The sequence below is a fragment of the Lissotriton vulgaris genome, chromosome 3_1, assembly GCF_964263255.1.
Source record: "Lissotriton vulgaris chromosome 3_1, aLisVul1.2, whole genome shotgun sequence".
NCBI lineage: Eukaryota > Metazoa > Chordata > Amphibia > Caudata > Salamandridae > Lissotriton > Lissotriton vulgaris.
Genome location: NC_141689.1, coordinates 1728987415 through 1729059503, shown reverse-complemented (window position 1 = coordinate 1729059503; position 72089 = coordinate 1728987415).

The window sequence follows — 72089 nt, the reverse complement described above, 5'->3', positions numbered from 1 at the left end:
TAATCATCTTTTTACTCTTTCAGAAACATAAAGCTGGATTACATGAAGAATGGTAGATATTTTATGTGCTGCTTATTTGTTTGCTTTTGCTAAATGTCTTTTATTAGTAGGTTAATTAATAATTAGCAAGGGATTGGGTGGTACAGAAGGGTTTGCTTTACCTGAATTAATCACTCTTTTTGTGTTTGTTTAAATATTAGCTCAAGAGTGGTTTGAGGCCTAGCCTCTGTTTCTGAAGAAAAGTTCGTCGGCCTGAACTGAGAAGAGTTGGAGCCAAGTGAACACGTCTTGGAAATCTTCCATGGAGAGTTTTGTTTTACCTTCTTCTTGAAAAGACTGTGGCTCTGACATTTGAAAAAAAACTGTGGCTCTGACAATGGAGCTTGTTTTCACGGACTGTTCTGGATGTTCTTTTCTCAAGGCCGAGGAAATGACAAGGCTGACTTTTGCCGAGCTTGGGTGGAAGCTAGAGATGTAACTTTTTAAACTGTTTCCAAAGACGCTCGGAAGCTGATGTCACTCTATGTCAATGAACAATGGCATGGTGACGCTCATTCCCTGGACGTGGTAGTTGTGGTGGTCTGACAGCCATCAACCAATCACAGTGCTGAACTTTTAGAAAATATTACATTTAGTTAAATTTGAGAGAAAAAATGATATAAAATTGGCTCTCTTGAAGGGTTTGGGGCTGTCTGTTCCTGAGGGCGAAGTGCTGTCCGATTTCCTTTGGGTTGTAAACATTCAACTGTTTATTATTTGTTTCCCTTTCAGGTCAAAAAGCTAACTTAGAGAATAAGATTTATGTTTTCCTTAATTCATTATTTTGAACAATGTTGAATTGACAGTTAACTTTGTGCCAGTGTTTAATGCATGTAACTGAACTAATAAAACTAAATGTTTGATTTTAATAAAGAGAGTTAATAAAGATTATTCAATTATGAATTTTAAAATAAACTTTTAAAATGACAAGCTGGTCTTGTTTATTTTAGCTAATATTATAACAACATATTTGATCCATTCACCTCATGATTCAGCTGCTCTATTGTTTCTTATGGGCCTGGTATTGATTGGTAAGTGTGATAGTGGATTGTGACATCATTTATAAAGTATTTTAGTTGCAGCGCTGGATCACAGTCATGCAGCCAACACGTGTTTCGTCTGGTCTTTTGAGACCTAAAGACTTCCTCAGGGCTGCAACCCAAACAAAGTATAATAATGCCAATAAATTAATAAATTATGAACTGTAGGATATCAACATTAAAGGCGTATCTAGAGTTTCTAGGGAAACATCCCAAACCTTAAGGGTGCTCAATAGTAGAAATGAATAAAGTCAATAAAGGCTTGTCACCAAGTAGAAGCTAGAGGCACCATAATATAGTGTAATCAGAGTAAGTTCTGAGTTTTAACCTACATCATGTTAGATAGGTTTGAAAGTACATAATGACAGTGGGTTAATAGTAATAAAGGCGAACATGCTGTGGGGTTTCATACCTATATTTCTCCACGTGATTAAGTATTGAAATTCCGGTCCTATTACTGTCAGGTTAGATTCTGTACAAAATAATAGAGCTATTATTGTAGACTGGATCACTGTATATTATATATAGGCCGTCTTATTGTAATCTACGTTATTATTTTAACACACATCAGCTTAAAATGATCTTATCCTAAAATTAGGAAGAAACCATCAAGTACATTTGTTAAGATTTAGAATATTATTATACTTAGACAAATCGCCCTAAGACCACTCTAAGATGGCGTAGAAAATCTAGAAACGTTCTGATAGAGGTCTACGATAAAATATATGAAATTCGACAGTTAGATAATTCTCTTAATTATCGTCTAATGTAATCAACAATGACTATTAATTATTTATAATAGACAGTGCAAATTTAGCAATAGTTTACGGATTTATTTTCCATTACATAAATTACTCTTGATATTTACGAAGTCAACTGTACACACGCAAGCAGATTATACCTAGAGACGCGACTCTCTAAATAAACATAGAAATAGTGATTTCAATATGATACCACCGCAATACTAAGAATGAGCTTTACTCTAATGGCGGCCGCTACTCTCATAGAGTACGAATGAGAATAGCAAGATGGCGCCATACTAGGACGCCAGAACAGAGAAATGAGCTCCAATGTACACAACGCTGTACGAGAGGTGTGATTGCTCTGAAGTATTACAGGATCAAGCGCAACCCGTGTTAGTGGTAACATAATACTTATAACTCAGGAAATACCCTAATTCGTATTTTCACATTGCAGGTGACGAACACGGACACCTGAAATTTTGAGCTGGGTAGACTTTAGAGATATGCAAACTCGTAGAATAATATTTAAGAGCATTTGAAACTAATATTAATAATACTAAGCTTATAACACTGCAAACAATATACAGTAACCCGGTCTACAATAATAGCTCTATTATTTTGTACAGAATCTAACCTGACAGTAATAGGACCAGAATTTCAATACTTAATCACGTGGAGAAATATAGGTATGAAACCCCACAGCATGTTCGCCTTTATTACTATTAACCCACTATCATTATGTACTTTCAAACCTATCTAATATGATGTAGGTTAAAACTCAGAACTTACTCTGATTACACTATATTATGGTGCCTCTAGCTTCTACTTGGTGACAAGCCTTTATTGACTTTATTCATTTCTACTATTGAGCACCCTTAAGGTTTGGGATGTTTCCCTAGAAACTCTAGATATGCCTTTAATGTTGATATCCTACGGTTCATAATTTATTAATTTATTGGCATTATTATACTTTGTTTGGGTTGCAGCCCTGAGGAAGTCTTTAGGTCTCCAAAGACCAGACGAAACACGTGTTGGCTGCATGACTGCGTAGCTACATGTAGAATGAAGAATGTTCAATACTGAAGGATGTATCCAATGAAGATGATAATTGGAAAGATTCAAGATTAAAATCGTTGAAAGATTCAAGATTAAAATTGTTGCAAGATAACAGACTACTGATTACTTGTTTGGACTTTTGGGTGCTCGATAAAATAATTTAGTTTTGTTTGAGCTACTGTTAGCTCATTTTCAGGTCATAGTAACCGACCAACTTTTGTCTGGAGCACCAAACTTACTGTGTACATTGTATATCCCTTTACCCGCAGTGCGCTCTTGCCTTAACAGTTACCAAATTGCTTGCATTGTATTGTGTTAGAAAGAGCAGCCGCAAAGGAAACATGAATAGAGACATGGAGGCAGAAGAACTCTTTAGCAGCTTAATGGCAGGTGGATCTATAGGAGCAGCAGTTAGACCACCTGGAAGTTCTAAGAAAGAAGGTTTAAGTGCCAAGTTTAGAAAACTAGAGTCACTGAAACAACAGGAGTTAAATAAATGGTGGGATGCTGCCACACTGAAACAGTACATCACAATGAACAGAATACCAAGAGGTTTACGTTCTCAGATAATACCAGCATACGAAGATCTTGAACCTGACTTATATAAGATCTGGGAGAAAGAACTAAGTGATAGTTCACATAATCTTATGAAAATACTGATAGACAATGCAGACAGGAAAATGGCTAAACTCTTGATTGAAATTCAGAAAATCGAGGATGAGATTAAACTTATGAACCTCCCTGAAGCCACGATAAAAAACTATACGATAATGGATGAGATCTTAACTGAAGTTCAGCTTGACATTAAAAGAAGGAAGGCTCGTAAAATCAAACAAGATGAAAATGATTATCGGGCAGGGAGAGTATATACCTATGCCAAACGATTTGATTACTTGATGACCAAAACTACTAATGTGAGACAAACAGGCAGTACCACACCATTAAGTGAGACAGAAGCATCCTCTAGCAATGTATCTAGTGACGAAAATGAGGATACACCAGCTACAACAACCTCAACATCAGAAACAAATTTTTTAGAAGAGGTTCAACGGTTACGAAGGGGAAACCGAGATACAGAAAGGAACCGAACAAAAACAGCAAGAGGACCAGGAGAGGTAGGAGAGGAAATGGGAGATCCAGGGTCAAGAATAAAGAGGAGTCTAAGATCCTGGAAACAACAGAACTAGGAGACAATGTAGAAGTAAGTGATATTGAGGTTATTAACTTATCGGATATTCAACTTTCGAATGATATGATCTGCATTCTTAAAAAAGGTCTGGGTTTCTGTCCAGCTAGGAGGCAAGACTGGGTGATGACTAAAATTGACCTTTTTAAATTTACTAGGAGACTGAAAATAAAAAAATTCTTCTCTAATATTCCTGAGAAACAAGTAACATCCACAAGAAAAGGGCTAAGTAATCTTACTATACAAGAACTGAAGGATACACAACTTCTATTATCCTCAACAGAAAGTGAAGATGACCCTGTGACAATATCTAAATTAATGGAAGACCTAGAAGTTGAGCAGTATATGACAGAGGGTAGCGGTCTTAAGTTACGTTCTAAATGGACCTCTAGACTAGCACATGATAACACAATAGATGTATTCTTTAAGGCAGTGAATACTGACATCGACAAAGAATTAGATCGTCAGCAACCTAGATTCCTTAACCCAAAAGAAGATAACCTATCACCTGGAGAAAGAAAAGCTCTGAAAGAACTAATGAATAATAAGGACATTACAATACAAAGAGCAGATAAAGGTGGGAACCTTGTAATACAAAACACCATAGACTATAAAAATGATGTCCTTACTCAGCTCAATGATACATGTTACTATACTAAACTTGAGACAAACCCCATGAAGAATCTTACTGAGACTATCAATGTTCAGGTTAAGGAATGGTACGACCTATCCTTAATAGACCGTGACGAATACCTATACCTTCAAATAATCCACCTGAGATCACCATGTCTTTACACACTACCTAAAGTCCACAAATGCCGAGACAGACCGCCAGGTAGGCCGATTGTCTCTGGCATTTGTGGACCTATAGAACATCTCTCAGAATATATAGATATATTTTTGAGAGAATTTGTATACAACTTGCCCTCTTTTGTTGAAGACACCAAGTTTGTGTTGAATCTACTTAATGATATGCTATGAGAAGAAGGGATGCTACTAGTTACATTAGATGTGGTATCCCTTTACTCTAACATAGATCATGACCAGGGAATAAAAGCACTTGAGTTCTTTTTAAGCAGGAGACCAGCAGAACTGTATTACCACTCGCAGATGCTACTCAAAATGACAGAGTTGGTACTGAAAAATAACGTCTTTCTTTTTGATGGTGCATGGTACCGTCAACGACTCGGTACAGCGATGGGAGCCAGATTTGCTCTGTCTTTTGCTAATCTCTTCATGGGATGGTACAAGGCGGAGCGAATCTGGGGCCCCAGTAACGGTGAACGGATCCAGTATATACATTACTGGGGCAGATTCATCGATGACTGCCTCCTAATATGGACAGGATCAGTTGAGCAACTCAAAGGTTTTTTTGATTATTTAAATGATAATCCCTACAATTTGCGATTTACAACTCTATATGATTATAATAAGATCACATTTCTAGACATTGAGCTATTTGTAGAGGAAGGTCGTCTTAAGAGTAGAATGTACAGAAAACTGACCAGCTGTAATGCAATACTTCACGCCAAGAGCTGTCACCCAAAAAGTCAACTGAATAGTATTCCATATGGGGAAATGATAAGCGCTAGACGGAACTGTTCCCAAGACAGGGACTTTCACAGGAACCTGAAGGATATGACAGTACGGTTTGAGAGAAGAGGTTACGAAACACAAACTATTAATACAGCAGTATCAAGAGTCAAGAAACTAAAACGAGCAGACCTGTTAAAGGTAAATCTGACCAAATAACCTCTGATACTGAGGCCAAAGTGCGATTAATCACACACTACAGTACTGAAAGTACTAAATTGTACACAATTCTAAAGAAACATTGGCCCTTATTGATGCTAGATCAAGATATCACACCATATATTACCCGTAATCCTTCTATAACATATAAGAAAGGATTGACACTTGCCAATATACTTAGCCCTAGCTATCCCAAGAAATTTGTCAATAAAGAATGGTTATCAAAATTCAAAGGGTTCTATAAGTGTGGTAAATGCCCTCCATGCAGATGGGCAAAGAAAAAACTAGTAAGTTTCAATTATAATGACACGGGTGAGACTAATATTGAACAATTCATTAACTGTGACACAACCTTTGTTGTGTATGTTATTGCATGCAGTTGTGGAAAGATATATGTTGGGAGCACCAAAAGAAGGCTTAGAGATAGGATGTCAGAACACTTTAGAGCCATTAAACAAGGGGATACCCGGTACCCAACTTTGGCTCATCTATTCAGAAACCATTCAGATAGTGTGAAACATAATTTCACCTATCATGGAATAGACCATATAGAATCTGATCCTAGAGGAGGAAACAGAATACTAGCACTGAGGAGGAAGGAAGTAACCTGGCTGGTAAAACTGAAAGCTGTAGAGATGGGTTTAAATGTTGACCATGAATATAAATTCTTCTTTGGAAATGAATAATATGTTCCTGTAACATAACACCTTTAATGTATTCTGGAATGTCAAGAAATGTAACAATGTATTTTATATATTAGATTGTACATTTTGACTAATGAGATGACCTAACCTGCTATAGCCTGTGGGCTAATGAAACTGTAATTGATTATTTTTAGAAAATGTAATGTGACTTTTGGCGACTTCAACTTGATATATGATACCAGCTGTTACTGAGAATGAGAATATAATGTAGTCCACATGTTTTACTTTACATGTAGATATAAATTCTGAAACGTACTCATAACCTCTCCAATTCGCCTATATTCTTGCTTTGTATTCGGCCACTAAAACCTCTGGTGGGATGCTGGTGGGGCTAAATTCCAATATTCCTTCACATTTAATATTCGAGAATATAGGTCGTCTTATTGTAAACTACGTTATTATTTTAACACACATCAGCTTAATACGATCTTATCCTAATATTAGGAAGAAACCATTGAGTACATTTGTTAAGATTTAGAATATTATTATACTTAGACAAATCGCCCTAAGACCACTCTAAGATGGCGTAGAAAATCTAGAAACGTTCTGATAGAGGTCTACGATAAAATATATGAAATTCGACAGTTAGATAATTCTCTTAATTATCATCTAATGTAATCAACAATGACTATTAATTATTTATAATAGACAGTGCAAATTTAGCAATAGTTTACGGATTTATTTTCCATTACATAAATTACTCTTGATATTTACGAAGTCAACTGTACACACGCAAGCAGCTTATACCTAGAGACGCAACTCTCTAAATAAACATAGAAATAGTGATGTCAATATGATACCACCGCAACACTAAGAATGAGCTTTACTGTAATGGCGGCCGCTACTCTCATAGAGTACAAATGAGAATAGCAAGATGGCGCCATACTAGGACGCCAGAACAGAGAAACGCGCTCCGATGTACACAACGCTGTACGAGAGGTGAGATTGCTCTGAAGTATTACAGGATCAAGCGCAACCCGTGTTAGTGTTAACATAATACTTATAACTCAGGAAATACGCTAATTTGTATTTTCACATTGCAGGTGACGAACACGGACACCTGACATTTTGAGCTGGGTAGACTTTAGAGATATGCGAACTCGTAGAAGTAATAGGTAAGAGCATTTGAAACTAATATTAATAATACTAAGCTTATAACACTGCAAACAATATACAGTGATCCAGTCTACAATAATAGCTCTATTATTTTGTACAGAATCTAACCTGACAGTAATAGGACCGGAATTTCAATACTTAATCACGTGGAGAAATATAGGTATGAAACCCCACAGCATGTTCGCCTTTATTACTATTAACCCACTATCATTATGTACTTTCAAACCTATCTAATATGATGTAGGTTAAAACTCAGAACTTACTCTGATTACACTATATTATGGTGCCTCTAGCTTCTACTTGGTGACAAGCCTTTATTGACTTTATTCATTTCTACTATTGAGCACCCTTAAGGTTTTGGATGTTTCCCTAGAAACTCTAGATATGCCTTTAATGTTGATATCCTATGGTTCATAATTTATTAATTTATTGGCATTATTATACTTTGTTTGGGTTGCAGCCCTGAGGAAGTCTTTAGGTCTCAAAAGACCAGACGAAACACGTGTTGGCTGCATGACTGCGTGGCTACATGTAGAATGAAGAATGTTCAATACTGAAGGATGTATCCAATGAAGATGATAATTGGAAAGATTCAAGATTAAAATCGTTGAAAGATTCAAGATTAAAATCATTGCAAATAACAGACTACTGATTATTTGTTTGGACTTTTGAGTGCTCGATAAAATAATTTGGTTTTGTTTGAGCTACTGTTAGCTCATTTACAGGTCGTGGTAACCGACCAACTTTTGTCTGGAGCACCAAACTTACTGTGTACATTGTATATCCCTTTACCCGCAGTGCGCTCTTGCCTTAACAGTTACCAAATTGCTTGCATTCTAAAGTACAAGCTCCCATAGTTGTGTGACAACAGTTTCTACTCTACTACAGGTCGTTCCACTCATAACTAGAGAGATTCATGAGTCAAATTTGAAAATGGTTATGTTATGTACTGGAGTGTATTAGCAGTGTATCAATATGCTGCGGAGCTTAACAGCCAATCCAGCCTAAAGACTATTACAAATACATCTTTTACATAATAGGTATAAACATAGTGTATCAGACATCGATTAGCTGTTTCAGTGCAGGATGCATATAGTCATGTAGACATTTGACATATAATTGTAGTAAATATTATCATTATGAAAGGCCCACGCAAACCAAAAGACTTTCAGTGCATACCTTTTTGCTTACAACATTGCAGTATTTGTTGACACACATTGATACATGTATGCCCTTTTTGTGAATGCAAAAGATGCTGAATTTTGGGCTTGTTCATACACAGTTCAAATGTATTTTAGGTTGGTATCCTACTGCTGACCTAAGGACCTGATTTAGATATTGGTGGGCAGTGTATTCGGTCATAACGGTGACGGATATCCTGTCCGTCGAAAGATAAATCCTGCACGTTATAATGGGATTTATATTTCGGGGGATGGGATATCCGTCACCATTATGATGGAGTAACCCGTCCGCCAAAATCTAAATCAGGACCTAGGTGTTTTATTCTATGCAGCAAAGGCAAAACATTCAGAGGTATTAGACGGTTCCTGTGGAAAAGTAATGGATAGGTGAAGAGACAAAATCATCCATGATATGGGAGCTATCATGTGTAATGACCAACCTGTGACCAAACAGTTTCAAAAAATGTTGCTTGCATGTATTCCATTATGATAATATCTAAACAATGTTGGAGAGCTTGAAGCAAGTCTAATGTGACATCCAATTAAATGTATTGTGATTTATGTTCATGACGTGTAATATTTACACATATGCAATGATCTATTGTATATGTCTTCACAGCATCTTTGGCAGAAGGTGAAGAAAAGCGTGGCACATAAGGTGGGGAATCAGCTATGTACTACAGTTCTGGTGCTGTCAACACCAGTGACACTGAGGAACTCAGTCTCATGGAGGTGAGAGGAGTGATGTAGAGATCTTCAGCTATAGTACATCTTCTTCAGAGGCCTCTACCAGTGAGCATTCCCTAGTGGTGGTGGAATATCCAGGAAAGGGTTAAACATGCATCCTTTCCACCACCCCTAGTCCCATCTACACCCTCCATGCTGCTCCTCTAATCTGGTCACCCCCACACTCCTAAAAAAATATGTTGTCTTCTTTGACCCAGGCAACTCAGTGTCTGAGTTCAGTGCGGAGGCTGTTGGGCCTCTATGCACAATCACTGTAGAACAGTCTGTCCTGCTGAATGCCATCCAGGGGCTTAGCTCCCAGATGCAGCACATGTCAGCTTTCCTGTAATACATTCACAGTGGAATGTCTGCCCTACAGTGGTTGTTTCAGGCTCAGGCCTCATCCTGATCACAGTCTTGCAACCTGCCAAACCCCACCTCTCAAATCAAAAAAGAATTCCTCCCCCTCCCAGGATTACCACCAAAAAACTGAAACCCTCCCTTCAGAAGTCAAACTCATCCATTTCCTTTCGAAAATCAAACATTCATTTTTAAAAAAAGACAAAAAGTTCCCCTGCCAAAATCCAACTCCCCTCCCCTCAAACCCAAAGGTTTGGATCTAAAAGAGGCAAAACTCTCCCCTGCTAAACCTCAACTCCATTCCCTCCTAAGCCCCAACAGCCCCACCTACCCCACACAACCCCCTCCCATGTAAGATCTAGATGTGCCTGCTATGCCACATAGATGCCCAACCTGAGGAGGTTCCCATGGCATTCCCTTATGAGGAGAGCTATTGTGCCAGTACACAGAAGTGCAAGAGGCACTTATTGTTCACTTTGGAGTGGATGTTTACTGATTATTCTTTGAGAAAATTGTCTCCATTGTGCTAATAAGTATATTGTTTCAATTTCACTGGGTTTGTCATGTCAATAATGTTAATTCATAATTGTTTGATTCCAAGTATTGTTTTTAAATAAAATGTAAAGTACTTTTTATTAACCATGTTATCATGTACTCTTGTTAGAGTAGTTTTTTTTTTCTAAATGTGTTACTGTAGATGAGTTTGCTTGAATTTGATTTCTGCTCAGTCTTAGCCCATATGCATTACACCTTGTCAAGTATTGTGAATACTGAATTTGGATATGGTACAGGACTTGCAGTAGACAAAGGGTAAAGCTCCATTGATGTATATTCCATATTTATAAATAATCCATATATGTGTATATGTATATGTTGGATACTTCCAAATTGAAATTGACATTGATTTTAATGCTAATAAATAAGGTAAAGTTTCCAACTTGTGTAGTGCATTTTGTACGTCATGTTACATTGCAGTGCGTGTTGCATTAGTTTTTGATGGTACAGTTTTCTTACTAGTTTTAAAACACACCTGTTCATATTTTTTAAATATTTTGGTTTGTTATCCTTTTTTGTTGAAGTGTAAATTTTTTTGAATGAAGCTTGCATCATTTATTCATATTTCATGGGCCAGATTCACAAAGGTAAAATTAGATCAAAAGTCTAACGTAGACCAAAAGTCTCACTTATATTTGTGAATACCAAAAAGAAGTACAATCACACATTTGGACTGAGTTAGATTTTTGGTCTAACTGTAGCTTTGTGAATGCAGCCTTTAGTTAAGTACAAAAGTGTAATTTAGACAAAAAGCCTAAGCTGATGCATTTCCAGATCTACAAGATCTTGTAAACATGGGAATGCATCAAAAAGATGCACTTCCCAAGGAGAGGAATACCAAGAAGAAATATCTTTATTTTTTCCCATTTCTTTCCTCTTTCTATGTGTGCTGCATTTTTCAGCACACATATAAAGTGGAAAACTCCTCTCAGAATTGTTTTTGTGCATGAAGGATGCCCCTTGTTGCACAAAAACAATCCTGCCTCCAACAATGGCACCCTTATACCATGGTGACCCAGGCTGCCAAAACAGCACCAGTGTAAGAAAAATGACACCTTTCACCGCTACAAACGTTGTGCTGGACTTTGCTGCTGCAGGGGGATACCTGAGCTTTTTCATCCAAGACCTCGCGGAACCCGCTTCGCGGGTCCCGCAGCGCTAATTGGATCCACTGGGAGTGAGGGGCTGAGAGAGGATCATCACCAGCAGGCAAGGCTGCGAGCGTAAGGGGCCGGACTTCGTGTCCCAGAAGTCCCGGCTACCCTCGCCTCCCGCCATCGGGCCGCTCTCCTTGCTTGCCACGCCCCCCTCACATTTAAAAAAGGTCGCTGTACCTGGAAGCAGCGGGACACCTTTTCACCGCTACAAACGTTGTGCTGGACTTTGCTGCTGCAGAGGGATACCTGAGCTTTTTCATCCAAGACCTCGCGGAACCCGCTTCGCGGGTCCCGCAGCGCTAATTGGATCCACTGGGAGTGAGGGGCTGAGAGAGGATCATCACCAGCAGGCAAGGGTGCGAGCGTAAGGGGCCGGACTTCGTGTCCCAGAAGTCCTGGCTACCCTCGCCTCCCGCCATCGGGCCGCTCTCCTTGCTTGCCACGCCCCCCTCACATTTAAAAAAGGTCGCTGTACCTGGAAGCAGCGGGACACCTTTTCACCGCTACAAACGTTGTGCTGGACTTTGCTGCTGCAGAGGGATACCTGAGCTTTTTCATCCAAGACCTCGCGGAACCCGCTTCGCGGGTCCCGCAGCGCTAATTGGATCCACTGGGAGTGAGGGGCTGAGAGAGGATCATCACCAGCAGGCAAGGCTGCGAGCGTAAGGGGCCGGACTTCGTGTCCCAGAAGTCCCGGCTACCCTCGCCTCCCGCCATCGGGCCGCTCTCCTTGCTTGCCACGCCGCCCTCACATTTAAAAAAGGTCGCTGTACCTGGAAGCAGCGGGACACCTTTTCACCGCTACAAACGTTGTGCTGGACTTTGCTGCTGCAGAGGAATACCTGAGCTTTTTCATCCAAGACCTCGGGGAACCCGCTTCGCGGGTCCCGCAGCGCTAATTGGATCCACTGGGAGTGAGGGGCTGAGAGAGGATCATCACCAGCAGGCAAGGCTGCGAGCGTAAGGGGCCGGACTTCGTGTCCCAGAAGTCCCGGCTACCCTCGCCTCCCGCCATCGGGCCGCTCTCCTTGCTTGCCACGCCCCTTTCTCTCCTCATTTGCCCACATATTTAAGGGTGGTCTCAGCCCCGCGGCGCGGGAGCGCGCGGGAGAAGCCCGGGAGAAGCCCGGGACAAGGGCGGGACCGTCTGTGGCCGTCCGGGGCCGAAGGAGGCCGGGCAGGGCCAGGTTACTGTCATTTGTATTTATTCATTGTCCATTGTTCTACAGTTTGATAGTAGTGTACTAAGAGTGTCATCTGGGCCAGCTAGTATACTTAGCTCAGTTTAGTTATGAGCCATTCCGCCCCCCAAGGCGTGGGTGTTTCTGTACTCGGCCCACTTGATACATTTTTCAGGAAAACTACCAAGGAAGTAGATATGGATCTTCTCCTTGCCGAGAGAAGAGCTGAGCGCCGACGCTCAATTGAGCATCTAAAGAAAATTCCGCTGCCTACGCTATCAGACCCAAACTTCACCCAAGAAACGGCTGCCCAAGGGTTGAGCTCCATTGAAGATGATGTAACTGACATTGATCAAATCCCCAGTATATTTAGGTTCCCTATCATTTCCCCACCGTGTGCTAGTGTTACCATCGGAGGCCATTTAGATTGTCCCCCTATTGATCACTCTAGCCTCATTGATTTAAACAACCCTGTTAGCCAGATTATGGAATCCGAATCTCGTCCAACGTCGACCAATTAGTCTGCGTAGAGCCTGGCGAGAATCTGTTACCAACCAGTGTTTGTGACGCTGGAATCAAGCTTGCTAAGGCCAAGAGGGTTGTGCGTTCCCCACCTAGGTAAAAAGGAGAAAGGGAGGGGTAAAAAGGAAAGGCCTAAGTCGACAATAACCTCCCCCGTCTCTTCTTAAACCAAACACTGAGCTACCGGTCCCACCCAATGCTGAGATACCGTTGGTTGACCTACACGATTTGGTTACCCCTGAGACTGTTATTGAAGGGTTTAATGAGGTGTCTTATGCCATCCTAGAGAAGCTTATTAAATCATATATGTTACCATTGCTGGAGCGTGTTAGGATAATGGGCGACAAAATGGATCGCCTACTGGCGTCTGTTGAGCTAACACATCCCCCTAGCTCTGATAAGGACTCGGGACCATCCATTATATCACATGGTACAACCCATGTTGCTGGCAATACTAATACCATCTCTAGCCAACAACCTAAAAGTACAACTAATGTAGGCACTACTTCAATTAAAACATCGGCTTTGGCTGTTAAACCTCCCTGAGCAGCTAGCTCTGCCAAAGCGAATTCCGGGGTGGTCGCAAATAAACCACCTAGCAAGGGAGTAATGCCTCAGGTAAAGAATGGGGTGGGCAAATCCGCAAACACTAACAATAAAAACTACAAATCCCTACCACGGAGGAACAATGTAGATTTGCCTCCGGATTCTATGAACTATGTTATTGTAATGACGGGTGTGCCACCAGTTTCGGAGAGGGATCGGGAAAATAATGAAAGCTTAAAAAATAAAGTCATTTTCTGGCTGAAAACAAATAGACCCCTTCCTGTTCATCTTAATGGGGATATTGTTACGGTCAGAAGATGTAAGTGGGTGGGGGTACGCCCCAAGGATATAGAGGGGGATATAGTGATCATCAACTTTAGGGACCACAGAGTAGTATCCCATCTCACAGATTGGTATGTGGAAAGTAATGAGGGAGGGATCTCCACGAGGAACCTCAGTTACTTTTATCCTGAGACCCTGATTAATCCATCTGATCAACCTCCTGTCAAAAATACTAAAAGTTCCCTCAAATGGTCCAACTTTACATCTAGTTTCCATGGACCACAATTCAACCCAGAGGCACGGTACCGCTCCTACACACAATCTAGCTATAATAGTTACCTACGAACACCGGGTTGGGCCAAGGTTAAGCCTCAACCTTTTGGTCCCTCAGCCTTATCGGATTTCCCACTCCATAATAAGACTCTGTACCCTCTGGTTCCCCCACCCCTGTTTTTCCACAGTTTCAACAGCCCCCAAGTTTCTACCCAGCATGTAAATATCCAAATAGGTTCACTCAGCCCAACGAGTATTGAAACATCCCGCTGAGGAACCTCTATGACCCACTATCAGGGCTGGCGTCTAATGACTGACCAGCTTTTCCAACAAGGGACGATGAATGTAACTCTGATTGTATGGGTGTTGGAGCTGTCCGGGGTAATCCACTATGTACTGTCAAAGGTTTTGAAGATCAGCTTCATTATTGTGTGAAAGGGTGTATGGTCTATTCAAGGGAGCCTGATTTATTGGCTATGGTACCCACCTCAATGTCTTCCAAGGACGTCATCACTGAGAGTGTTAATTCTGAGCCAATCACCCAGGTTGGGTCAATGTGTATGCCAATGGAAGGTACGAATAAAGTTGCCCCTGAGCTTGAAGAACCCCTTCCCCAGTCCTACGAATCCCACCCTCTAGACTTAACTAAATTATGTGACCGAGTATGTACAAAGGGCACTACTTTGGGATGTTGGAATATAGCGGGAATTGAATCTCGCATTTGCATTCCTGACTGGATTGATTTTATCCGTCGAGGCGATGTTTGGTCTTTTCAAGAGACCTGGGCAACCTCACCAGTGTTTCTTTCAGGTTTCTTGAACTTTACCAAACCAGCCATCAGAAGTCATAGAGGTCGTGCTATGGGCGGCCTAACAATCTGGTTTCGCCAATTTGAAGGTGTGTCTGTTAAGGAAGTTTATATTGACTGTCCAGATATATTGATAGTTAGTATCAAAACAAAAAGTGGGATGGATATACTGCTGATCAATGTATATGCTAGAGGTAACCTGGGTGGCAGAGTTTCAACCACCCTTCTCTGTTTGGATGATTTCGTAAGTACCACCTCTGAAGCTGGTCAAGTGGTTGTTATGGGTGACCTAAACACTTGTTTTGAACCTCTAAGTAAAGACGATGGTTTATTAACCGAAGCAGAGGATCTGGTTTGGGGAGTTCCTCAGCTTGATATACCCCCGATAAATAAGTGGTCCCAAGCAGCTACATTTATTAAAGGTCTCTGTTTGAACTGGGGGTTAAGTGCCCTTAACGGACGAGTAAGCTCAGACAGGATGGGTAAACACACATTCTCCAATGGTAGACATAGCAGTCATATTGACTACATCCTAGTAGATATTAAACTGTGGCCTGTGGTATCGGACATGGTAGTCAAGCCACGTCCAGAAAGTGACCACGAACCTCTGGTAGCGGAACTGAAGGATTTCAGTTTTGCAGGGCCGGTTGAATGACAGCTAAACCCCGTACAGGAGGCTGTCGTACTTACAAATGACTTGAGGAGGGTTCGCTGGCCAAAGATTCTGTGGATGTGGAAGCACGTAAAAAGATCAGAGCCCTGGTTTCCAACTCACTGGTAGAAATTGATAAGTGTGAAAACCAGGACATGATCAACACAAACATTACAGGCATCCACGCTAGCTTGTTTTTGTCTCTTAAGTCACTGTTTATTAAGTATGTTGCAAACAAGGGTAGAAGGAAGGTTAGGAAACCCGCTAATTGGTTCAACGACGTTTGCCGACAGACCCATGCCGATCTGTTTAAAGTTTTAAAATTAAAGAACCCAGCCCTAATTAAAGCAAGTAGGAAGGCTTTCAACCATGCTAAACGCTCCGCCAAAGCCGCTTGGGATGACAAGCGTTGGACATCACTAGCTGAGGCCTGTGGCTCAAGGAACCTACAGCAGTTTTGGCACCTTCTCAGATGGGGTTTGTCACAGGATGATCGCCCAAGCTCCGCATCCGTTGAACAACAGAAATGGGTGTCCCATTTTGAGGAACAATTTAGATGCCGCAGCATTACGCAAGATTCCATTAGTTGGCCACTATCGTTAGATTCACTTGTGTTCTCGGCCAGAGAAGTCGAAATAGTCCTGAAAGCTATCCCTAGGGGAAAAGAGCCTGGTCCTGACTGCATACCAGCGGACATATTCCAACAGGACCTTGATCTATGGGTACCATACTTAGTGCGGTTGGTAAATGCACTGGCCATGGGTGCTAGGGTACCTGACTCCTGGGCAGGCGCAGAAATATTGCCTATTTTTAAGAAGGGTGATCGGTCGGTTCCATCCAACTACAGGCCGATCAGTCTTATTGACGCGGTACAGAAGATCATAACCTGTCTCGTTCTTACCAGGATTCAGGCATGGATAGAGGAGTATGATATCCTTACTCCTCTTCAAGCTGGGTTTAGACCTCACGTGAGCACCCTGGATCAGGCATTCCGTTTCATGCTTTTGCATTGGAAGACGGTCACCTTGGGCAAAGGCAACCTATACGCGGCCTTCGTGGACTTAAGGTCAGCATTTGACCTTGTCCCGAGGGCCGGGTTGTGGAAATGCCTATTAGATATCGGCATGCCCCCCACCTTAGTACGACTTATAGTGAACCTAACTGCACATACCTTTGCCTTTGTGCGCTGGGGTAAACCGGGTGAGGTGACGGAGAACTTTCCAGTGGCCAAAGGTGTCAGGCAAGGTTGCGTGCTGGCACCCACCCTGTTTTCTCTATATATAAGTAGAGTTACCAAGTTTTATGATAATTTTTCCACGGATGCCCCAAGTCTGGCTGGAATGAAAATCCCCCTGCTCATGTTCGCTGACGATACACTTTTGATCTCTCGAACCAGACAGGGTTTGCAGAAAGCCCTGTCGAGGTTCGAGAGCTTCTGCAGCGAACATGAGCTAGAGGTGAACGTGTCCAAAACTAAATTTATGGTTCTAAGAGGGCATAAACAAATTAATGCCAGGGTTTCCATGGGGGAAACCCCCCTGGAGCAGACAAAGCATTTCACCTACTTGGGAGTTAACTTTAGTGAGACTTTGAGCTGGTCCCATCAGGTTGAGCTCATGACCTTAAAGCATCAGCAGCTGGGTGGGGCACTGATTAAAGAACATAAAGGTTCCTTTACCAGGCCAATGTCCCCCCTTATTAAGATATATGGCGGTAAGGTTTTACCAGCAGTCCTATATGGGGCAGAACTATGGGGTGGTAGCAATTTGGACCCATTAAGACATGCCCAAAATAAATTTTTAAGAATGGCAACAGGTCTGCCTCAGTCATCACCACTAATTCCCCTTTTCTATGATTTAGGGTGCCAACCGGTGGAGGACCAAGCAAGACTTCGCCCTCTAACATTCTGGCGTCGTCTATGGACAACGCCGGAAATTCACCACTATGCAAAAGCCTGTTTGGAGGTTAGAAACAGCTTTGGTGCCACAAACATAGGCTGGTTTAGAGACCTTAAGGCTACCCTAATAGGTCTGGGGTATGGAGACAAGTGGTCCTCCCCCGAGACAGCCAATTTCCCATCTAAAAAGGATTTCAAACGGTGTTATTGGGAATGGGTGACACACAACAGGCATTCGAAAATGTGCTTGAGTAGCCTTACTGGTCTGTTTATTGTTTACAAGGATACGCCCAAGTTGGAAAGGTATTGGGATATTATAACAAAGCCCATGGACCGCAAATTATTCCATCAATTCAGATGTAGTTCACTTCCTCTTGGGGATTTTACTAAAAAGTGGGGAGCTGATAGTGTAAAAGGGTTCAAAGACAACCAGTGACCAAAGACCCTTTAGTGTTGCCCGGCGATGTCGCCTCAATGACCCACCAATATTAATCAATGAAGAAGCAGGCGCTGGAGACTGAAAGGCAGGAAACGAGGGTTTAATCTCTCCGGAGGAGAACACATCAATTCGGACAGCAAGTATCGTCACGAGGTGCTCTAACCACATCTCTGAGGCCTGGCCTCTTATACACAGGTTTATGATCTTTATTGCACGTAACACATTCTTGCAACACTTTGATATGTGAAAGAACATCCTCGGAATCTCCCCTTCAGGCCCGTTCCCACATACATTTACAGTTGAATTCCCCACCCCGGTCACAACAGGTGATGATTATCGCGCAGCTGGACATTCCGCCGATTCACGGAATGCGTGGAGTTTGATCGGATCTCAGAGGGGGGGGGGCTTTTGATCGGCTCGAGGGTCCTTTGATGGGGAGGGGAGGTTTCCTACTGTACGGGGTAATAAACAGTATCCGCAGGGCCAGGTGGTGGCTTGGGAACAAGGAAGACAGACGGGCACACAGGAAAGAGGGGGTTTGCATCAAAGGGCCTGAGACTATGAAAGGAATGAAGGGAGGTGTTGCGCTGGGAACAGGATGGGATTCTGAGGCAGATCTGCGCTGAACAGGGGTTTATGACCCAAGGCATGTGAGAGCGAGGGGGTTGTCAGCGTGCGGGGGATGCCTGTGAGGTTAAGAGAGAGTGAGACGCGCTGGCTATCAGCGAGGGACAGGGAGGCCATGGTGCTTAAAATGGCTGCCGCTTATGCGCAAGGTATGTGAGAGCGGGGGTGACTAGTACATGGGGGCGCAGGCGAGGGTGAAGAACCGGGTTGGGGGTCAGGGACGTGCAGAGAGCAATTCTGATCAAAAACAGCTAAAAATGGTGGGAACGTATGACAAAAAGTGGGGCATCGGGAAAAAAGGCAAGATGGCGCAGACAATGTTCACCAAATCGTAACGATTTTCCACAGTCCTCCCTTTAACATTTCCAAGACATCTTGCTGGCCTATTTCCTATCTATCTCTACTGCGGTGGTCATAAGTAAGGGGATGGAGACCTAGGCAAAGGAACTGTACATAAATATCACATTATAAACATCACATTTGAAAATCTTGTCATCTAGTAGGCGGGTTCATCGTTAAGTTTGTTGCAGAAAAAGTCATAGTAATGCAATGTCAGACTAGAATTATGTAGCGAGGGCGTTGGGTACAGATCATAGATGCTTATAATCATCCGGAATAGGAACTGGTAAGTTATCATATAAGTAAGCCCTTTTTGTACTCGGTGGGAGCATAGTCAATTCAAGGGTGGTTGGGAGAGAAATGAGACATAGTAAAAACAATAATCAGGGTTCCCAGTGTCTTATGGTCGTGGACCATTATTAGTGAGCTCTCAGCATTCTTTGTCGTCTTCTGGTGGCACTGCTGAGCACCTGTATTACAATTCATTCTGTCAACAGGAATGTTCATGTGGATTGAATCGTTGGAGGTCTGCGGGCCGGAGTACATTTTTGTTCCGCCAGACCTCATGGGAGAAATGCGTTATGGTTTCGGAGCACGTACATTTTCTTCCATAACTCAGAGCATAGTTATTAGGAGGCAAAAAAGGATTGCGATGGAAAGTGCAATTGTCTTTGAGTTGTGGAGTCTGTTTGTTTATTGGGTCTCTGTGGTGGGTATTTCCTGTTGCTTCCATCATTGTCGAGGCGCTCAGCAGCGGGTAGAACCACATACTTCGTTCATCTTCTCTTCAGAGCGACCCTTGGTGGAGTTTAGGTCATCGTTCTGAGATTAACATAGTTCGTGGTCTACTTAGTCGGAGCTCCCTCCCTTTAGTCGCAGGAAGTACCCTTCTCTGGATGGTTCAGTGGGATTTTAGAGGATTTTGAAAGTTCAGGTGGAAGGGGTGTGTGTGTGAGTAGTCCTTATGGTAGGTCGGAGGAGGCGGGGATGGAGCAGGGCCAAGTCGGGAGCAGATCAGGGGGACGGAAAATTTTGACAGGCGGGTCCATAACCATGTTCAGAGAGCGGGGACTTTTCGGCACACGTCGATCATAGAGCAGGGGCCTCAGGTCAGCCCTTTCCTTTAGTTTTGTCGGAGACAGTGCCTCGTCCTGCGACTCCTTACTGTTGTGGTCTCGCCTTGGCCTCCGTCGCTGAGGTTCCACGATCTGCAGTCAGGCCGCGTGCTCCCACATCCGGTCTCTTTCTCCTCCGACAGTGGTACCCTTAAATGAGTTTGAAAAGACAGTCTTTAGAGATTTTGCAGAGGAAGGTAATTACGTAATACTATTTCTCTCCCAACACCAAGCAACTGGGGTAAACATCCGCTACATTGAGGTTTGCAGCCAACGCATAAACAATTGATGATGGGTTTGCTGGATTCCCAACAACTTCCCTTTGTGGCTATTTCTTTGGCGTTTTGCTGGTTATTACATTCATTTGTCGTGGTACGAGGTCTGATACCCATTCATTGCATTCGTTTATTACAGTCATGTCAGTTCTCTTGGTAGAGACCCATTTCCCTAGTACGAGTCTTGCAAGGCTAGACCGGTTTTCAGGGCTTTGTATTTTTACGGAAAAGTGCAACGTGTTATTCACCATAGTCTAATAGGCATCCTCCTGAGGAATGAACATTAGGCTAAATGATTCTCCATTACATCAATGCGTCCTATCCTCTAGCTAAACATCTTATTTTTCAACAAGGTTTACTGCAACAAGTTCTTTCATTTTTCGATCTAATTTTTAACTTTGTAAACATCATTCTAAATTCTACATAGTTTCTTACAACCTGGCTACTTTATTAAAAACTCGGACTTGTGTTGACTGTTCAACCCATCCTTGAGGTGAGCGAGGTCTAATGGAAAACAACTAGGAATATGACGAACTGAGGCAAGGGACATTTTTCAAACTTTCGGCCAGGGCAGCTGATACAAAACTGGGGGCATTCTGGGAAAACGGGGATGTCTCGATCACTTTTTTCTGTTTGGGTATTGAGATAATTTCGGGACAGGGAAGGTCGCGTTTACCAGAGATATTTTATCATGGATGCCACTGACAAGTAGTTCCCTCAAAATGGGTCAGATTAGAGAACCTTAGTCGTCTTACCTGTCCCTTTCTCTTCGGTCAATCTAGGTTTCATCAATATTTAGCAGAAAAGGAGAGGTAGTAACGTGGTATCGATGCAATTTTATTTAAGACAAATTTGTGCAAATACTTGTGGTATTTGGAGCCAATCAGGTGGTGCACCAGGGGTAGTGGTTCGCCAATTAGGTGCCAGTCGCTAGGAAGAGTGAAAGAGTGGAGGAGAGAGAGAGAGAGAGATAGAGAGAGACAGATAGAGAGAGAAAGAGAGAGAGACAGATAGAGAGGGGGAGAGAGAGGTCAACAATAGGCTAAATAGTACACGTGTGACATGGAGAGTGGCCATGTACTATTTAGGCTATTCAGTGCATTACCCAACATGAGACATTTTGGGTTTGTGTTAGAATGTAGAAAGCATGCAGTTTGGGACGGAAGAGCATTAGGCCGGGTGCATAAGGACATGCATTGAGTCGGGTGTCTTTAGGTGCCATCTTGCAGCGTAGGTCCGCTTCATGTATCGGACATGGCGTGGCTCCAGATCTATACTATACCCTAGTCGTGATTCCAATGTAACCTGTAGAGGGAGAAAAAGGAAGAAAGGGAGGGGGAACAACATTCAAGCATATCAAAGGTATGGGCACGAAAGTTCTTTACTTACCACATACTCGTCTTATCTCCTCGGGATAGAATCCCTAGGGTCTTAGTTTCCGAAGTCAAAAGGGGGGGGGGGTCCGAGTGTGGCGTTATAGATTGTGTGTAGGGAAACGCTAAAAAGAAATCAGAGGCGCCTAGCGCGAGGTATCTGGTTTGTGGATGTATCCAGCTATCGGGATCCTGAAATCATTGCCAAATCTGTGATGTTCTAAGGCATATCAGTCCTTCGGCCAACCCAGTCCCTTAGTACCTTCGAGCATCATACCTTTATAACATTCTAACATTCATACCGCTTCGCTTTTACCCATTCTCAGAAGTTGAGGTCCTTCTTTATGCGTTAGTTCCTGAGCTTAGTTGCATATTTGGAGGCAGCGTATCATACCTTAGATTCGATCATCAATCCGGGGCCGAACAGCCAATTTTCTAATAACCTTAAAAAGAGAGCAAAACGGTTGCGCACAAAATAGCCCTCCCGCCGATTCCCACATTTACAAAAGTATGCGATACCTGTTCATAGTTTGGAAAACCTTTATTTGCATAATCGTTCAGTAAGTAAATATGTGAATGCAATCGTATTTGGTCGGACACGGTAATGGCTGAAGCACATACAATAGGGGGGCTATTTTGCAGTATTTAAAAACATTGAAAATCGTCTACTTAGTTATTTGCAAGGAACTAAAAACGTCTTTTAATAATTGAGGGATCAGAGGGTATTTATTTCATAATTTGAAACACAGTCAGACTAATTGCAATCACATTTCCTAGATGTATACCATGGGCGTGCGTCGCAAGCTACGTTATGTATCGGTTACAATAAATATCATAATAAATCGTACATTGAAATCAACATTTTAACGGGATCCTTTCAAATGTTCGCCAAGTGAACCCTCCTCCCTTTTTCGTCAAGTGTACAAAGGTTCACATACATAACTCAGAACATCAAGTCTTGTTAGTCAAAGAACACCACGAGGTGTCCGTAAGTTCCTATTGATACCGGCGCCATTTTGTGCGATGCCGGGTTGGTTGCACCAGAATCCCTTTCGGCAGTTCGAAAACCTGTGCTAACAGAGGGGCTGGTAATGTGAACCGTCAATCAAAAGGGGAGGGAGGTAGAATCTTCCCTACCAGGTCACGTTGAGGTTCAGCCGGAACTTACTCGAATTTGTTAGCCCACAATGTTCCCGGATGGTTCAGACTGAAGCTGGTGCAGACACGAGAGCACCACCATCTTGTGGCTATGTCGTGGTCGTTTTATTTGTGATCAAGGCAGTTGTTCCCTACCGGAAGCCTGTAGGGGCCGAGGGCTTCTGGGACTCTGGTAGAATCTTCAAAGCTGTGGGGATGTTGTCGGAGGTGGGGGCTCGTGCCCAGGCGGGCAAGCGCCCGAGTTGCAATACCGGACAAAGTTACTCCAGCGGCCTAGACCCGCCTTCCAGAGGGCCCAGACGCCATTTTGAGACCCTGCAGCCGCTGCCCTTCGTCGTGTCTTTCAGGAGTGGAAGAAACTTCTCGTGGCGACAAAGACAGAACACCAGGCTGTTGGAGCAGGACATTTGGTTCGGGGCGCCAGGGTGCAGCTGTGGAGCCTCCACCTGGGGAGGTGAGGGAGGCTCGTTCGCGCCGCCTCCCTCTCCCAGCGCATCCCACGCCGTCCCTTCGAATCAGGGGTGCACATGATGACCACCCTACACCCCTGACTCCGACTCTTGGGGGACCATTGCATGTCCGGTGCTGCACAAGTATGCCCGTCGGACATTGTATGTTCTGTGCTGCGAAAATAGATCCGACGGACATTGTACGTTCTGTGCTACGCAAATAGATCCGTGACCCGGCTGGAGGATTTCGGCGCCGGGCCGGGGCTGGGAAACCTCCTACCTGTGGAGGTGGGAGAGGCTCGTCCGTGTCGCCTCTCCCTCCCAGTCCCCCTGCACCAGTTCGATGGAGGAATTCGTGATGGCCGGACCAGGAGATACGAGGGAGGGGGTCATCTGCATCCGCCCCCTGCCTACTCGTGGCCCAGGGGACGTCACCCCAGGAAGGAGAGTATGGGAAGACCCTTTCATGTCGGCCCATGGAACCTCCTGTACCTTCTCGTCAGCGATTCCTTTTGGTCTATGGCTGATGGCTGGCCCCGCCCCACATGTGCTGTGTGTTTCACCTTCCGGATGGGCGGGACCGTTGACTTGTTACATTTTGAGAACTTCCGGAGTGAGCGTAATATGTTTTGTATTGTTCCTATTAGTACAGTTTACTTTAAAGAATGTTTTACTAGTTTTTCTATTTATCGTTGGTTGTGTGTTATCTTTATCGTAATTAAATCCTAAATTATATAACAGATGCTTGGCTTCCTTGAGTCCTTTTTCTAACGGGGGATTGTCTACGCAGGCCTGTAATTGCTTTTGTTTTTCAGGGTGGGGGGGCAACAGGGAGCAATCAGTCCCAGAACTCAGACATGTCGTTGAAATTGGTCTGACGAAATCTGTGCCATCGAGCATAATCAAACGTGGTGGTTCTATCCGTCCTGTCCGTGTTAGTCTGATTTGTTTTTATCTCGCGCCTTTTCCCTTTCTGCCGGCCTGTTATTTCTGTCGACCCTCCGCTCTTACCTACGTTCTGTAGAGACGGGCATTGGGCTTTCCAGTGCCCGAGACATTTACAAAAAGCACATTGGTTTTGCCTTAAATCTGTTCGTCCTGTGCATAGTGTCGGGGGATTACTTTTGGGTCGTTGTGTCTCGGGGTTGTCCTGTCGGCACTTCCCTTTACACCGTTCTCTTTTTGTGCCCAAACCTCGGAACTGTGTCGTTGCTGGCCCTTCCTTTTGCCTACCAGACGTTTGGAGGGTTGTCTGCCGCGTTTCTTTACCTACTCTGACTTCGTCTCTTTCCTTTCGTTGCGTAGCTTCTTTGCGCCACATACCGAGACTATCGAGCATAATAGGCGTTGTCTTATTATCACGAAGGGCTATTTCTACTGTTTCTATTTTGTCTAAATCGAAGGATCCTATCAGTGGCCACTGTTTCTCTTGGTTTGCTTTGGTATACTTGTGCCATAGCTTACTATAGGCTATGGTAATTAATCCATACTTTGTGAACATGTCTTTATTAGGGGTGCCTTCCAGCGGGGCTAGATGGTCCACCTCTAATAAACAGTCCGGGCTGAACCAGCTATCCATCAGTGGGGAGAAGACAGGCATGACGGATCACAATGGGGATAATAGTCAGCACTACCTATCTTATCACTGCGTGTAAAGACTAGACAGAATATTTCTATTCTACGTTGTTTGCAGGCAGTGAATACCTCAAGAACCAATATCGGGCAATCAGTGTTTGGTCAATAAATAAAAAATAAAAAAATGGTCAATGGGGAGAATAAGTAGGCCCGCAAAGGTCTGCGTCACCTACCCTTTCACTATCTGCAAAGAGGGGGACCTATTCTTTCCTGTTTGCAGACAGAGAATCTCCAGAAAACGATCCGTAACAGTTAATCAATGGGGAGGGGCAATTGATCAGTGGGGGAGAAAGATAGGCACGACGGGTGCGTTACCTATCCTTCACTGCTTGCAAAGAGAGAGCCGGTTGTTTCTCCGTTTGCCGACAGCGAAACTCCAAATAAATTAACAAAAAGTAATACTAGTATTTTTCATCAATTATCAATCATTTCGCAATTTGTCGTGTTTACACGACCTTACCCGGACCGCATGGACAGTTTCTTGTCTTCCGAATCCAGCGCCCGATCGTCCTCTTCTCTTCGTACTCCTCGTGGCACTCCTGATGGTTCCCAGTCAGGACCGTAGATCACTCGAGAGAGGTCCGTTCGGAACCAGTGAAGTTTGGATGATCGGCTGTCAGACGAGGGTCTATCGGACAGGGTACCTTCCGATCGTTGCAGTCGTTCACTCTGTCGTCAGGACCTCTCCCACTGGATCCACGAGTCGCTGATGGGCCCCACGCTTGGGACGCCAATTGTAAAAGGGTTCAAAGACAACCAGTGACCAAAGACCCTTTAGTGTTGCCCGGCGATGTCGCCTCAATGACCCACCAATATTAATCAATGAAGAAGCAGGCGCTGGAGACTGAAAGGCAGGAAACAAGGGTTTAATCTCTCCGGAGGAGAACACATCAATTCGGACAGCAAGTATCGTCACGAGGTGCTCTAACCACATCTCTGAGGCCTGGCCTCTTATACACAGGTTTATGATCTTTATTGCACGTAACACATTCTTGCAGCACTTTGATATGTGAAAGAACATCCTCGGAATCTCCCCTTCAGGCCCGTTCCCACATACATTTACAGTTGAATTCCCCACCCCGGTCACAACAGGTGATGATTATCGCGCAGCTGGACATTCCGCCGATTCACGGAATGCGTGGAGTTTGATCGGATCTCAGAGGGGGGGGGGGGCTTTTGATCGGCTCGAGGGTCCTTTGATGGGGAGGGGAGGTTTCCTACTGTACGGGGTAATAAACAGTATCCGCAGGGCCAGGTGGTGGCTTGGGAACAAGGAAGACAGACGGGCACACAGGAAAGAGGGGGTTTGCATCAAAGGGCCTGAGACTATGAAAGGAATGAAGGGAGGTGTTGCGCTGGGAACAGGATGGGATTCTGAGGCAGATCTGCGCTGAAGAGGGGTTTATGACCCAAGGCATGTGAGAGCGAGGGGGTTGTCAGCGTGCGGGGGATGCCTGTGAGGTTAAGAGAGAGTGAGACGCGCTGGCTATCAGCGAGGGACAGGGAGGCCATGGTGCTTAAAATGGCTGCCGCTTATGCGCAAGGTATGTGAGAGCAGGGGTGACTAGTACATGGGGGCGCAGGCGAGGGTGAAGAACCGGGTTGGGGGTCAGGGACGTGCAGAGAGCAATTCTGATCAAAAACAGCTAAAAATGGTGGGAACGTATGACAAAAAGTGGGGCATCGGGAAAAAAGGCAAGATGGCGCAGACAATGTTCACCAAATCGTAACGATTTTCCACAATAGGACGGGGCACTGTCCCAAGTGCCAAGGGGTTGGGGAAAGCTTGAATCACTTTTTGTATGTGTGTCCATTATACTCTGCCCCCAGAGCCAAATGGCTTAGGCCGGTATGTAGAAACCTAGGCACTAGTTCGGCTGGTGAAGCAAGTAGAATTTTTAAAACCAATCTGGCCTCTCTAATTGTTGTGGGGGTTGCTAAATTTTTGGGGTGGGCCTGGCTGCTTAGAATTAGGTTCATTAAAAGCAATCAAACGGGGACCTAAAAGATGTGATTGTTTAACAACTAGGCCCAGTGTTCTGCTGAATATGTATGTATCTGAGCGTTATTTTAAATTTTGTAAATATGCAACAAGAAGCTGATTAGCCTGTCAATGATTTATTACTTGTTTTAAATGCTTTTATATGTATAAATTGTATTTTATGTCTTTTATGATGAACAAATCGAATAAAGACTTCTTGAACTGAACTGAATAGGATTGCATTGTGTAGATAAATACGGCACATTCCTGCCCTTTTCCTGAGATGCAAGGTAGAGCAGCAAGGTGACTTGCTGTGCTGTCCTTCACCACAAAACTCATAAATATGCCCCTTGAACATTAGGTCTAAACTTAGACTTCAGGTCTAAAGTTAGACTTTTGGTCTAACTTTACCTCTGTGACTCAGGCCCCTGGAATCTTAACGTAGACTTCAGGTTTAAACTTAGACTTCAGGTCTAAACACAGGGCTCGATTCACAAAGGTAAACTCAGGCCTAAAGTCTAACTTTACACCTAAAGTCCATGTGTATTCTTGAAGTCAAACTTCAAACCTGAAGTCTACCTTTAGACCTGAAGTCTAACTTTAGACCTGAATTCTAACTTTTAATCTTTTTTAGGCTAAGTTTAGACCTGAAGTCTAAGTTTAGACTTCAGGTCAGTTAGACTTCAGATTGAAAGTTAGACTTCAGATTGAAAGTTAGACTTTAGGTCTAAAGATAGGCTTTAGGTCTAAACTCAGGGCCCAATTCACAAAGGTAAAGTTAGACCAAAGGTTTAACTATGGTACGTTTTGGTATTCACAAAGGTAAGTTACGAGTAATATCTTTACGACAGCAGAGTTTCCACACTTGGGGTGGAATCTCTACACTCTGGATGGATTCCACACAGAGGGGCCGATTATGATGGCGGACGGACCTGAGTCCGTCTGCCACCATAGAGAAGGAGGGACCGTCCGCAGGGGCAGCGACGGTCCCTCCATGCAGATTAGGATGTGACCGCCAGGGTGGCGGTCACATCCTCTATTTTTAACATTGCGGCGGGTGCAGCTTCAAGCTGCACCCGCCGCAATGTTAAAAATGCATGTATTACATTTACATGTACAAAGAAGCAGGCACCGCTTTGTGCCTGCCGCTTTGTGCCTGTAAATGTTGGGGGGTACCATAGGTACCCCCCATGTGCACCCCCCACACCCGACAACCTGGGGGCCTGCAACGGGCCCCCAAAAGCCAAAGTCCACATGCTTTTCCACGGTGGAAAAGCATGTCTCCGTGCAAATCCTAATTTGGCTGACGGTGTCTTGCAGACACCGTCACCAAATAGCCCTCCCCTCCCCGCGGATCAGTGGCGGACGGACCTGCAGTCCGCCGCTGGTCCATCCGCAATCCCACCGCCATCCTAATGTGGCGGTGGGATTTACTCCACTACTTTATATTCTTACTATTTTCTCCCACTGGAAAAAACTGACTTTGTTCACCTTGCATGCATTAAAATACATTTTTACACATTTTGAATTTAAACTGAGTAGCAAGATTGTGAAAAATGTGTTTTAGCAAGTTATGGGTATAATAGATAATTTTTTAGGTGAAATGCATATCTTGTGCTAGGTAAATGCCCATTTCCTTAAAAGACCCAGCTAGCATAGTAACTGGCGTGTCTTAGCCAGCATCATGCTTTAAATGTCACCTAAAAAGGCACCCAGTGGCAGATTTCATGCAGCACAGGAAGCTGCCTTGTTGCGCTTTGCTAACATATTTAATATTATACAGCACATTCCTGCCCTTTCCTTGTGCTGGCACACTCTATGCTGCCTAGCACCAATGTAGGCAACCGGTGCCATGGTGCAAGAGTGACTACGTTGCAGACAGAATTGTTTTTGTACAGGAAGGGTCACCTTCTTGCACAAAAACAATCCTCGGAGGCATTTTCCTCTTTGTATGTGTGCTGCTGAAGTCTATATTTAGACCTAAAGTCCAACTTTAGACTTGAGTTATAAGTTTAGACATGAAGTCTAACTTTAGACTTGAAGTCTGAATGTAGACCGGAAGTCTAAGTTTAGGCCTGACGTTTAAGTTTATACCAGGAGTCTAAGTTTAGAATTCAGTTCTAAATGTCGACTCCAAGTTTAAAGTTAGACTTCGCGTCTAAACATAGACATCATGTCTAAGTTTACCTTTGTGAATCGAGCCCTAATTCATTCCATTAGCCATGTCTAAGACTATTTGAACCTTTATTTATAAAATATATCATAAATAATACTGAAAGCCAATGCCCAACTTCTCAAGGGGGCACAAAGCAGACATGGAGTAATGGGCCCCAACAGTCATGGTTGAGGTCATTTGCAACTGGTGCATTGGACTCTGTAAACCTAGCTGAGTCCAAACCTTTTCACACTTCACTCTCAGGGTAGTGAAGGTAAACAATCATAGGCTTTTCAGGTGGTAGTGTGGAGAGCAAGAACTGAAAAATCAATATCCAACCAACTGATACAATAATGTAGTGTCCAGCCCAGTTCTTATGGTAAAAGATAGAAAAGCCTAATACTACACATGATGAGAGCATTATACATGGTCATAATCTCTGCATGTGCAATAGCTAACAGCAGTCTAACTCATTAACCGCATCGCTGCAGCGGCTTTTCCCGCTGTGTGCTGCTTTTTTCAAATTACCGCGTTACATGACGAGCTCAGCTCGTCATCATTTACGAGCGCCGTAGCTGATGACGAGCTGAGCACGTCATCAGCATCGAAGGGGTTAAAGAGAAACATGGTTTGAAGTCTTTTTCAACCTCTGGTTAAAATGTCTTAAGTGAGGCAGCGATCCAACCCATACATGCCAATCTCTGTTCTTGTATGCAGGTTAAGCTTGATGTTTACCTGGTCTTGAACTAATATCAGCTCAGACTTTGTGGTGTGCATGGGTAGTACTCCCACACTTCAGCACTGATCTTTTCTTTGTGTGGGAAGCAGCATTGTTTGGGTCAAGATTCATGGAGTGGACTTGTTCGACATGTCTACATGGTCACACAAATCTGCAGCAATAGTGGCCTTCGTGGCTGCATGCACACAGGTGATTGAATGTAGCAGTTACAAGCTACGGGCTGAGTTTATTCACAAAGATATCTCTGTGACAGTTGCTGTCTCACAGCCAATCCTGGCTTCCCACTTTGAAAGCAGTGCAACTTTCCTTTCTAAGCTGGCAGTATCAATATCAGTTACCAGCGGTGAGACCGAACTGTTCCCAACAATGTAAGGGACATTGGTGCATTTGTGATTCAGTTCACCCTTTTGCAGCACAATTGAATTCTGGCTCACTCTCTTTGTTCCTCAGATTCCTCTGTGGGCCATATACAAGGAACACACAGCATCTCCCCCAAACAGCCTCTTTTCCTGAAGATTCAGTTACACTAATTCCCACTTCAGCAGGCAGATGGACGTATAGGCTCTTTGGGAATACCTCAACTCTTCCACCAGAAAATGAAGACTTCAGATTATGTCATCTTTCAGGTTGGCTTTCAAGCAGACACCAGCCCTGCTTGTTTGTGTTATTGTAAAGTGCAAGACATCTAAAGATCATGGGGGATTGATGAGAAGCTTTTCTTTCAACTGGCACAACCTCTGTTTGTTAGAAACCTCCATGATAATACAAAGGGGAAGAACCTCAGTCAGCACAGAGACAGTGAAATTAACTTGCCTTTCTTAGGTGAATACATGCATGCCTTACACAGTACAAAATAGCTTTCTGAAGTTAGAATTTAGAGAGTCTAACCCTTTTCTGTTTTTATTACAGGTCTCCTTCCCCATGTTTCCCTTCCCAACACACTGTCCCCTAATTAACTGCTGTAAACTTCTGTGAATTCACAGCAAGTGGAATTGGATCCATCGAGAAGTGGACCATTTGAGCATCACGCCGATCCTGAGGAGCATCACTCTTGAATTTCTCTCCTCCCAGTCACTGTGAATGCAATATAGCAATTTTAGATGATGTTTTTCTTGCTCTAGTGTTCGTATAGGAAAAGGTGGCTATGTTTCATGCATAGACGGCAGCCTTAAGAGAAAGAGTAGAAGGCAGCAACCAAGCCATGTGATGTCCCGCAAGGGAAGTTTGCAGCAGGAGTTTCAACCTGAGCTTTGGATGCTGCAAATGCTACCATTCCAGTGCCTCATACTTTGCAACTGTTCTACCTCCCATTCCACTAGAGAATAACCAGGGGATCCTAACAAGGTCCATGTGCTATTAATGCAGATTCTTTTGCACTTTTCTTTGCTGTCCTACTGCCTTCCAAAATAACCACGTTCGAGTGGTCGTTCCCATTTCCTACCTAGTGGGAGATGCTGCCTCCGGTACGAACTAGCGATCCTATTCTTTCTGACTAGGATGAGTTTTAAAAGGAATTTGAAAACTTATTTGATAAAAGATCCATGCCACTGCTCCATCAATACTCATGCCACCTGCCAGATTTTGAATTTTTTGTAGTCTGCCAGTCAGGCATAGTAGCAGTCCCACGGTGGTGCCTTTTTTAAAGGCAGCAGTGTCATTAAAAAGGCAACTCATAAGGACAGCAATACAAGGTTTCTGCATGGCATAGATTCGAAAGTCCATGCTGTGTAAGAACCTATACACAAGCGCACAGCAGGGCATATGTTAAGCCCTCCTGTAGGGGAGGAAACTCGTAATATGCTTGGTGGGACAGTGACAGTCCCGCCAAGTATCTTGCTTTTTTTGACTGCCACTCCTACGCCAGGTAACGGAAGTTCCCAGGTAGAGCCGGCAGTCTCAGTGCAGTCTGGCTGCCTGAGTCCTAACCATGCAGTCAGGCTGCCGGTGCAAGAGTGCCTCGATCTGCCAAGCCCCCACCACCATGAGTCTGGCGGTACTCGGACCGCCAGACTCGTAAATGAAATAATCCATATTTGTAAAGAGTGAACATATCAAACCTTAAGGTTTCAAGGGACTGGAAACTGTTGGGTAGATTGAGTGAGCTACTGGCCAGAGTCACATGGTGCTGAGCTGAAATGCCTCCAGCTCCGGGGATTGAACCGTGATCCCCGGAGCTGAAAATCAGCCACTCTTGCCGCTGCACCACACCTCGTAATAGGGCCCTTAGTGCTGACAAGGAGTTATTAGTACTGCGTCAAGGGAAGAAAGATTTCATGGCTTATGTAACCACATTCAGCAGGTTAGTAGCAGAAACCTCAAGGCCTCCTTTCTGACAAGGGCAGAAAAATGAATTAAAGGATGTCTTTGCCCAAATAAAACTGCAACAAAAAAGCTGCACTGATTTGATAAATCTTACTCTATGCCTAAATCATAGGCTTTTCGATAGATCAATAGACAAAAAAGAGGAGAAAAAGTTCTCCCCCAGTTTGACATACACAGAACTTCCACTTCTAGAAGTGAGCATGGAACCGACCACGGGAAATAGGGGTAGTTATGTCATCTCTTTCAAAGGAGCAAAAAAATGCTTCAAGGCAGAACAGTCGGTATTTATATTGTAGGAAAAAGGGACATTTTGTAAAAGAGTGTCCCACAAAACCCAACGGGAAACACTTTTTAGATTCTAGAAAAAGGGTTGCAAACTCATCAATCCTCCCGGTGGAAAACGAACAAGCTCAGTTCTAAGGGAAGGGATGGGCTTTATCTATCACTGCATACCATCCTTAATAGTTGGCCTCAAGGGGTACATTTTCTCTCATGTAAATATCCAGCAAACTGTAAGGGTTAATAAAATAGAACGTTACACGGTGGCCTCAGGGGCCAATGAACATTTTGCGGATCATGGAATAGTGACAATGTTGGGAATACCATGACTCACAAAAATAACCCCTGCAGTGGTTCGTGCTGTAGATGGCAAATCATTGACTTCTGGGCCAATCTAGGAACACACTAGCCTAGTGACACTAGAATATACATCGTATCAAGCGAGTCATGAAGAGGAACTTCACTTTAACAAAGCCGATGCCCCACAATATTGTTTCATTCTAGGCATGTTGTGGCTGGTGAAGTACAATGCCTCAATTGATAGAAAGGGAAAGGTTCTTCAATTCCAATCAGCTGAGTGCCTTGAACTTTGTTTTAGATACCCATTACACCCATCACTGGCTCTTTCTGCCACGTTGTGCATTGCTACTGCAGCAGAGAAAGAGACTGAGCTCCCAGACATATATCAACATCTGGAAGATATATTTAGTGAAGAATAGGCTGAGACACTTCCCCCACATAAGCTGTATTTATCCCCCAGGGCCTCTTTTTGTAGCGTTAGGATATATGAATTATCTGAACAAGAAACTAGACATCTTTGTGCTTCTCTTGACAAATACCTAGCTAATAGGTTCATAAGGGCTTTCTGAGCTCCATCTGCTTTGCCTCTGTTTTTCATTCCAAAAGCTATTGGGGATCTCTGCGCTTGTATCCATCATGGAGTGCTGAATACGAACACTGTAAAACAGATTTCCATTGCCTCTCATTCCAGTATTACTTGACCAAGTTAAAAAGGCCCAGGTCTATACCAAACTGAATCTAAGGGGAGCTTACCACTTGGTTAGAATGCAGGAGGGAGAAGAATGGAAAAAAACATTTAACCCCTTCGAAGCTAATGACGAGCTGGGCTCGTCATGGCGCTTACCTGCCGTGCGCGGATGACAAGGCCAGCTCGTCATGATTTATGGGATTTTTGTTTTTTTAGCGCAGGACGGGAAAACGCCTAGCAGCCATGTGGTTAAGCCCCCTTTCAGCTGTTTCAATACACAGTCATGTTGTTTTGGCTTTGTAACACCCCTGCAGCCTTTCTGTTATTCCTAAAGTATATCTTGAAAGAATTCTTGAATCATTCTATCATTGCGCATATTGATGACATTTTGATTTACTCTGATGAAGAAGCCTCTCTCATGGAACATGAAACTTCTGTATTGTTGTTCCTGAGGAAGACATAACCTATTCTGTAAGGTAAGCAAGTGTGAGTTTTATGTTCTTGAGGTGGAATTTCTTGGGGTAAGGTTAATAACTTCTGGTATGAGAACATCAAAATTTAAAATTAGAACTGTTCAGGATGGTTTGCTCCAAAAAGTGTTTGAGATGTGTAATGCATGTTATGGTTTGCAAACTACTATTGCTGGTTTATTGAGCAGTTTTCACATATTGAGGCTTCCATTAACCATTTGCTTAGAATTCTGTTTTCCATTTGACTGGACTCAAAATGCTGAAGGAGTATTGAATTTTCTAAAAAGGGTTATCAATTCTGCCCCTGTTCTGGTTATTCCTAATCCTGACAAGCCTTTAATTGTAGAGGCGGATGTCTCAAGTGTTTAAATTGGGGCAGTTTTGTCTCAACAAGATTTGAAAAACGGTCAACTTCACCCACTAGCCTTTTTATCCAGGAAGTTAACCACAGCGGAACTCACCTGTACTGTTGCAGAAAAAGAGCTATTGGCCATAAGAGGGGCTTTCCAAGAATGGAAACTCTATCTATGAGGGGAGGACTAAACAAAACGTGACAGTGTATTCATATCATAGGAACCTTCAGTTCACGAAGTCTGCTCATCAACTCTCCCCTCAACTGCTCTGATGGATGCAATTCTTTGCAGATTTTGACTTTATAGTGACCTTTCACCCCGGATGCATAAAAAACGGCAGAAGTGCTATCACATCATAATTCAGGCAGCACCACCCCCAGCGAGACCTTGAAAACATATTAGTGTTGATTTTGTTACTGGAACTCTGTAAGATCATGGACAATCAGCAATTTTAGTAGTAATCAACAGTTAAACCAAGCTAGGGACTTTTGTTCCTTGTTAACATCTACTGACCACTAGCCAACTAGCCCATATTTTGCTAGCCAGTGTGGTACGATTATGTGGGTTGCTTGAAGTCCTCCTATGGTTAAGGGGCATCAGTTCACTGCCCGATTCAGGCAGACCTGGGGCAAGGTCCTGCATAGCTCATCTGACTTATCCACAAGTTTCCACCCAAGTACGGATGCTCAAGTGAAGTGTTTATATCAGACCCTGCTTAAAATATTATGTACGTAATTATGTTACAGAGGTCACTGATTTGTGGGTTGAGTTATTATGGTTAGCGGAATTAGCATGTAATATTGCTTCTCACAGATCCAGAGAAACATCTCCCTTCTATGCAACAAATGGCTTTCATTCTCACACACTTACTATTTCAATATAATTTGATTATACCCAATTTTCTGAATGGTACTAAACATATTAAAACAATCTGAGAAAGATCCATACTCATCTTGAAATGGCTAAAAAAAATCCAGAAGAAATGGGAAGATCGTCTCCAATGAGTGGGTCCCAACTATTGAGTAGGGGATAATTCCTAGCTATCCACAAACAACATGCATTTCAAATTCAATAGCATGTTTTACCTGAAGTTTGTTGGTCCATTTGTAATCCTGAATACAGAAATGTTTAAATTAAAACTGCCACCTTCACTTCAGATTCAGCCAATGTTCCATAACAGTCTATTGAAACCAGCTGCAGCAAGGAGGTATCATGCTCCACCACTGCTCCTTGAAGACAGTAGTCTGAAGTACAACATCTATTGAACTCTAAGTGATGAGGCTGCCACCTCTGTTGTCTTTCATCTTGGAAAGGCGCTCAGTGGACAGGGACTCCTGGCAGCGAGCACCAACATTCATGCCCCATCAGTGTTTTGATAATTTCACAGACATTTCCCTCATAAACCAGGACATCAGATGCACTTGGGAGGGGGAAATAGTGTCAGGGCCAGGGTCCCTGTGACAGCCATTGCCTACGTGTCTGCAGTTCCCAAATATCCTGGAGTCTTCGGGTCCCTAATCATGCCCCATTAGTTTAGGAAGTTGTCGTTGCAATGCTCAAAATGGCTAGGCAGCACTAAATGGAAGGCACAAAGCCCAAAGCATAGAGGGTTGACATTTTTGGTGATTAAATTGATTTAAAGCACTAGACTTTTATATAATATCTCTCCTTTTCTTCATGAGGGTATATGGTACCACCAATTTCTAGGAACTACTTGTCCCAAACTCTTGTACGGCCATCTTGGGTGGGGCACACGTATAAACGAGGGCCTCATCATATAGAAGGCAAGCGTTATTCTGTATCTTTGCATGAAGAGGGATCTTTGTTGGTCTTTCTGCTTTTCTCCATTGCCACAGGGAAAAACATGGATGTACAGAGGACTACGCCTGAGTCCAAGGTAATGAGTGCTTAGTGCACCATTTTTATTGTGTAAATAGAACTGTATTATGAGCCTTTTGCATAAATGATTTGCCTTAGAGAAGTATGAGGAAATGATTTGCCCACATTTTTCCTTGAGATTTTGAGGAGGGGCACTCCGATTTCTGTTCCTTAAGACTTTTTGTGTGAAAGAGTCCTCTTTTTTGGCTAAAGAAAACATTGAGACAGGGATCTCTACACTAAAGATAATGGCGCAGTATAACTAACCTCTATGCTTGAGACAACTTGGTATTTTATTCTTCAATTAAGAGGGTCTGAAAAGCTTTCACTGAATAAGGCAAAAGCTTGAAAGAGAATAAAAGGACTATGAGAAAACAGATTAGATGACTCCCTTATACGTTGCCCTAACAACTTTTTGTTGTGGTATGTATTACACTGTTAGTGAAATCAAGTAGTTTGTGTTATTGAAAAAGGGCAAGAAATCTAAATATCATAGGGTATTCATGAGAAACTTTTCTTTCAGTTGGAACGACCTCTGATTGTCAGAAATCTCTGTGATAATACAGAGAGGAAGAACCTAAGGGGCATATGCACAAGAACGTGCAGTAACTATCGCCATAGTAATTTATCAGCAGAAAAGTTAGCACGCCTAACCCCAATTATTATCGCCGTGATAGCGGGGCATTCACAAGCCTGCGCTACATGGTGATAATTACAATGAACAGCAGAGAAAGCAGGCAACAACAACATCGCAATGGCAATAGTTATTCCTGTGTTAGAAGGCTAGAGCTGTGGATCGGCACATCAGCTCCAGGAAACTTACCTTTCTCAACCCAGGAGATATTGCATTGCGAACATTGCCCTACAAATATTAGGATGTGAGGGTTGGGATATGTGAGGGTTGGGATATGTGAGTGTTGTAACCGGAGGTCTCTGGTTGGCACAGGTATGCACTTGTGACAAGCAAGGACCCTCAGCTCCACGTCAGGGCAAGAGAACTACTCCTTTGAATAACCCCTGCTCACCCTATAGGTAGTGTGGCACGAGCAGACAAGGCTAATCATCAGGGCGATAGTAAGTTAAGCATTCATGATCACACACAGTAAACCCACTGACCCACCACAAAGGGACACCAGTTGTATGGTTGTATCAAAAATACGTATACTTTATATAAAAGATAGATTCAAGCAGGATTATCACAAGACCAGAATAACGTTTAGTAACTTGAGGTCACCAGATTACAATAGGCAAACTTAGTGTTTCAGTGTACATTGTTTAGCAAGGTACGATGACAGAGAAATAAGGATGTTGTGGACCCTGGATCCGATATGAACTCGAGACGGAGTTCACGTGTACCTTGCTGGTGGAAGTCCGAGGCGTTTCTGGCGCGGATACTTGTGAGGGCGGACCCCGAACGAGGCCGACGGTTCTCCAGAGGTTCTGACGTAAATAATTAATTTACTCTCTTAATTTCTATGCAGGTAAGTACTTAATCAATAATAACTCAATCAGAATGAAGGAAAACAGAGTCCGTGGTGTAAGAGTTTCTAAGGGTTTTATTCCTCATAAAAGGAATCAGGATATCATGTTCTGACCACCACACAGGGTGTCAGAAGGGATAGATGAGCGCGCTCTCGTTTATTGACAATACATAGCTTATATACTTGATTTACATCATAATGTTCAATGTAAGAGGCGTAACAGCTGAGAGAAGACAAGATAACAGTATACACGTGGTATTAGTACATCATCAAGAGGCGTAAACTAGGCGTAAACTAGAGGTGTGTGCTAGAAACGTCACTGATAGGTGACGCAAGTGGGTGGCACCAAGGGGTGGTGCTAACAGAATGTTGCAATGTCAGCAGAAATCGGAAGCTTGGATGCGCGCGCAGCTGCATGACGTGTAATTGGAGGGGTGCAGGGGACTTGACATTTACACTGACGGAAAGAGACAGAAGTCTGGCATGTCAGATCAACTTGTACTTTTATCGTATCTGATATCTGATGTTTAGGACTATACTATCTGGGCGGAAAGGTCTCTAGGGTAGAAGCTGTTCTATGCTAACTGTGGATGCGTGTATGAGCGCCTAAGTGTCTACATGTGAAGCGAGGGGGCACGGGGCCTTCCATGGAAGCATGGCAACGGAGGCTATGAATTACTTGCATTAAGACAAGTCGGCCCTTTAGCCCTGTAGCTGAGGAAGGATGTTTACTGAAGCTAGCAGGCTGGAATGTATTCTCGGGGGGCGGAACAGATAACTCGAAGGTTATAGTCAGTCTTGGCAGAAAGCAGGCTTGAGCTGAGCGCGAGGGGCCGCGCTGAATGTAGGACAGAGTTCACGAGTACAGAGGTAGCCTGGGCAGAGCCAGGAGCCACAAAAGAGGTTCAGATGGCAGGAATTCAGGGCCTACTCTGGCTAGAGCAGGAAAAAGTAAAAAGTGTATTACAAAAAGACGGTGGCATAGCATATTTAGGAACAGGCTATATAATCCATTCATGGTGCATCTGAAAGAGGACAAGTTAACGGTGGACGCAAATGTATTTGCGTCTTCATAGCTGGTACAGGAGGGAAGTTACATGCACTTTAACTCGTACATGGAGTCGGTGGGGTACGCGCTAGGGAACATAACTTGACCATAAAATTTATATTACCTCATTCCCTCCTTGTTCCCTACGGACCCTTCATGATATATCGATCCTCATAAATCGATCGGTTTGTTCTTGTAACATTATATGTTCATCTTTCTTTCTTTGACTGTTTGAGAGACAACTGGAATGCTCAATGCAGGATGTGGCACACAGTCCACATATCGCTGGCCCACACTGTAGGCACAGGCAGCAACTGAATACTATAACAAGGCCAATGCCTAGGAATGATAAGATCTTCCATCCCCAAGCGGATAACGTTGTCCAGAACCAACCGGACCAAGTCCAGGTGCCTGGATTCTGATGTATCTGATTTGCAATTTTATGCAAACGGGTAATAGCTTGATAGACAGATGGTGCGTTTTGTGGAATGAAAACACAGCAACTTGACCCGATGACCTTACAGGCTCCACCTCTATCTGCCAAGATGACGTCAATCACAAGACGATTTTGAAGGACAACAACCCGCATAGCAGATTGCTCCTCAGTTAAGTTACCTAAGGCGGAGGCAGTTTCATGTACTACTGCTTCAAGTGTTCTGGTTAATCTGCGTATCAATTTACTGTTTTGGACAGGTCCTAAAAAGAAAAAGAATCCTTTATTGAAATCAGTGTACTGTTCCCATGCCGTTTCTGTGTAGTCGACAAGTGGAATATCTCTTTTGGGTCTATTCTGTACTAGATTCGTATTTCTATGATAATCAGGGGGAGCTAGAAAAACAGGTGGCAGAAGGAATGCAATGTAACAGGTACCATCCCAATCTGGAGGCAAACGTATGTATGCGGTATGACCACAAACAAAGTAGGAATGACTGGTAGCTTTAAAGGACGATTTACCATGGTCACTGAACTCGACCACAGTAGTGCATTTACTATGACCTACGTGTACTGAACCTTTCTTGCTAACACATAATTCACCTGTAACTGGTAATACTAACATATGGGGCAGAACTGGAGCAGTCTCGGATTCAACAGTAAGGATCATAAGGCTAATTGTGTAATTACCTAATCCATATACTTCATTTTCTAGATCAGTTCCTATTCGAGTGGGAAGTCCCTCTTTATCAGGGTAACAGACGTTGAGCAGGACTAAGTTCAAGTTTCCCCAAACCCAGCCCCCATCGAAAACAGCAATATCGGGATCTAAGGAATTAATTATTTTGAACCATGCTCCACAGGAGCCATTGTGAGTGAACGGGTACGGAAAGAGGGGCAGAGCTCCCTTGTAATTCTGGTAGGGAGGGAGTCGGCCACATATCCAACAGTCTGTAGCATTATTTGTCTGATGGGAGTGGTGTAACATACTAATGAATGTATTGTTGCGCAGCGCAAGTCTGTAAGAGAGTTCATGTGCAGGAAGTTCACTAAAAGTGTGTTCAGCAGAGACATTGTAAGCAGATTGTTCACGCCTGAAAATAGGCCAATATATAGGTAGCAGAATGCTGGCAATAATAATTAAAATACTTAGAAAAAACATTATTAACAACGTCACTATACAGTGACTGCGCAGTGATTTGCAGTAAGTACGTTTTTTTGCTTCTCTCTCTCTCTCTCTATCTCGATCTAGGGGATACATGTCAGAAACTATTTAACCGATTCACCTAGGGGAGGACTTAAACAATTAAACTGTCTGACTTGCTAGATCGGAGCTTCATACGGTAAAGTTCTTGGGAAGTCTTTTCTCGTTTAGAGACGGTAACGTCTTGTGCTTCAACACAGTCTTTGGTGGGGGTGGACGAGTCAGAGTCCTGTTTCAGTCCGTTTTTTAGTTCATTGCAAAGTTTGATGTGACTCGTGTGGACCCACCCCTTTCTCCCCTCGATCTTCACGGCGGTCCTGGTGGTAAGGAGGACGGTCTTCGGAGACTTCCAGCGGGGCTCCAGCGGACTTTTCTGGTCGAAATTCCGGACGAGAACCAGGTCCCCAGGACGGACCTCATGCGCCTTCACATCGGTGTTGTCAGGGAAGGCTGCGGCAACCTGTGAACGACATGATTGGAGTGCAGACATCAAGGAGGCAAGGTAATCTGTCAACATATTACAATCAACATCAGTGATCTTTTTCGGAATGGGCGTCCCCCACATATTCGGTGGTCTGCCAAAGACCACTTCGTATGGAGATAGCCCTGATCTTGAGTGGGCGACCATTCTCATATAGAATAGTGCCACGGGCAGGGCCACTATCCAGTCGACCCCTTTTTCCTGACAGATCTTGGCAAGGCGGATTTTTAGTGTCTGATTATGCCTTTCTACAAGGCCAGCTGCTTCGGGATGTCGGACACAGTGGAACCTCCACTGATATCCTAGCAAAAGGGAAACTTGTCTCATCAACTCGGACGAGAACGGTTGTCCGTTATCTGAATACACGACACGGGGCAAACCGTACCGTGGGAAGAATTCACGAACCAACTGTCTGGCAGTGGTCGGAGCAGTGTAGTCTGGGACTGGGTATGCTTCGGTCCAGCGGGACAGAGCACAAACAATTACAAGGACATACTTAAATCCTCGGCAGCTATTCATCTGGATATAATCCATCTGGAGGACTTCAAAAGGGTGATCGGGAGGATGAAATCCTCCTTGCTCTACAGGGACGCTTTTACCTGGATTGAACTGACAACAGATCATGCAAGTACGCACTTTCTGTTTTGCTGCTGCTCGTAAGTGTTTGTTGTACCAGAGATTCTGTAAACTGTCTAACATCGCCTTCTCTCCTAGATGTGCCGGGCTATGTGCTGTATTTATCATGACTTGAACCATTGAGTCGGGGAGAAACCATATAGATTTTTCCTTCGTCACCCAGCCTTGATCTGTCTGAATCCCTCCTAGTTCAGTCCATTTCTTTATCTCGTCTGAAGTAGCATGTGTTTGGATATCAATTACGTCTAGGGTGGGATCTCTAACTGCCATACACTGTGTCGGTACTATTGTCTTTGTCACATCAGTAGTCTGGGTGTGAGTCAGTGCTGTATGTTTTGCTGTCTGGTCTGCCAGGTCATTACCCTGGGAAACGGAATCTGTAACTTTAGTATGTGCCTTACATTTCATGACTGATATGCCCGAGGGCAAATGTATTGCTTCTAACAGTGCTTGAATGAGGGGACCATGCTGTATCTTGGCCCCATGAGAAGTCAGAAAACCTCGTTCTTGCCAGAGGACTCCGAAGTCGTGTACAACTCCGAAGGCATAACGGGAATCAGTATATATGTTAACATTTCTGTTCTTGGCAAGAATACAAGCTTGGGTCAGAGCGATGAGCTCGGCTGCTTGAGCAGACAGTGTATCAATACGATGTGTTTCTTTAACTTCAGTTTCAGTGGTCACGGCATACGCGGCCACTAATTCTCCTGTACTTGTCCTCATACATGAACCGTCCACATAAAGTGTCAGGTCTGGATTTGTCAATGGAACATCTGTTAAGTCTCGTCTGGGTTTTGTTACTGCATTAATAATTTCTATACAATCATGTGAGACTGGATCTGTCACACTTGTGGGTAACAGTGTTGCTGGATTCAGGATGCTGCAACGTCTGATTTCTATGTGTGGCTGGAATAGTGTTAATTCATAACCTGTCAGTCGTGCTATAGTCAAGTGTTGAGTCTGGGTTCTGTTTAACAAAACCTCTACAGAATGTGGAACTTGTACTGTTAACTGATGACCTAAAACAATTGAATCACTCTGTCTGATTGCTAACGCTGTTGCTGCTACTGACTTTAAGCACGCAGGGAGTGCTTGAGCTACTGAATCCAATGTACTAGAAAAATAAGCACAAGGCTTATGTGAACCTGCTTGATCTTGAGTGAGGACAGACAACGCTGTACCATCACGTTCTGTAACAAAAAGTGTAAACGGTTTGTTGTAACATGGTGTCGCTAAAACTGGTGCTTGACATAATGCTTTCTTTAAGTCTTCAAAAGCTTGTGTATGTTCCTGAGTCCAAGGGAGGACAGTCGAAGTCGCTGCCTCCTGTGTCGTTAACTGTATGAGTGGCTTGGCTAGAAATGCATACTGGGGAATCCATTGTCTGCAGTACGAGGTGAGGCCTATGAAGGCCCGCACTTCCTTTTGTGTCTTGGGTTGCGGCATGTTCACAATTAACTGAATGCGATCGGGAGTGAGCTGTCTCCCCACTTTGGACAGCAAGTGACCCAAGTACACAACTTGCTGAACACAGAATTGTAGCTTCGAAGGAGACACCTTGTGTCCCTTGTCGGCCAGAAAATGTAAAACTGTCAATGATGCTTTTTCACATTCGTGTTCACTTCGTGCGGTGATCAGCAGATCATCGACGTATTGCAGTAAAGCGGTGTTAACTGGCATTTGAATACAATCTAGTTGTCTTTTCAGTGCTTGACTATAGATGCTGGGGCTTTCTGTGAATCCTTGAGGTGCGCGCGAAAATTTGAAACTGCGTCCATTTAAACTGAATCCGAAGAGATATTGGCTCTCTGGATCAATAGGCACGCTGAAGAAGGCGTTCTTGAGATCAATTACAGTAAAGAACGTTGCTTCTGAATCAATAGCAGTCAATAAGGATGAGATATCGGGGACCACAGGATACTGTGGGATAATGCATTTATTTAATTCTCGAAGATCAATCACCAGCCGATATACTGGCGGTGCATTGGGATCTGTACGTTTAAGAATCGGAATGATGGGTGAATTACAGATATTGGAGTCGGTCTCGACGACCACTCCTTGGGCAATGAGCTCTTCAATGATTTTCAGTAAAGCCACTACAGCATCGGGTGGTAACTTGTATTGTCTGATTCTGGGTAATACAACACCTGCCTTGAGTGTAACGCGGTATGGTGTAATGTGCATACATCCTACATCTGTTGGGCCTTTTGCCCACAAGTAATCAGGTACATTTTTTAATCTGACGTCAAACTCACGCAAAACGTAATGGCCCTTGAAATCCCGCAGAAAGAGTCTAACTCCCTCCGGGGAACAGCAGATTATAGCTCCTAGAGCCTTCAATGTTTTAATTCCTAACAGATTTTCTGGACATGATTTCGTGAGTAACAGGTCTGTAACGCGTGATAATGGACCCACAGCCAGGGGAACTGGTTCTGATACTTCATTTACAATAGGCTGTCCTGAAAAACCAAGGGAAACATTTTGTGAGCCTGAGAGGGGTGCCCCTGGAACTTCGTCATGACTTATTGTGGTGCGACTTGCCCCTGTGTCAATTAAAAACTTTCTGTCTTTTCCTAATACTTGACTATGTACATAAGGACCTTCTTGATCCACGGGAATCTCAATAAGAGGCAAGCCACCTTCCCTCTCTAGGCTGTTTCATGTATATCGGGAATATTCGGGGTAAGCAGACTGAGCATACTGGTACATCTGTTGTGAAACTTGTTGAGTTGCAGCAATGGGCTGTGGCTGTGGTACTGCTACGGTCTGTGCTGTCTGTGCGGATGCATGCAGAGGCTGTGTATTCTGTGTAGACTGGTGCTGGTTATGGTCTTGTCTAGGCGGATGCGGTCTTTCTTTAGTTTTACCTGTCGCTATGTTATGTTTCAGAACTGGGCATTCGTGTACGTAGTGACCTGGCTGCTTGCAATAATTGCATGTCCCTTTAACAGGAGCTGCAGTGTGACTTGTCTGGGTCGTACCTTTTCTGTGACTGTCGGATGGAACCGTTTGAGCTACTAACATTTTCATTTTCGTGTCTTTCATACGTTTTTGTTCCTGATCTTGTTCTTCTCTAATTCTGTTCTGGTGATATTGTAACATTTGTAACATCTGTGATGGCGTGTTTGCTTGCCATGTACTCTCGACTTTATATACTCTATTTTTAACTAACGGTAGGGAATTCTCGACTAACTTCGATACAAAAAGATGTGGGTACGACTCGCTACTTGGCTGGAGGCCACTATTGATAATAAAACATTTCTCGAATCTTGAATAGAAGTCACTAGTATCTTCATCATGTTTCTGTTTACAGGACGAGATTGCATCCCAATCCTCCTTTCTAGTTGTCAATAATCTGGGCAGGACCTGTACTATCAAACCTGGTAATGCTTTAGTTTTGTCCCCAAGGCCTAACCCTGGGACCCGTTTCTTTTCCTCTTCCTCTATTTCTGCCCAGGCAATCTTTGTGTCTCCCACCTCCCATTCCTTTTCCTTTAATTTCTCGAATATACCCGTGGGCAATAACACTTTCAACATTTTCATGATATCATCATACGTGTAATCTCCCATCAGTAACATGTCTTTAAGCTCTCTATGGAAACCTGCAGGGTCTTTATCATGGCATGGTACTAGTTTCTTCATTTCTAACAGTTCTAATTTAGTCAGAGGCGTGTGTACATACACGCGTTTCAAAACCTTATCCTCACCCATTACAGGGTGTACTTCTCGTAAGGGGTTCTGACTTTCAATACCACCCCCGCATTGCATGTGGTACATTTTCCTTTCTGGAGGTGGGGCGGGAACATATTCAGAGCTTACAAAGGTATCATATCTGTGTCGCTGTTCTAGAATTATTTGAATTAATTTAGTGCTTGGACCTCTCCATCTATCCATCAGTAGTGCTTCTAGTGTTTCGTGTAAGGGACCTGGATCGGAATAATGTTTTCTGTATTTGATAAGAAGGTGCTGAATCATGTATACACCTGCTAATTTCTGTTCGTCGGGGGAGAGGTTCAGAAATGTCTGTGCTACGGTATCATCATTATATATGTCTGCATTCTCGGCCCATGATACAGCTGATCGGGCGAGTTCTTGTTCATCCATAGAATTGAGTACGTGGTACCCAACTCGATCTCGAAGCCTTTTATCAGTTTCCTGGAACTGATGCTCAGCGGAGTTCGGATTTGTTAAGGCAGAGAAGAAAACTCTCTTGCTCTCTGGACGGATACCCTTCCTAAGGTAAGTTCCCTTACCTACATATGCTATTGTTCCTACATTTCTTTCGTGTTCTTCAGATTCTTCTTCCTCCTCCTCGGAAGCCTTTTCTTTCTCTTTCTGGTGTACTGCTATCACTGCTTTCCTAATTTTCTTGTACATAGAGTCTATGCAATTTTGTCTGTCATGTTTTCCATCAGCTATATTTTGACCCCACTTGTTCAATGCGTCTAACTCACTCTGATCTGTTCCGGGCCTGTCTCGTTCTCTTATTAGACAATTTATGAAAAATCGTAGTATCAGTGCTTGTATGGCAACTTTCTGTTTCTCCATGGCATCCTTAATACTGTCAGGGTCTTTCCCTGTCTGAACAAACTCATATATTCTATCTAGACGATCCTTCATTCCTGCATAACATAACAAGCTATCCGTAGCAGATCTTAGCCGTAATGATGCTAATATCATTAAATCGTCCCTTCCGGGCACTGGATCATATCTACAGACTGACATGTTTTCTTTTAATGCGTCTAGGCGGGATGAATTAGAGGAGTGGGGAGACCTGTACGTGAAAGGACTCTGCATATCTCTGAGATTGAATCTGTGAGTTGGTGGCGGGGTCTGAGGACCCGCGGTCGCACCTCCTGAAGCGGAAACTTGTGCATTACCTCCCTGCGGAGTCTGTATCTGGACTGGAATTTGTCGTTTAGGTGGATCGGGTAAACGTGGTTTCGGCAGGTCCGTTTTGAGTACGGGAAGTGGCGGGGCTGGCGGAACAGGAGAAGTCTGTTGTGGTACCGGCGGAACATGACCTGGGGGTGGAGTGCCACCCCCGTCCCTGTCTGTAGGCAGGGCACGAACAGGCAGATTGGTGTAAGCTGGTGCTACATCTTCTAGGTAGGAATTTAGGAATATGTCTTTAGTAGTTTTGTGCATTACTTTAGTTGGAACTAATGGTGACGGCAGGTTTTTCGGTATTTCTGAAATGGCGTCAGGTGTACCCTCGGCCAAAAGATACATGTTGTTCACTTGACTATTTCGGATGCGATCTATTTGTTCTGATTTTACTCGAATTCCTTCAGTAACTAATTCGTTTTCTTGAGCCTTTTCTGATTCTTTAAGTCTGTCTTCTCTACGGAGTGCTCTTTCAGCACGTTTATGTGATTCCTTACGCCAAAATTCTATGGCGTCTTTCTGAGATTGTCTGGCTTTCTTTTTCCGTAATACCTCTTCTACCTTTATGATGCACTCGGCATCCCATGTTCCGTTAACTGGCCATCGGTATCTTTCCTCTAGGTGCTTGGTATAATCGGTCCATAACTCTAGATACAGGATGGCGTCTATGCCATGCTTATTATACATAAAATTACCTGGAGTGTCCCTAGGGGGGATTGGAATTTCTTCCTCTAATATCCCTTTCCTAGTTCCTATCTGCTTTAACTTGTTGAAAAACGGCATTGTGCCTACTTGATACTGAAATGCTTGATCCTTGATACTTAATTTCGACTGTAACTATTTATACAAGAAAACACAATAATGCACAAAAACAATCACATTCATACCACGACATTAATTACAAAAACATTTAAAACATAGATGACTACCCCTCTATACTAGGTGTACTGCTCAACAGTACAGATACACTGTGGTAACAGTGCAAAAATGCAGAAATTCGGAATACTAGATATACTGCTAAACAGTACAGATACACTGCCTAAAAACAGTGCAGACCGGACTTGCGTACCCAAACCCGTCTAGATACGACCCAGCAATGGTACTCACCGGGAAGCACGGAAAACAGAAGGCCTCGGAAAACTCGACTGGACTCGACTCGGAACTTCGGAAAACTTCGGAATGACTTCGGAAAACTTCGGAAAACTTCGGAAAACTGGTGGGCCTCTTCACACCTCGGACCTTGCTTCTTTCGGCTGGGCTCTGGTCGGGATCCTCCGCACTCCTCACCGCCTCGTCTGGGCACTGATTGCAGTCTTCGTCACCTCCGTGGGTCAGAGGGAGATGCAGGAAATCCTGCCAGTACACGTGTGTTCCATCTAACTGATGGCAGGGGACACAGTATGCAACGCGCCAACCGGCGCGTGAGGTGGGGGAGGGGTCCCTATTCGGGCGCCAAAATGACGTAAATAATTAATTTACTCTCTTAATTTCTATGCAGGTAAGTACTTAATCAATAATAACTCAATCAGAATGAAGGAAAACAGAGTCCGTGGTGTAAGAGTTTCTAAGGGTTTTATTCCTCATAAAAGGAATCAGGATATCATGTTCTGACCACCACACAGGGTGTCAGAAGGGATAGATGAGCGCGCTCTCGTTTATTGACAATACATAGCTTATATACTTGATTTACATCATAATGTTCAATGTAAGAGGCGTAACAGCTGAGAGAAGACAAGATAACAGTATACACGTGGTATTAGTACATCATCAAGAGGCGTAAACTAGGCGTAAACTAGAGGTGTGTGCTAGAAACGTCACTGATAGGTGACGCAAGTGGGTGGCACCAAGGGGTGGTGCTAACAGAATGTTGCAATGTCAGCAGAAATCGGAAGCTTGGATGCGCGCGCAGCTGCATGACGTGTAATTGGAGGGGTGCAGGGGACTTGACATTTACACTGACGGAAAGAGACAGAAGTCTGGCATGTCAGATCAACTTGTACTTTTATCGTATCTGATATCTGATGTTTAGGACTATACTATCTGGGCGGAAAGGTCTCTAGGGTAGAAGCTGTTCTATGCTAACTGTGGATGCGTGTATGAGCGCCTAAGTGTCTACATGTGAAGCGAGGGGGCACGGGGCCTTCCATGGAAGCATGGCAACGGAGGCTATGAATTACTTGCATTAAGACAAGTCGGCCCTTTAGCCCTGTAGCTGAGGAAGGATGTTTACTGAAGCTAGCAGGCTGGAATGTATTCTCGGGGGGCGGAACAGATAACTCGAAGGTTATAGTCAGTCTTGGCAGAAAGCAGGCTTGAGCTGAGCGCGAGGGGCCGCGCTGAATGTAGGACAGAGTTCACGAGTACAGAGGTAGCCTGGGCAGAGCCAGGAGCCACAAAAGAGGTTCAGATGGCAGGAATTCAGGGCCTACTCTGGCTAGAGCAGGAAAAAGTAAAAAGTGTATTACAAAAAGACGGTGGCATAGCATATTTAGGAACAGGCTATATAATCCATTCATGGTGCATCTGAAAGAGGACAAGTTAACGGTGGACGCAAATGTATTTGCGTCTTCATAGCTGGTACAGGAGGGAAGTTACATGCACTTTAACTCGTACATGGAGTCGGTGGGGTACGCGCTAGGGAACATAACTTGACCATAAAATTTATATTACCTCAGTTCTCTCCGGCTCAATTCCCCTCGAGGAGCTAGGTGAAGGAGCCAGACTGTGGAGGGTTGCGGCGGGATCGGTGCAGCTCACGGGGCGAGGCGCCGTTCAGGCCTGCGGGGCGTACTACTTCTTAGCACGCCGGGTCTGACTCGTGGATCTGTGAGAGGCGTCGAGTTCTCGGGCAGACGGGTGCAGCACCAGGCTTCCGGTACCACGGTACAGGGAGGCCTTTCTTGAGGTGCAGCACGAGCCTTGGTATGCAGGAGCGCAAAGCGAGAAAGTTGGGTACGTTACGACTTACGGACCGTCTGAGGCTATGAGATACTCTCCGAGCAGATTCCGGCTGGAGAAGATGAGAGGTGCGAAGCCGCTCCGTATGCGGCGAGGTGACAGGAGAGCAGGAGGCCCGGCACTGAAGCGGAGAGCGACTCAGGGATGAGCGGGGCTCTCTACGGCGGGGCGACAAAGCTCCGAGCTGTCACGACCTGGGAGGGGGCGAAGGCACCCGAGTCACAACTCTGGCGAGGGAATAAGAACTGAGGCCCAACAGCAAACGGGCACAAGCAGATAGAACCCAATAGTCCTGGGGTTCCGTTCAGGGGGCAAGCTCTCGATCAAGCCCTTGGAGATCGTTTCAGGCACAAGTCTACAAAGTTCTCTCTGGTCCTTTCCTCTCCGTTCTCAGCAAGGCACCCCTGCAGGCCAGTCTTACAGGATACAGACTGGTTTCCGTCCTTCAGCTTCTCTTGGTCCTTCTAGTCAGGCAGAGGTTTGTCGTGGTCAAAACTGGATCTGATTTGTAAGGAGCGGAGCTCCTATATTTATACTGCATTTCTTTTGTCTTTGCAGGCCAGGGGGCCTGAGCCTGGTTCAATCCGGTTCTGAAGTACTTTGTTGACAGGACGCTGCCGTCTTCTTTCAGGGTGCAGGGCAGAGACATCAGACGCTCCCGCAGGAGGTGGAGCCAGCATTTTGGTGGTGGAGCACAACCCTATTCAGAGTCAAGGACTACTCCGCCCACCGATCCTGGTGCAAGCATCTCATTCACCCCCCTGAGCACCCGACTATCCCCCGGGAATCTCCCAGCCCTGTCACTCACACCAACCCAGACAGCAGATACACATCCTGGCAGAGGCGGGCTGACAGTTAGGCGAGCAAAGGCTAACTTTCTAAAAGTAGCATTTGCAAACACAGGATATTAAAATAAACCTTACTAAAGGAAGTATTTTATTATTCTGAGTTCAGGCATCCTAAACTCGACCTGCTACCATGTTCCCTGAGCCTGCCGGGACTATAGTGTGTAATAGCTCCGACAGCTCATCTGCCCTAAGAGAACAGGTAGCCCTTCAATAGTGAAGAACGAGAAAGGGCGGCAATTCACTACTAGGACATGCCACGCTCCAGGCTTGTCCTACCTTACGCATACAATGCAACCTGCCCGTAGGTTTACCATAGGGTTGACTGATATGAAGGTGAGGGAAGGTTCTGGGGCATTTGTATCTACAAGCCCCGGCACACCTCGTGCACTCTACTGGGGACTGACAGTAAACCAAATAATCTAATCGTGGAAATCAATTACACATACACTTTACATTGGGAGCACTTGCACTCCGGCACGGATCGGCCGTGGCGCAGTACCCTGAGCATCGAACACCAGCAAAACATCTGGGACACATCAGCAAAAAGTGGAAGGGAGACTCACGCCAAGGTGCCAGGTCTAACATCAAGTGAATAACAAATGCAGGAGACATTGTCTGGTTCATTTACCATTTGGCATGCAGCCTGAAAGACTGTTGTGTCAACAGAGGTCCTTTCCCTGACCTCGGTACCCCCGCTCTATTGAAAGACCCTGCCAGCCAGCACCTACAAGTGATAGTTGGAAATGCATTCATGAGTGAATGTTGAGGGGTTGGCAGTTCATTAAAAAAATGGCTGGGGTTGGGGGTGGTGGCGGTGGGTGTTGTGATCCTTATGGGTATCGGAGCTACATGATCATTGCCTCCGTGGTATCTGTGGGTCTTCAGGTGTGGCTCTTGGCTGGGCTCCCATTCATGCTGTGGGTAGTCATCATGCTTAGCACCAGCAAAAGGCATGTGTAAAATCCCTGGTGCTACCGCGGGTTATCCCCTGTTTTTGCTTGGCTTTGCAGATCTGGCAGTTTGTTGTAAATTTGGTGTTCTGGTTTTCTCGTGTGTTTTTGCACGGGAATACCTACTCTACATCTCATTAGTGTTAGATGGTGGTGTTCACAGTTGAAATACATTTGAGAGCAGTTATCATGAGAATACTAGTGTTGTCTGCAGTTTGCACCATCTTGTGAATAGGGTGTTAAATCTATCTTCACGTTTGCTGCGTTAAGGTGGAGATAAATCGGAGTTAACTCCTTGTGAATATGCCCCCAAGTCAGCAGAATGAGAGTGAAGAAGGGAAATTCCGTTAACTTTCTTAAGTGAATAAATAAATTCCTTTCACTGTGTAAAATAGCTTTGTGAGAGTACAATTTAGAGAGTCCAATCCTCTCTTGTTTTTCATTACAAGTTTCCTTCCTCGCTTATCCCTCCCCAACACCCTTTCCCTCACCCAACCACTCTAAATTTCTGTGCTTTCAAGGCAAGCAAGATTGGAGCTGTCGAAAGCATCACACAGATGCCGAGAAGCATCATCACTGACAGATACACCTAGGACATTGAGCGTAGTCCAGTGCCTTCTATCAGTTACTGCTTGATGTGCCTCACTAGCTCATAGGACAAGACCTGGACTTTGCATTCTCAGGGACAGACCTAGGCATCTGCTCACACCTAAAACCTTAGATTAGTGTCACCCCAGTGGCAAAACAAATGATGGATATCATGTAACAAGCAGTCCAGGGCAAGTGTGCATACCTGTTTACCATGGTGGAGCTATGCCCGTCCTAACTCCATCATTTAAAGCTATATATCCTGAAGCGTATTTAAACCCATTTCAATTACAAAGCTATAAGCATTTGATGATGGCCTTAATTTTCTTGCTGTATTCTTACGTATGCATCACTGATATGATGCCTTATTTTCTGTTTTAGTAAAGCATCTCCTGTAAAAACTATGGACGTTATTTACTAAAAATTGGCGTCTTGCAGAGTCGCAAGGCTTTTTGCAGTGTTGCCCTTCCTCAATTTGAAAGGGCAGGAATGCATCATATTTACGAGATATGTGCATTCCACTTCTTTCAGCCAGGGCACAATTCGGTGTCTAGTGTCAATGCAGGTACTCTTGCACCATGGTGACTGGGTGGTCTGCGTTTTTGGCGTGATTGTTTTTGTGCAGGATGGGGCACACAAAAAAAACATGAGAGGTATTTTTCTCATTCCGTGTGTGCTGAAGAATGCAGCACACATGGAAGAAGAAAAAAAACGAGGAGAAATTAAAGCAGTTCTCCTCGTTACGCCTACTCTTGGAGGTGTAAGGTTTTGGTGCTGCTCTAGGTTTACGCGATTTTGTAATTCTGGGGCAGTATCCAAATTCATGGGTATTTTGTCAGAACACCCACCACTGCCTTGCCTTACAGCATATCTATGAGGCCATACAAAGCCACGCATGGTGGCTTTGCGTGGGCTCACAGATATGATTGAGAGGCCTGCATCAACAGAGCGCAAAAAAGTGACGCTATGGTGATGGCCTCTTTTGAATAAACCCCAACGTTTTACAAAAAGCGAATTTGTAACTGCTAAATTTTGGAAAATGAATGCCTCTATTAAAGTAGCGAAGGCATGATAATGTAAAGCAGTGATCCTACTAATTCTGGCTTTTTTCACATAACCGCTCCAGGAATTAAAGGTCCTTTCACCCTTTCGATCTGAATCTGCAACTACGTCATCTCAAACAAAACTGTCAAAACATAATGTAAATAAATGGCTTGCCACAGCTGGATAGACAGATCTTTTCAAGGTGAGGAAGAGCGTGCACTACAATCCTACTACAAGGGGAGCATTCTTCACACTTGGCCAGAAAAGTAAATGGAAGTCTACATTGTGTATTCAATCATCGTTTTCATAAATTGTAAACCAGTATCCAACGATTTCAACTTCTAACCTGTCTTCCTATTGTTTTCCATAATTTTTACATTGCTTTGATTTCTTTTTTAAATATCATCGTTGTATATCTAGTTTTGTTTCCAATACAAAATGCATCTTGTCCATGTTTGTCTAGTTTCTGGAGGTTCCTTTTTTATATTTAAGGACATCATTCGTCCTGCATTCAATGAAAATTCTTCTAAGCTTTAGAATCTTCACTGTTTTATTTTAATTAGGATGTTTCAACTGTAACATGGTAGTCGATCAACGACAAGTCTTTTTTCCGTTCAAAAATTTAATTAGTTATCATAATTAAAACGGTGTTTGATGCAAAAGCACAGTACAACAGTAACTGATGCACAAGCGCCGTCCCACAAGCAAGGTTACGTCCCACATGATCTCCAGTGGCAGCTCGTCCCCATAGGTGGTGGAGCATCGCCCCACTGCTTTATGTCATGTAGAAAAAGGAGAAAAAAATTATAATAACTCAAGGCCATTATCATTTAATTTTTCCCTGTGTGGCGTGTTGTGGGCCGGGGCAGCTCTCTGAGCAGGGGGAGAAGTGGTTTGCACTCCATATGTGAGCATGTGTGCTTGGCCGGACCTCTCGGTCATCCCAAAACAGTCATGAATACATACCAAATTCTCCAATGAGCCAGCATTACTGCCTGCGTGGAAAACAGGCCCAGCCCTCCAGCCCCTGGCTGAGTGCCACGTGACAGATCTCAAACCAATCACAACACTGCATTGCACTATTATGATTGGTTGCAGGGAGCCAGGGAACCCTGGTGCTTCCTGCTTCCAGTCTTGCCATTTAACCCCATCCCCTCCGCCCTTTCGCCCCACCCGCCCCACCGCTACTTCTAGGTAGCAGCCACCACTGATGTTCTCCCAACCTTCTACATAGCCCCGAACATCACGGGCAAATGTAATATTCATACAATAAAAGCAGTAACAAAAGTTGCGGTGCTGCGTAGTGTGAAAGAGAGAGAGTAGCACAGCAGCATAAAAACTAAGAGACAACTCTATTTCTTTCACCCCGTATACTTGTGCACTTTAAGCTTCAAAGAAGCTGTCTGGTATGGGGGAGTTTTAATTGCTCCCCTACAGCCTTTGTTAAGGGCCTCGCGGGGCAGCTGAATCGGTTCAGGAAGCAATGTTGTCCACTTACAAAGCAATTTTACCAGGCAGGATTTCTGGCCTTGGTGTTTCTGCACCTAAAAAACCAGGTGAGGGAACTCTGGGCCACCCTTGATGTGACAGAATGGAATTTTACACGAGAATTCTGTTTTGCCTGACTATTAATGTGGGCCTGGGAATGGGCTTTTGTTCATCTAAATGTTAAGGTTCCCAGGTTCACACCAACATGTTTCTGCAAGGCACATTACAGCCAGTGCTTAAATTGAAAAAGAATAAGCACAAGGGCCCAAAGCTTTGCTCAGAAGCCAGCAGCCATTGCTATTGAATGTCATCATGACAAATAACAAGGTTGCATAGACTTGATTCAGCCTCTTGCCTTTTTAATTCACCACCATATACTCCCTGATGTGTTATCTCACTCATGAAGGTTCTTCTTCATTTTTGCGTTTTCCCTTTGTCAGCGTTTTTTGCCTTTTTTCTTTCATGGTCTTCCTCTCATGTCTTTTACATTCTCTTGATGTCCATCAAAATCTGATGAAGAAAAATAAGTGCTGGTCCCAAGAAATGAGTGCTGGTGAGCCCCACCTGCAACCAGCGGCTTAAATAAGGATTGACTGCAGCATGGCCATGTCAATTGCTTGTCTGCAGCCCCACAACAGAAACAACACAGGAAAGGAATACATCAACAAGACACACCATTTTACCTATTGTCTGTTTGCATTCAGAATTCTTTATGTGGTTGACTTTACCTGCCATGACTACAAAGTGCTTTATGAAGCACAATATTCAAAGGCAACTTTTTTTCCCTTACGTGGTAGAAAAGCGCTTTAAATACATAGGTGCGATACAATACAGCTGCTTTCAAACTAGGGGACATATTTACAAGCCCCTATCACCACAAAAACGTCACTTTTCACAATGTTGTGGTGGTGATTGGGGCTTCACCTTATTTACATGGCAGCGTTAAGCCACTTATTGTGGCTTAACGCTGCCCTGTGATTAAGGCACCCTTCTACGCTATACTTAGAGGGGGAAGACAATGTGTTTTGCGGTTGGCGTTCCACCGCAACACCCATTGATTTTGACACTGCCTCATATATACCAGGGTGGCTTAAATATGGGGTAGAACCAAAATTAAGACCAGGGAAAACCTTTTCTTACCCTTGCGCAACACAGAGAAAATAACCGGCACACATAGAAGTTACAAAACACCATTTAAAGATTTTTATGTGCAGGAAGGGAAAACTTCCTGCACATAAGCAACATTCCCCTGCAACGCAGTCACCCTTGAACTATGGTGCAATGGTGACTGCATTGGCGCTAGGCAGCTAAATTTAGAGCCAGCGCAGGGGGAAGTGCAGGACTGCATCATATTGTTGTAATTATGGTGCAACTCTGCATTTCAGAAGTGACTCCCTTATACGTTGCCCTAACAACTTTTTGTTGTGGTATGTAGTACATTGTTAGTGAAATAAAGTAGTTAAACCAAGAAGGCTAAACCCGCACTCTGTCACTGCTGTTGTAAATATGCCCCTAGATATTGCTGCCAGGAAGAAATAACAGCTGTGCTTCTTGATTGGCAGTTTTTTTCTTTGATGCAGCACCATTGTACCCCTCCAGTCTGTCCCAGCGTTTGATCATATCTAATAACAGAATGCTGGTGTCATACAGCTGCTTTTCATATAAAGTCTACAGAGCTCTCTAGAAATACTTTATGATCGTTATCAATTCATATTTTCTCGAACAGTTTATTCAAATAGGCTATTTCCTCTTTGTGCAGCTGAATCACAGGCCATCTCTCCTTGACAAACCAACAATACACAGAGCACGACTCCCAAGGCAGATAAACTTATTTCTAGGGTGGAGAAGCCCGCCATATTGTACACACAATGGCATATGCACGTCTCATTCCACTGAGAACATAGGACACATAAGAACTGCACTATGATACAGACACAATCTCCCTGAATACCCCCGAATAAAAAGATTCCTGATAGGATAGTCTGCTCCGGATGCTGCTAATATTCACAGTGATGCTATTTAGCTTCATATTGAGTTCTGTAGGGGTGTGCTTGTGGCTTCATTCTTTTGTGTGGTCATCAGTGCTGCTTTGAAGCAGGGGTGTAAAACTGCTCATCCATAAAAAGTATAATAAAATGATAACTAGTAAATCGGTATTGCAGTCATTCATTTAGTCTTGCGTGGTGGTTAAGCATGCTTTGTATTGCCAAAATTCACTGCTTACATTTTGTCTACTGAGAATATTATGAATAATATTTCTTGCCTCTTCTGATCACCACAGAACATTGTGCTAATGAATCAAATATGTACTGTATGTATAGTGGTGCCACTGCCAAATAATAACTCGGTGAAGGTAGATTTGTAATGGCCATTGGTTTAATCTCATTCCTTATCCGATGCACACTCTCGGGGACATTTACTAAGAGTTTATGCTGTTTTGTGTCACAAAAGGGACGCAAATCGGCGCAAAATCTTTTTTTTCCAATTTAATTCCCATTGCTAAGCTTGTTTAGCTCTGAAAATAATGGGAAAGTAATGCAGAGCACATCACTTATTCCCATTACTTAGTGCCAAGCGGGAGTACCTAGGGTGGAGCATGGGCATTCCCACACAATAAACCCAATTTAGTAAACAATGTAAACAGGGTTTAGCATGAGAAAACTGCGCCCTTTCAAAGTAGGCGCAAAAATGATAGAAAAATGCTTTAATTTCTCATTTCTTTTCCAACTTTGCATGTGTGCTGCACTTTACAGCACACATACAAAGTGGGAAAAGGCTTCAAGTTAGTCTGAGCATAGTATTTTGTACTGGAAGGATTCCCTTCCTGTACAAAATGTATGCTAGAATCACAGGTCACCCTTGCACCCTGGTACAAAGGTGTCTCTGTGGTGCATGGCAGCTGATTTCAGTGCTGGTGCAAAGGAAAGGGGAGGAGAGTGCTTTATTTTAGTACTAGCAGCCCATCCCAACCTTGTCCGGGAGCAATCAGGCTTCCCCGACCCCCGCCTGCCCCGACATTGTCCAGCATTTCGGGCCCCCGCCCGCCCCGTCCCCCGCCTGCCCCGACATTGTCCCCCGGAGCCTTAAAAAGGCGACATATGATAGTCACAGCAGTGCATTATAATGTAAAACCGTCTCACTGTATTGCAGCTATTACTCCAACCTTCGCCTGGAAATTACCATTTCCATGTGTTTAGAGTGGGGATAAACCGAACCAGATTTCCTGGCTTTCCTTCGGGCTGCTTGCTTTCCCTGTCCCCGCCCGCCCTGAATCCCGCCTGCAACGACATTGTCCCCCGGAGCCTTAAAAAGGCGACATATGATAGTCACAGCAGTGCGCTTCGGGCTGTTTGCTTTCTTCGTCCACATGAAAAGTAGCACGAAAAGAGGGCACATTTAAACATGGCTCTGAGGTTGATGGATCACTTTCGCCTGTGGGTCTCTTTGAGCAGGGTTTACCCTTGACGGAGCTCGGCATGCCGAGATTCCAGCATGGTAACATAATGCCCGCGTGTCAACCTAAACCCTTAAAGCTGAAATGCTGAAACGCTGGCGCTCTGCAGTTCAACTTCCTGAGCTGTGTTTGAGGTAAAACTAATGAGCGTGATCGTGGTAGTTTGGAGCCTTGCATCACCCCGTCCCCCCGCCTGCCCCGACCCCCGCTGCCTTACCTCAGCCGCCGCTCCACAGTCCACCACTCCTCGCCGCTCGTCATCGCTCCTCCCCCGTGCCATGTCCGCCGCTCCTGGACGCCATTTCTCCCCGCGTTCCTGACGTCAGCACGCAGGTCGCGGCCGGTGCTACTTCGAGGGGACTACTCTTTTCTAATGTACATTTTTTAAATATAACGTATTTTTTAACTTTATATAGCCTATGTCCATCTGCAAACCCTGAGGATTCCAACGATGTATCGAGTGTGTGGATTGGCACTGTGGTTCCCGAGTTTACCCACCTCAAAGCCTCAAAGTTCTTCCTTTATAATAGTAGTATAGATATTGGGTGCTCTCCTCTTCTCTCCTTTTGAATCAGGGCAGCACAGTAGAGCATTTGCGGCTGCTGCAGTGCTCTACGTGAAGAAATGGTAAATTTCCCGCTCTTAAAGTAGGATCGGGAAAGATTTTAACAGGTGTTATTGCATGTTCTTTGTGGTAAATTAAGGCAGTGCTTAGTTTAAATATCTTTTACCACCGTATTTTTAAAGCAGCCTTGTGGAGAAAGTGATGCATGACATCTGACTTTTGCCTTGTACTAAGTTATTGCGTGATGTTCTGTTATGGTCTGACATTATTTTAGAAGTGTCAACAAACACTGATACGTTTCCAGCCAAACAATACACATTCCTTAAAATTGCAGTGCCTTACAAGCATTTACCACTGCTCTAGCTATTCAATTATTTAAGACACCATTCAAACTTAAACTGTGTTAAAAACCTGATGCTGTACTACATAATTGCAAAAAGGACAGATGATGGATAGAATGCAGAACAAATCAAACTGCCCCCCTTTGTCACAGATCTGTGTTTAATCCATCATGTGTTTTTTTCATAAAGCCACCCCAGTTTGGACACAGCTATATGGAAATCTGTCTTGATCCTGCTCCCCATGCAAACAGTCCACCCCGAACTGCCAGACCAGGTCCTCCCTGGACCAGAAACATGCATCATGGGACCGGTGTCGGAATATCACCACCCATCGGCCAGGCTAGCTTAAACCTACAGGCATAGTGAGCACAGGACCTGCATCTGGGCATACCCTTACCACTTATGGCAACAAAGGCAAAAAGAACACATGATAGATGGAATAATGAACAAATCAAACATTCACCCCAACTCACATACATGGAATTAATCCATCAGTTTTTTGCTCATCATGGCACCCCAGTTTGGACCCAGCCATTTGCAAATCAGTCTTAACCCTGCTCCAAAATGGAACAATCCAGCCCAAACTGATGGCTAGGCTTGTTTCCAATCCCGTGAGAACCTTGCTTGGCAGTTTGGGCTGGACTGTTCCCATGAGGAGGAGGGTCAAGACTGCTTTGCATGTGGCTGTGTCCAAACTGTGATGACATGGTGAGCAAAAGAATGATGGATTTAATCCAGATCTCTTGACTGGGGCAAATATTTGATTTGTTGAACATTCTGTCATGTATTTGTGTGTGCAGCATCGTTTACCCTAAATGGGATAGGTATACCCCAAAGTGTGTCCCTTGCTCGCAGTGCTGCTGGATTCAAGGAAACCTGGCTGATGAAAGGTGATACTTCAAAACTGGTCCCAGGAGGCCTACTTATGGTCCAGGGAGGTCAGGGCTGTGGGAGTTTGGGCTGGACTGTTCCCATGAGGAGAGGGGTCGAGACTGGTATCGCTGGGTCCAAACTGGGGGGGCATGGTGAGCTAAAGAACAACGGGTTTAACCCAGATCTCTTGATAGGGGTTAAATGTTTGATTTGTTCATCATCTAGTACATCATCTGTTCTTTTTGCTTTTCTCATTCTAAGTGGGAGGGGTATGCCCAGATGCGGGTCCCTTGCTCACTGTGCCACTGGATTAAAGCTAGCCTGGCTGATGAGGGGGTGGTACCCAAAACCGGTCCCAGGATTCTTGTTTCCAGTATTGGGAGGACCTGGCTTGGCAGTTTGGGCTGGACTGTTCCCATGAGTTGCAGGGTCAAAATTGATTTCCATGAGCCTGGATCTAAACTGGTGTGGCATGGTGGTAGACCTGGCCCTTTTGGCAGGTTATCCCCAAACATTTTGCCTCCTATTTGTCTGACCCTTTTTTCATTGGCTGGTGGATCTGGGCACCTTGCCACTGCTGATCAGTGCTAAAGTGCATATGATCTCTGTCTAAATTGTGACAATGATTGGATATCCATTATTGGCATATTTGATTTACTGTTAAATCCCTAGTATAGTGCACAATGTGTGCCTGTAAATCAGATGCTACTAGTGGGCTTGCTGCACTGGTTCTGCCACCCACATGAGTAGCACTGTAAATGTGTCTCAGATCTACCACTGTAGTGTCTGTGCACAAAGCTGTAAAATGCCTTTTTGTCCTGGCAAGTACACCCACAAGCCAGTCCCAAACCTTCCCTTTCCATATAAGTAAGACACCCCTAAGGTAGGCCCAAGGTACCTTCATGGGCAGATTGCAGTGTATGTGAAAGGTAGGACATGTACTTGTGTGTGTGATATGTCCTGATAGTAAAATAATATGTATTTTGATTTTCACTATTGAAAGGCTGTCTGTCCCACAGACCTATCCTTGGGGCAGCATCATAACATTACATGTGTAGCTTTTCAAATGGACAAGATGGAAAAACTGAGTTTAGGCTCCCTGAATTCAAAAGTTCTTAATGCACCATTTAGTGAAGGTGGTTTTTAAATTCTTTGTGTGAAAAAGCCACTTTTAAAAAGTGATTCAGAAAAGGGGGTGGTGATGAACAGAGTGTCTGAATTAAGCAGACCACTCTTACCCAGTCCAAAGATCAGGGCTTGATCCATCACCGTTTTTTAGCTCACTGCACCATCCCAGCTCAGAACCTGGCTACATGCAAATTAGTCTGACCCTGGCCCAGTGCATCATGGGAACAGGGCAGACCAAACTACCAAGCCAATTCTTATACTGGGAAGGAAACAAGCTTCCGGGGACCGGTTTCTGGCATTTCAGCCGTCTTCGGCCCGGCTTGCTTGAATCCTGATGGTGCAATGAGCAAGGGACTCACATCTGAGTATACCCTTTCACGCTTATGGTGGACAAAAACAATTCAGAAAAGGGGGTGGTGATGAACAGAGTGTCTGAATTAAGCAGACCACTCTTACCCAGTCCAAAGATCAGGGCTTGATCCATCACCGTTTTTTAGCTCACTGCACCATGCCAGCTCAGAACCTGGCTACATGCAAATTAGTCTGACCCTGGCCCAGTGCATCATGGGAACAGGGCAGACCAAACTACCAAGCCAATTCTTATACTGGGAAGGAAACAAGCTTCCGGGGACCGGTTTCTGGCATTTCAGCCGTCTTCGGCCCGGCTTGCTTGAATCCTGATGGTGCAATGAGCAAGGGACTCACATCTGAGTATACCCTTCCACGCTTATGGTGGACAAAAACGATTCAGAAAAGGGGGTGGTGATGAACAGAGTGTCTGAATTAAGCAGACCACTCTTACCCAGTCCAAAGATCAGGGCTTGATCCATCACCGTTTTTTAGCTCACTGCACCATCCCAGCTCAGAACCTGGCTACATGCAAATTAGTCTGACCCTGGCCCAGTGCATCATGGGAACAGGGCAGACCAAACTACCAAGCCAATTCTTATACTGCGAAGGAAACAAGCTTCCGGGGACCGGTTTCTGGCATTTCAGCCGTCTTCGGCCCGGCTTGCTTGAATCCTGACGGTGCAATGAGCAAGGGACTCACATCTGAGTATACCCTTCCACGCTTATGGTGGACAAAAACGATTCAGAAAAGGGGGTGGTGATGAACAGAGTGTCTGAATTAGGCAGACCACTCTTACCCAGTCCAAAGATCAGGGCTTGATCCATCACCGTTTTTTAGCTCACTGCACCATCCCAGCTCAGAACCTGGCTACATGCAAATTAGTCTGACCCTGGCCCAGTGCATCATGGGAACAGGGCAGACCAAACTACCAAGCCAATTCTTATACTGGGAAGGAAACAAGCTTTCGGGGACCGGTTTCTGGCATTTCAGCCGTCTTCGGCCCGGCTTGCTTGAATCCTGACGGTGCAATGAGCAAGGGACTCACATCTGAGTATACCCTTCCACGCTTATGGTGGACAAAAACGATTCAGAAAAGGGGGTGGTGATGAACAGAGTGTCTGAATTAAGCAGACCACTCTTACCCAGTCCAAAGATCAGGGCTTGATCCATCACCGTTTTTTAGCTCACTGCACCATCCCAGCTCAGAACCTGGCTACATGCAAATTAGTCTGACCCTGGCCCAGTGCATCATGGGAACAGGGCAGACCAAAGTACCAAGCCAATTCTTATACTGGGAAGGAAACAAGCTTGAATCCTGATGGTGCAATGAGCAAGGGACTCACATCTGAGTATACCCTTCCACGCTTATGGTGGACAAAAACGATTCAGAAAAGGGGGTGCTCATTGCACCATCAGGATTCAAGCAAACCGGGCCGAAGACGGCTGTAATGCCAGAAACCGGTCCCCGGGAGCTTGTTTCCTTCCCAGTGTAAGAATTGGCTTTTGTAGTTTGGTTTGCCCTGTTCCCATCATGCACTGGGACAGGAACAGACTAATTTGCATACAGCCAGGTTCTGAAACTGGGATGGTGCAGTGAGCTAAAAAACGGTGTTGGATCTAGCCCTGATCTCTTGACTGGGTGAGAGTTTTCTGCTAATTCAGAGACTCTGTCCCTCACCACTCCTTGTTGTAAATATTTTTGTCCACCCTAAGCGTGGAAGGGTATACTCAGACATGAGTCCCTTGCTCATTGCACCATCAGGATTCAAGCAAACCGGGCCGAAGACGGCTGTAATGCCAGAAACCGGTCCCCGGGAGCTTGTTTCCTTCCCAGTGTAAGAATTGGCTTTTGTAGTTTGGTTTGCCCTGTTCCCATCATGCACTGGGACAGGAACAGACTAATTTGCATACAGCCAGGTTCTGAAACTGGGATGGTGCAGTGAGCTAAAAAACGGTGTTGGATCTAGCCCTGATCTCTTGACTGGGTGAGAGTTTTCTGCTTAATTCAGAGACTCTGTCCCTCACCACCCCTTGTTGTAAATATTTTTGTCCACCTTAAGCGTGGAAGGGTATACTCAGACATGAGTCCCTTGCTCATTGCACCCTCAGGATTCAAGCAAACCGGGCCGAAGACGGCTGTAATGCCAGAAACCGGTCCCCGGGAGCTTGTTTCCTTCCCAGTGTAAGAATTGGCTTTTGTAGTTTGGTTTGCCCTGTTCCCATCATGCACTGGGACAGGAACAGACTAATTTGCATACAGCCAGGTTCTGAAACTGGGATGGTGCAGTGAGCTAAAAATTGGTGTTGGATCTAGCCCTGATCTCTTGACTGGGTGAGAGTTTTCTGCTTAATTCAGAGACTCTGTCCCTCACCACCCCTTGTTGTAAACATTTTTGTCCACCCTAAGCGTGGAAGGGTATACTCAGACATGAGTCCCTTGCTCATTGCACCATCAGGATTCAAGCAAACCGGGCCGAAGACGGCTGTAATGCCAGAAACCGGTCCCCGGGAGCTTGTTTCCTTCCCAGTGTAAGAATTGGCTTTTGTAGTTTGGTTTGCCCTGTTCCCATCATGCACTGGGACAGGAACAGACTAATTTGCATACAGCCAGGTTCTGAAACTGGGATGGTGCAGTGAGCTAAAAAACGGTGTTGGATCTAGCCCTGATCTCTTGACTGGGTGAGAGTTTTCTGCTTAATTCAGAGACTCTGTCCCTCACCACCCCTTGTTGTAAATATTTGTGTCCACCCTAAGCGTGGAAGGGTATACTCAGACATGAGTCCCTTGCTCATTGCACCATCAGGATTCAAGCAAACCGGGCCGAAGACGGCTGTAATGCCAGAAACCGGTCCCCGGGAGCTTGTTTCCTTCCCAGTGTAAGAATTGGCTTTTGTAGTTTGGTTTGTCCTGTTCCCATCATGCACTGGGACAGGAACAGACTAATTTGCATACAGCCAGGTTCTGAAACTGGGATGGTGCAGTGAGCTAAAAAACGGTGTTGGATCTAGCCCTGATCTCTTGACTGGGTGAGAGTTTTCTGCTTAATTCAGAGACTCTGTCCCTCACCACCCCTTGTTGTAAATATTTTTGTCCACCCTAAGCGTGGAAGGGTATACTCAGACATGAGTCCCTTGCTCATTGCACCATCAGGATTCAAGCAAACCGGGCCGAAGACGGCTGTAATGCCAGAAACCGGTCCCCGGGAGCTTGTTTCCTTCCCAGTGTAAGAATTGGCTTTTGTAGTTTGGTTTGCCCTGTTCCCATCATGCACTGGGACAGGAACAGACTAATTTGCATAAAGCCAGGTTCTGAAACTGGGATGGTGCAGTGAGCTAAAAAACGGTGTTGGATCTAGCCCTGATCTCTTGACTGGGTGAGAGTTTTCTGCTTAATTCAGAGACTCTGTCCCTCACCACCCCTTGTTGTAAATACTTTTAAAAAGTGAGCATTTTCTTACTTTACCATTCTGAGTGCATCTGGCTATTTGCGTATTCAGCATCTGGTGTTTGAGTGACAGGAGCTGGGGATGTGTATTCACTCTAGACAGTCACTGAGGGGTTGTGGTGTTTCCTGTCTTCCCTGGGTAACTCATCACTAGGCTGAATAGATCTGGTTTGCATTTAGAGTGGTGGGAGGAGTTTTGATTGCACCTGAATAGGCTGTGTCTCCTTTTTCACAATGCTGTCGCCATCCCCTGTTGTCATGCTGCACCAAGGAGGACAAGACTGGTTTGGACTGTTTTGGACTGGGTTCAGAGCCCCTTACCGCAAAGAGAACAATGACAATGTTCAGTGTGAGGGGTGTAATGTAATGTAATGTAATTTGTACTTGTAAAGCGCACTAATACCCCAACTGGGGTGTTCCGTTCGCTGTAACGCATACCGCTGTGGAACCCTTCCTGACTTTTCCCTGTGAAATGGGCATCCCCAAGGTGAAGCTAGGCATCCCAGCGCTTTTGGGGCCATTGTGGAGATAAAGCAAGCTCTTGCCCAGAGTTGCAGAGTGGGACCCATGATTAGAATAGGCACCAAGGCGAGAATTATCAGGTCCGAGGAAATTAAGCCCAAGACCTGCCGAGGCGAGAATTGAACCCTGGTCCCTGTCCAGACCTCTGCATCAGGGTTTGTCGCTCTAACCATTGAGGCACACTTCTCCAGGGTGGGTTGGCCTTCAGTTGCTGCTTCTGTCTGTGGTGGAGAAAAAGGACTGTCTCTTTTTGCCCTACTGTGGTATCCTGCTTCTGACGAATCTCCAAGGGCATGTGTGTGCTGGCCTCCTGTAGGAAATCTCAGGGACACAATAGATTTCAAGAAAGATCCTAGCTGGATCTAAGAGCAACCTGCCTGGGGGGAAAGTGGAAGAGCTGTTTGAGGAGTGCTGCCCCTGCTGTGTGTGGGATGGGCCATTATGCTATTGCTGTTCTTGCCTGGGGCAAGGAAGAAAGCAGCACCAGGGGCGTGGGAGAGAGGTCTGTTGGCAGGGCGGGAGGCTGGAGCAGTGCCTCTACCCTTCGCCGGCTGGGTGTTAAGACTGGGAGCCCTGCAAGGGCTCCAGGCGGAGTACAACCCCAAGATCAGACAAGGGCCCTACTATTTGCTGGAGCTGTGCGCTGCCCAAGAGCAGGCAGCCATGCTTGTACTTACTGGTTAGAAGTGGCCCCATAAGTGAAGAGTGTGTGTGCCTTTCCCCACTCCAGTGCAGGATCACAGACTTTAAGGGCACTTGTGAATTGAATGGTTTGACATGGTGAGACCTCGATGGAGGCCAGTTGTTGTATCGAAGAACAACATAAACATTGATAGTTGTAACGAGGATTTATTTATAGGATAATTAAAAAAAAGAATTACAATAAATAAATAAATAAATGAGGAAAGCTTTGGATGTGTTTTACCATTTCGGCTGGGTGTCGCCAGTACAGTGACCGGTAAACAGAAAGCAGTGGCTCTAATACATGATTTTACTCGGGGTGGTGCCTGTTGTTGAGGTACTAGTTGTTTTCCGCCACATTCCCAGCGCTGGCATGGGAGATCCAGCACAGATGATTTATGTGATGTTTCATGGGGTTTATTATATTCCCCTACATATTCTACACAGTGATGGTGTAAATGGTTATAATGTTTTTATGGCATGTGCAACTCAAAGGTAATTTCCTTTTTGCACTACATGTACAATTATGACACTTGCCTGTTGGCAAAGTGATGTATGGTCTATGTGATGTCATGATAATTGCCTAGTGGCAAAGTGAATTATGTGATTGTGCTCTAATGTGGTTTTATATATAATACAAAGGATATTTTTATATACCCGTGTTTGGAGTCTCTTTTAGTGGTGTGCCTTTGTGTCATTGGTGTGTGTGGGTTGTGTAAATACTTTACACATTGCCCCTGAAATAAGCTTTACTGCTCTGCCAAGCTACCAAGGGGGTGAGCAGGGGTTATCTTGAGTGGGTAACTCCCTTGACCCTGACAAGAGTGATGGGTTCTGCCTGGCTTAGGTGCATATCCTAGCCAAACAGAAAACCCATTTCTAACACATGGTGAGCAAACGAACAATAGATTTAACCCAGATCTCTTGACTGGGGGTGCATGTTTGATTTGTTCAGCAGTCTCTCAATCATTTGTTTGCATACTGCAGCATTTGATTGCTGGATTTGGTAATTTGAAACGGTGTATTTCACACTATTGGGTTGACTCACACCTTAAATAGTTGATGACTGGAACAGTGTTATTTTATGGCTTTAGACAGTGGTACATCTTTGCTTGTCATGGTAAAATTAAAGGCATTTACTGCATTTGGCTGGAAATGGAGCAGCATTTGTTGAAATCAGTAAACAACAGAACATAATGTAACAAACACAAGTCAACAAAGCAAAAAAATAAGTGAGCAAAACACAGAAGTCGATCGTAAACACAACCAGAACAAACATAGTATAACACAACATTCTCACATAGTGAAAAAGCAGCACAAAAACATATCACAAAACCAACAAAACCCATTCCTGTTAGAGCAAAATGCCACACAAAAAGATGCACAAACATTCTTGTCACACATTATCTCCTTCAGAAATCTCCTTTCAAAAACATTATGGTAGAGATTTATTTGTCCCAAGGAATATCTCTACTTTTATTAGGGACATGAAAAAGCACCAATTAAAAAAGTTTCCGGATCCATTCTCATGCCTTACATTGGCACTTTTGTTTCTCACCTCACGTGATACAGTCCTAAGACTAAAGGCACTATTTGCCATACTCTAAGTAGAAGACACTATTTGCTATACTCTAAGTAAGGACTATCAATTTTTTTTTGTTAAAACGTTTGCTGATATGATCACATGCAGGATTCTTGAACGTGCAAATGGGAGGATGTATACTGAACAAAAAGTCACAACTAAACTTCATAAGAGACGAGAATACACAGCTTTTGTTGCTTACATTGCTCTGGTTACACATTGGTATGCAAGTTGCGTTCTGAGAACTTTGAAATGCGAGGTGTTCTTCCCACTACTTTACATTTTTAGTGACGGGCTTTAAAGAACAAAAATAAATTCAATGTTCGCACCAACCCTGATGTGGTCCGGCTACTTTGTTGTGAATGTGCACTGGAGACTTAGGGGCATATTACCAAGGCAGGCAAAATGAAATTATCGCCGCTTTACGGCCGAAAAGCGGAGATAGTTTTTTCGCCCTATTAGCAAGCTGTCGCTAACATCAGTTAGCGACAGCTTTTAGGTTATAGAAAGCGGTTCCGGGCCCGCTTTGCATGTCAGCGATATTTATCGCTAATGACATGCAAAGTGGGCGTACCCAACCTGTTAGCGACTAAAACCAGTCGCTAACATTGCTATCACCTATTATCAATGTAGGTGTAGCGATTAAAAATTTCACGCTAAGCGCGAATATCGCTGAAAACTAACGCCTGCTCAGACCACTTCTTATCCTGTATATCCAATGGGAGTTGGATATTCAGGTTAAGACCCTATTGGCGTTAGTGCCTGAATATCGCTAGATTCCCAGCGATATTCACAAATTTCGCCCCTATCGCCGGATATTTTATCGCATTGGAGATAAACGTTGCTAATAGCCCGTTATCTCTGCGATAAAATCCGACGATGCGCAGCGATAAAAAAAATCGCTAAGCTTATTTAGCTATAAACATCTCTAGTTGTTGATAATATGCCCCTTAATTCTGTAGTGAGCAACAGAGAAACAGCGTTGCATTAGTACAAGTCCTACAATCTATTTAGTGGAAATGTCTGCCCAATTTATGCTGTTCTTCTTTAGAGTATTTCTTTAGGATTGCGTTGGTGGACTAGTGGGAAATCCTTGATGGAGGGTCACCGAGCAGTTGGTTGAAGGTCATCAACACCCAAGTGTAACAACTGTGGTCTTCTGCCACTTTTGTCCGGGTGCCCCTGTACCGCAGTCCTCCGAATTGGGAACCAAGTACCCTTTTTAGCACTAGAGTCTCAGGGCAACAGGAAGAACAGTGTAAGGCTTTTTCAGGATAAGAGCCATAGGATAGAGGCTCATAAATCAGTAGAGCAGCAAACACCATGCAATAAACAGCTTTAAAGCATGTGCTCTTGCGTATGAAAATATAAAGTACTCTATTACACACTCTACTAAATACTACACACAAATTATATAATATAGATAGATAATGGCAGGCAAAAATGCCTATGGTGACACTGTCCCCCTGTGCTGGAGTCTCCTCTAACAATCTGTGCACTAGTAAGCTCTAACCCCTAAAAACTGTATACCCCCATGAGGTGAACATTTATAAACAGCTAGGCCTACTGGCTTTGTAAAGGTGTCACCATAACAGTCAAGTAGGAAATAACTTAATTTACAATAAAGCAATTCAACAAAGAAAATCTTCTAAGAAGCTGCAAACTTTCTTTGCCATCAGGATTGCACACCTAAAATAAGTAACCACACAATCCGATCAACAAAGGTACAGGCCCCCAAGATAGTCTAGACAAAATTTTGAGCTACAAGAGAGCTTGAAAACAGAGGCAACATTTTCCCAGTATCACTGTTTAGTTACCCAGGAGTTTTAGGGTAAAGTACATTTTAAAGTTACAGTGAGGCCTTTATGGGGCCTGCTATTCTTCTGGCACCCCTTAAACAAGAAGTTGTCAATGTGTAGTTCCCTTTCCTTCCTGGGGCACCACCTTTGCAAAATATGAACATTTTAGTTGACACTCTATTGGTTTTTAAAGTACTTCTTTACCTTTAAGAATTTGTTTTTTAATTGACAATGGGGAGTGTAACATTGAGTTTTTTTTCATTCTTCAACAAATTATATGCTGTTACTCTTCCTCAGGTCGATGTCACTGCCCCACATAGGACACCTAAGCTCTCTGGGCACTAGGCGACGTAAAATCCCTAGTGATTGTGGCTAGGCCTTCTACACACTCATCTAGCACACCCTTCTTCCCACTCTGTGAGGAGCCTTGGGGTGACAATAGATTCCGATCTTACTCTGAGAGGACAGGTGGGCAGCATGGTCTCAACCAGCTTTTTCCAGCTGCGAAAAATTTGGAAAATTTCACACTTGTTATCCTACTCAGCTCTGGTTCAAGTGATCATTGCCCTTATACTTTCACGCCTCAACTTCTCTAATTCTTTGTACACTGGCCTACCTCAGGGCCTGCTTAACCGCCTCCAAATGGTACAGAATCAGGCGGCTAGACTGATCTACAAACAGCCGAAAGGGCAATCGGCCAGGTCTTTACTGGTCAAACTACACTGGCTGCCCATAGTACATCGTGCCACTTTTAAGACAGGCTGCATCATTTTCAAAACCCTGCATGGAACGAGCCCCAAATTTCTTAACAGTTGAATCACTAAATATGCCTCTACACGCAACCTCCGATATGCACACCTGCATCTTCTTACCACCCCCACCATCAAACTAAAGAGGCAGGGTGGTCGTAGGTTTTCCTATTAGACACCCAGGCTTTGGAACTCATTCCCATTGCCAGTTAGTAACTGCAACACCCTGCTGGGCTTCAGAAAAGCCTTGAAGACATGGCTTTTCGTGCAACCCTATTCACCCTGGTCTGTGCCTTCAACACTCATTCAATTAGCGCCATGAAACCTTTGGTGACCGTGCGCTTTATAAATTCTTCCTAACATAACATAACATAACTCATCTAGCATATCTCTCTGCCAGTTGAGTAACAAGATTAGTCTTTCCTTCTGCCCATGAGTACACTGCTGAAACAAGGGCTGAAGGTTCTGCTCCCCTACCTGTCTTGTTCTACAGCCTCTCAGCTTCCTTCCAGCTTAGCCTTTCTCTCACAGACATGTGTTTGGGGAGTGGAGTTGCATGGAGGGGGGCACAAACTAGGAGAATATGACATGGCCTGGCACCCTGCTTCCCCCTTGGTCACTGGCTAAGAGGAACTTTGTTTAAGTTGAAGCAGTGTGGTAAAATCAATTCAATAATCTTAGGCCCTTGCGCACTGGTCCTCCCTAGGGGAGCAAGTCTACTTCATGCTAGGGCACATGCTACATGGGATGGTCCCCCAGTCTATTTGCACTCCCCGTGGCAATTAAATTCAAAGACTTTGTGGTGTGATAAGTCTTTTCTGAGTATGGTGCCACTGGGGGGCTGCTGGGCAGCTCGCATCTTGAGGGACATCAACAAACACAATAATCTTGTGCCTTGTTAGGATGTATGAGCTGTGTTTGATTTGTGTTTTCCCAATGGTATGCCTCAGACACAAGGCGTATTAATTAAGAGCCTTCTGGCCTCTAAAAAGTTTAGATCTTTTCTTGATAAAGCTTTTAATTTTAAATTCACTTCCTCTGATGGCGAAGATCTCAGAGACCTCTCCTGTTCATTCAGCCTCCAATTGCTGACACAGGAACATTTAGCAGAAGCACTTAAAAGCCCTGGAAGTAGACTGAATTTCCTGCTTCATACAGACGGTCCTGCAGCCTCCTGGCTACTTGCGGAGCCCAGGGATACCAGTCAAAACTGTCCCACATATGTTTGAGGTACCCATCTCCTCCACTGTCCCCAGCAAGTCCACCATCAGAAGGGGTGAGGAGAACAGTGTCACTGTCCCTGGAGACAGGGTCCAGAAGAAGCCCAAGAAGTACAAAAAGTACAAACCTGAAGTCCTCTCTAGGCAGGGAATGATTCACAAGAGGCCTGTCCTTCTTCATATCTGATTTCCTCTTCTTTTCAGTGTTTTTACTTTGTGCAGGTCTTTAAATGTAGAGGTGGAGAGTTCTAGATATCAGATGTCTCCCCCGACACGAGCTATGCAACATCGACCCTCTACCTCGCTGACAGGTGTAAGAGAATTTTGTGGATATATAATTTCGAGCATAATTAACAATTGATTCCACATGTATAGGATGATTTAATATAATTGCTAGTGAAACGATTTTCCAAGGCTGTGTCGAAGTATGTTTTCTAAGTAGATGTGAACTAGATGAAATTTCTGTGTAAAATGAAATTTTGATTCAAATTAAAGTCATGTCTGTCATTCAATGCTTTCCACAGTACACAGTCAAGTTAAAACGTAAATGGATATTTCCACTATCATTGTTGTTCTGCTCATGGCAAACCTTCTGTAGCTCCGATGTAACTTACAACACGTTGCCATGTCCTCTGTTTCTTAACTGAGATCTATTCATTCAAGTAGTGTGACACTGTGTATGTATCTTGTCTGTTGGAGCATCACCAGATGATATTAGCATAGAGTGTGGTGAATAATTATTCATGTAGGGGGATAGTCCTTAGATGTTAAAGTAATGTGAAGTTTAAGTTTTTATGTGCTCTGATTTTATGAAGAGATGATACATTCGCTAACACCATGATGAATTTACAAGCCCCTTGCAACACTTTTGTGCCACCGTTAGGTCACTTCCTGACGCATAAACAATACAGCCAATTTACAACGTGATGCATACAGGGAGATGCCTCATGTTGTGACGCCCTGCATCACATTATAGCAGGTAC